This window comes from Emys orbicularis, chromosome 2, assembly GCF_028017835.1.
Source record: "Emys orbicularis isolate rEmyOrb1 chromosome 2, rEmyOrb1.hap1, whole genome shotgun sequence".
Classification (NCBI taxonomy): domain Eukaryota; kingdom Metazoa; phylum Chordata; order Testudines; family Emydidae; genus Emys; species Emys orbicularis.
The window spans coordinates 101,013,842-101,085,930 of record NC_088684.1 but is presented as its reverse complement, the minus strand read 5'-3'; the positions used below and the strand labels follow the sequence as shown (position 1 = coordinate 101,085,930).

The 72,089-nt window shown below is 43.6% G+C and overlaps 1 protein-coding gene and 1 pseudogene across 2 annotated transcripts; one reads left to right on the top strand and one right to left on the bottom strand.

Moving 5' to 3' along the window:
- The first annotated feature begins 15,821 nt into the window (after positions 1–15,821).
- Positions 15,822–19,177, top strand: LOC135873687 (uncharacterized; annotated as a pseudogene).
- An 11,851-nt stretch (positions 19,178–31,028) lies between these two features.
- Positions 31,029–54,189, bottom strand: CNDP2 (carnosine dipeptidase 2). Of its 2 annotated transcripts, XM_065398682.1 has the most exons (12): positions 54,178–54,189; positions 49,630–49,719; positions 48,253–48,396; positions 45,756–45,918; positions 41,724–41,812; positions 38,559–38,759; positions 37,438–37,522; positions 36,432–36,592; positions 33,469–33,633; positions 32,343–32,484; positions 31,692–31,839; positions 31,029–31,098 (listed from the first exon to the last, which is right to left on the bottom strand). In XM_065398682.1, the coding sequence occupies exons 2-12, from the start codon at positions 49,687–49,689 to the stop codon at positions 31,029–31,031; spliced, it is 1,428 nt and encodes a 475-aa protein (XP_065254754.1). In that variant the 5' UTR covers positions 49,690–49,719; positions 54,178–54,189. The 2 variants fall into 2 exon arrangements, with proteins under 2 accessions (XP_065254754.1, XP_065254755.1); XM_065398683.1 differs by lacking the exons at positions 49,630–49,719; positions 54,178–54,189 and having other exon boundaries at positions 45,756–45,812; positions 48,361–48,385.
- Positions 54,190–72,089: the final 17,900 nt, after the last annotated feature.

Sequence of the window (72,089 nt, the reverse complement as noted above, 5' to 3'; positions counted from 1 at the left end):
TCAGGTTTATGATTTTGTGGTTATTATTTCATTTATTGGCCATCATAAACATTACAAACGTTGTCTGAAGGCCTGGTTAAATGCACGGTGTCAAGTATCAGGGGGTAGCCGTGTTAGTCTGTATCTACAAAAACAACAAGGAGTCTGGTGGCACCTTCAGATGCATCTGAAGAAGTGAGGTTTTTACCCACGAAAGCTTATGCCCAAATAAATCTGTTAGTCTTTAAGGTGCCACCAGACTCCTTGTTGTTTTGGTTAAATGCAAGCAGCTTTATCTCCTTAAATAAAAGTCTTTCTGTTGGTAGCTTATTAACTAATGGAAGGGTTGGCTTATGAGGAAAGACTAAAGAACTCAATATGAATAGTTTGGTTAAATGCTGACAATGTTCAGGAGAACAGCTGAGTGTTTAAACACTCAGGAGGGAGAAGAATTATTTACAGGAGTGGAATTAGTAATAAAGGGATAAGATAAAGAAAAGGAAGTTGTCTTAATATCGTTGTCTGTTTTGAATTTGAGCTTTTCCGGGCAGGGATTGTCTCCAATTATGTGTTTGTACAGTGCCTAGTACATTAGGGCCTTGAACTCAGTTGAGGTCACTAGGTGCTAATGTAATAAAAAGACACAAAGAGGAAAAAAAAAAAACTTACTATAGTGAGACTATAGAGGATATTGGGGGAAGCTACGTTTCTTGAGCCAATTAATATTTGACTGAGTAAAAGACTGGAAAATACTGGAGCAATCCCTCACTGGCAAGGAAACAGTCTAGATAATGGAATAAAGATTTTCATCTCTACCTATCATTTTGTGATTAGTTACCCTCCACCTCATAACAGCCACTTGTCAATACCTTGCACTATATTTCAGCTGAGAGGGCAATGTTTTTACACAGTATTTATACAGCCACAAGTGATCCCAAGTTACCAGCCATGCTTGTCTTCATTGCACTAAATCTAAATGCCACCTTTAGAAAAAAGTAGTTTAAAAAATTCTCTCTCAGAGCTGCAAATGCTGACTGGAAGGCCCCTTCCCCAAATTCCCAATACTCCCCTCACTTCCTAGGGGCACAGCCCCATTCCCTTGCTGAGAGAGTTGCAGCAGCTGACGGGATCCTTATTGCGCTACATTCCAGAGAGAACTTCTCATCCAGCCCCCTTTGGAGTTCCCTCAGAACTAGCCCCATTACCTGTGCTGGATTCTAGGAACAAGTTTTTGTTCAGTGACCTAACATTATTATGCTGCAAAAACTTGACAGACAATACAATTATATCTACACAGGTAAGGAGAAGCCCTTTGAGGTCCTGAGTTGGCAGGTGTTATACAAGTGCTGATTAATATTAGTGTATCATTATTGGGCAAAGGCCAAATCAGAAAAGGCTTGGTCACATTGTCAAAAGAAAGTCACTCAGAATGATACATGGAGCTTGGCAGCTATAGATTATCTTCAATGGGAACTGGGGGCGCTCAGCACCTTTTAGGATCAGGCCCACAAACACCTACAAGGCTCCACATCAGCTGTCACAAGGAGTACACCCTTATTACCACACCTCTGCTTCCTACCTCGTGGCTTACCTTGCAAGTCCTCCATACACAGAACTCTCCCTGAAGCCAATAGGACTTCCACGCACAGAGCTTAAATGATCAGGCCCCAGAGAACAGAAAAGACTTATTTTTCTAATGCCCTTCTCCTCTGGGCTCTGCTGTGTCCCGAGATAGAAAAACAAAAGAAGGGCATCCTAACAGCAAGCTTGGAAATTCATAGTTTTTAAATTCAAAAAGTATTTTCAGATATTAGTCTCATGTAAGTGACGATGAAAAGTTGTTCTAATCTTGAGACCCTTCAGACTGCTTTGCCGAGCAGAGCAAAGCAACATCAGTGTTAGACTCAGGGTGATTAATGCTGTACGTGCAATTGAGATGAACACTCATACAGCAGCAAGTGAATGGCTACGATCTGGGATTATGTTTATTAGAGCCGTATGCTACAGGTATCAGTTTAAAAGCTTATGCAGCACTCCCCCACTGTCTGGGAGAGTACAGATAGAGGCAGTGGAAGTGTGTTTATTTCCCCCCCTTTTCCACCTTAAGACACATGTTTAATTGGCTGAGAAGTTGATACAACTTGTCGCTGCCCTGCCCCTGACTGCTGCATAATGCCCTCTCTCTGCTGGAAACCTCCATTTCGAGAGGAGGTTCCAATAGCAGCCACCCCTGGGGAAAGGTCTGGAAGCACATCTCCATTGGAGCTGTGCTGTTATGGATTGAAGGGGAGGCAGGCAGTCAAAGCCAGGAGAGAGGCTATTCTTAGTAAATACATACAGTTATTGCTTCTACAACTTGAAAACAGACAGAGCTCACACCTCAGACCACTCCTGCATCTTGCCAGAAGCCTGAGCAGGCTCAGACTTAGGGCTTTGTCTATATGAACACTTAGCTTGCAGCAGGCTAAGGTGTAAATCTACCTCCCGCTAGCTTGCCGTGCAGTAGCTCTCCATGTGGACCCTGCTGCTGTACACTAGAAGTTCCCTAGTGCACTTTGATCTGCCCTCCTTTGAAACCGGAGTAGATTAAAGTACATTAGGAACTTTTAGTACATGGCAGCAGGGTCAAACACGGACAGTTAGTGCATGGCAGACAAGTGTGAGATGGATTTACACTCCAGCCTGCCACAAACTGAGTGTTCATATAGACAAGCCCTAAGCGGAGCACCTTCATAATTAATGAAAGTGTTGTCCAGTCTCTAACAAAACTGACCGTTGACAGCACATGAAACATGATACTGCCACACCAAAAGCAAAGAGGCAAACATTTAGATTTGGGTGCCTAAAGTTTAATCTATATTTAGACACCTAAAAAAGTGCCAGTATTTAGGCTCAGATCCTGCTGCTACTGAAGTGAATGGCAAAAAGTCCCATTGACTTCAATGGTTCTGGACCAGGTCCTTAAATACGGATTTAAGAGCCTAACTTTAGGCACAAAAGTTTTACATTTCAGCCAGACTGTTCAGGAGAATCCTGGGAGGTGAGCAAAAGTTCCTATCCTTTTACTTACTGTATTTCAAAAGGGATTAGGTTTCAGGGTGTTATGGATTCAAGACCATTCTGAGGAGAAAGTATTCCAAGGGAAACCCCAAGATCACCTAAAAGGAGTTTACTGGTCTAATCCTAATTTTTATTAGATATCCATCTCACTGTGCCATCATATAAATAGCAACTTCTAGCAAGAAAAGCCCATCATTAGAGAAGTAGAGATGGTGGGTTAGGGCTAAAGCGCTGTGGCAGGGGTGTTTTTTGAGAAGCCGACATGATGACTAGAACACCATGTTTGGCTCTAACCAGTAGCATTGGGTCCCAATCCAGCAAATTACCTAAGAACACACTTAAATTAAGTACTGAGTAGTTTTATTGAAGTTAATAGAACTGCTCATGTGCTTAAAAAGTTAAGGACTGCTTTGCTGTACCCAGGCTTTGGTCTCTTTCTTCCAAGAGCAACAAATGCACTCCAGATTTTAGAAATGATGAGAAACAGAACAAAAAATTATATATCAACGTATGTACATGTGTGTGTTTTTATTAGAGAAGAGAAGACAGGAGACATGCAGAAAAGAGATAAGGAAAACCACAGCTACTCCCATTGGCAAAACAAATAAGGAATAAGAGGGATTTATGATGTGCATACCTTTTTAGTGGTAAAAACTGGAACAGTTACATCTTGGTTAACTAAGTCATGCCTATTTATATAAAAGGTAAATTCAACCAAAACACGGCTCCAGGAGACAGACCATAGTTGCTAATGTGGTAAAAGTCATTTCGCGATTATTATTATTATTTTTTTTAAATATCCCCAATTAAGGGAAATGGAGAGGGTACGAGAATTACTTTCACATGCCCCCTTTAATAGAGCTGTGCATGGAATGCTATTTAATATTGTGGCTAAACACAACCCCTTCAGTTATGCCATCCAGGGTTTTTTAACTTTCACAACATGGACCTGACTGCAGAGCCAGGCTGCCTGCTTCAGATTTCATTTTGCATTTATTTGCATGCCCACATCTTGTTGGATTTTTGGGGTTTTTTTGTTTTGGTTCTCTCACATTTGAAAATGGACATTCAAATTTTGCAGTTGGAGTTCTTTATCTAAATCCAAGGCACACAGTTAATTAAAAGGACTTACCATGATGTAGTATCGAAGCTAAAAGATTTAGCAATTCTTTCCCACTTCTTCTCTTCCTACATGGAAAGCCACACCTGGTTAGTCTTTTTCTTTGTTATCCCTTTTTATATAAAATATATATATATATATATGTTTTGCTCATCAGTGTTAACATTTATCATACCACAGGTTAATATCCAAGGTTACAGAAAAGGACTTAGAACATGTCAACAAAAGCTTATGTGCACAAGAAAGATTAGATAGATAACATAACTGAACTGAGAAACCATCTCTCTCTCTAGGCCAGGGGGGGCCAACCTGAGCGTGAGAAGGAGCCAGAATTTACCAATGTACATTGCCAAAGAGCCACAGAAATACGTCAGCAGCCCCGCATCCAATCCCCAGCCCCCATTGCCTCCTGCCTGCCAGCAGCCCTCAACAATCAGCGCCTACTCCCCCCGCCCACTGCAATCAGCTGTTTCACATGTGCAGGAGGCTATGGGGGGGGAGGCTATGAGGGGGAAGAGCGAGGGCATGGCAGGCTCAGGCCAAGGGGCAGGGGCCTTGGGGGAAGGGGTGGAGTGGAGGCAGGGTTTGGGGCAGAGCAGGGGGTTGAGCAGTGAGCACCCCCCAGCACATAGATAGTTAGCATCTATAGCTCCAGCCCCAGAATCTGTGCCTAGCTAAGAAGTTGCATATTAACCTTTGAAGAGCTGCATGCGGCTCCGGAGCCACAGGTTGGCCACCCCTGGTCTAGGCTATGTATGTTGGTTCTACAAGGCTAACTGGCAGGGCCGGCTCTGGCTTTTTTGCCTCCCGGCGGGGAGCACAGCAGGGGAGGGCGCCGAGCCAGGCCGCGGCCCCGCTCTCCCCGGCCGGCCAGAGCGCCGGGGGGAGGGCGGAGAGCCCGTCCGGGGCCCCGCTCTCCCCGACCGGCCGGAGCGCCGGGAGGAGGGCGGAGAGCCCGGCCGGGGCCCCGCTCTCCCCGACCGGCCGGAGCGCCGGGAGGAGGGCGGAGAGCCCGGCCGGGGCCCCGCTCTCCCCGACCGGCCGGAGCGCCGGGAGGAGGGCGGAGAACCCAGCCGGGGCCAGGGCCGGCTCTTGGCACCAGCAAAACAAGCTGGAGCTTGGGGCGGCACATTTTTAGGGGCGGCATGGCCGGCGCCAGAATGCCGCCCCTAAAAATGTGCCCCAGCTGCCCTAGCTCACCTCCGCTGCTGCCGCTCGCACGCCACGGCGCGCGAAACAGCTGATTCGCGCGCCGCTGCTTGCCCTCCCTCCCAGGCCAGTGATTTATTGGCGTCAGTATTCAAAGTAAAAATAAGAGACCCTGGCTGGGCGGAGATGCCAGCTGGTACCAGATCAGGGGACCCGCCCAGCTGCATCTGTTTCCCGTCTCACAGGGCATATCCAAATCCCACCTCGAGCCCCTGTGCCGCATCCTTCCCCAGCCCAGGGGCACAGAAGGGTGCAGGGGTGTCACCATACAGGCCCCACCCTAAAACTTCTTGCTCTTGCTCAGTTTGTTGTGGCACCAGGTGTTGTGCTTCCGCAGGAGCCTCCAGTACTGGGGTGTCTCAGGGTCCAGCTTCTCCAGTTTCTTGGGGGGGCTGAGGTGCATCTGGAAAAGCCAGTCGGGAGACTCAGAGCCGTCCTTTGGAGCCACCTCCAGGCCCTGTCTGTGGAAGTTCACTCCCATGGTGTGCGTGGTGAGCAGCATGGGTTCCTTGCACACCACCTTTCATCTCCTCCTTACTGAACCCTTTCCCTTTGGCCTTCTCCACTGCTTTCTTGGCATAGCCATTAGCCAGCATCCTGCAGAAGGTGGAGGGGGCGGCACCCAGGCAGCGCCCATCCCCAAGAGCCCATACAAGTGCCTGGACAGCCATGGGCTCCCGCTCGCAGCTGCACACGTGGGGCTCCGCTGTAGCCTCCTTCTCCCAGTCACTGTTAATGAGCATAAAGAGAACCTATACAGCCTATAGAATTTAGGGTCCCTTATGTTTCTAGGGGACACAGACCAATAAGATAAAAGAGGGTTGACACTTTCATGTACAAGCACAGAATGTAGGTATAGACAGAATCACATTATAAAAAAGGGTGCCCAGAGCGGGAAAATTGAGCTTCCTATGGGAAACCTCCAGCGGGGACCATCCCCATATTGATGATCAATCCATGAGAGAGCCATCAGACTCTAACACCATCTAGGAGGATGTGAGTATGTCTGACATCATAACTGGTGCATGGATCTATTTAGGAATTGTATATGCTGTGACATTCATAACTCTGTTGGCAGCTTTAATAAAACAGCTAAAAGATCTTGTGATTGTCTGTGTTACTTGCCTATAGTTTCATGTGTTCCTATGAACTCTAGATCGAGAAGAAACAGATAACTGTTGAACTTGAGATTGTACTCATCAGAGCCGAACCCACTGTAGTATAATCAACATTAAATAAAACAACAGGCAACAAATGAACCTTTTAAAAAATATTAAACATTCATAAATGCGTGAAAAAAATTGAGAGACTGATCGTCTCGGCTTGTTTGTGCATCATCATCCACCAACATACCTCTATCTGACCTGGAATATTACTCTACAACTGTGACTGCTCACTAAAAGGCTTCTCTTAAATAAGAAAGGCTTGTAGTTTTGCCAGATTTCATAACAATTTTGAGATGTGGAATAACTTGGTAAAATTTAGAATGAGGATATGTTTGTCTGTCATCACACCGGAGACATGTTCTTTTGCAGAAATGAGTAGAATTAAAATTTTGCTTCAGATTCTTGTCCAAGGAATGTGTAATTGGGATTTACTGACTTGCTTCTCACAAGGCAAAACACTTTCTGAATACAGTTACCACACAGATAGAAACCACAATACCCTTTACTTTTGATTTAATTCCAAATTGGCAGAAAGACCCCAGGTTTGTAAATGTCCCTACGCTATCCCAACTCTATAAATTCAGTCATGGTACTGGACCAAAAATAAAATATAATTTATCCTTTTGCTAGCAAGGGATTACATTTGATCTTCAAAAACACCACATCAGATATGATTAAATAGCAATCTATTAATCCCAGTCCACCTTAGAATTTTTAAACCTGGAAAAAAGACTTGACCATCCAATATCCCTTAATAAATGCACCTTCACTTATGTGAATTGATTTTGATCATTCAGTTGAAATAAATTCAGGTACAAATATCTGAATGTGATATATATGTATATCCCTATTTAAACAAACATGTGGATTAATTTGACCATGCAATGCTCCAAATATTCACAGCTTTAGTTATTGATATGACTAAGTATTCAAATAAATGCAGGCGCTTAAAGTATTATGAATGAGGAAGGAAGGACTTGTGATGAAGAAACTGGACTGGAACTTAGCAGCTGACCTGTTTACTTATATTTTTTGGTGTGTGTGTTTGATCTTGAGAAATTTTACTGTATTATGACTGTCTGAGTTACAGCATATACAAGCCTACTGAAGTCAATTATATACTTGTGATTATATAAATCAGGGAAATATTTGATCCATTGTATGTGACTGAGATATTAACTCTCAAATTTTACATTAAGTACACAATCTTAACGAGCTCATAATCCCTGTTACATAACATTTATTACACCCGTAGGAGTTTCACTGTCTAAGGCTCCATCTTCTGTGTGGTCTATTTGTACAGTGGCAAGAGAACAAATAAACTACTGATAAGAGCTCAGGTTAGATTTTTATTTCCTTAGTGTTGAATCATATATAGTTAATTCCTTAGGAATTTCCAAGCCATTTTCTAAATTCAGCTATTAATGCTGAACTCTAGAAATTGACCAAGAATTTATCTCCCTCAATAAATAAAAATAGAATAACCAACACCCTAAGATCCATTGATTTTCCATTTCCCAATCCTAAAAAAAGTCATTGTTTTTTGGAGATGTTGAAGTTTTCACAGGTACGGGGCAAAATCCTGGCTCTATTGAAGTCAATGAGAGTTCACAGATGATTCTAATGGGACCAGGATTTCAATTACAAAGTAGATTACCAACTTCACCCTCCCCTTCTCTTCCTTTAAAACTCCCTCAAAAGAACATGACTTGGCAACTCTTTATATCTTTGGCCCATAAGCTCATTTCTGTTCAATAAAGTTATCAGCCTCTGCAACCTCACCGTTCTTCACAGTAATAAAACCAAGTGATGTTTTGTTATTCTACATCACTTAACATAGACGGACCCCAAAGGTCCTCTAAAATTCACATTGAAAATCTTCAAGAAGAATAAAGGAAAAAGAAGCCTTTCTAGTCACCTTACCATTTTCTCCTGTTTGCAACATGAATCTAGAAATAGCTCTTTGTTCCATCCAGAGTTCACTTGCTGACGCTGGTCTCCAAGTGCTTTGAATCATTCAAAGGAGGAAAAAATCAAATGATTAGGAGATTCATAGATGTTAGGGCCAGAAAAAACCATTGTGATACTCTAGTCTGACCTCCTACATACCAGTCCATAGGTCTTCCCTGAGTTAATTCATGCTTCAAGTCCAGTAGCTGTGGCTGAATTAGAACATATCCTTTAGAAAGACATCCAATCTGGATTTGAAGATTTCCAGTGATAGAGAACCAACCCAAGCCTTGGTAAGTTGCTCCAATGGTTAATTACCCTCATTGTTCAAAATTTGTGCCTTATCTCTAGTCTGAATTTGTCTAGCTTCAACTTCCAGCTTAATAAAGGGTGGAATGGCGGTGTGGGAATGGGACAGATAAGGCGTAAATTAGCTGACTGACAGGCTAGAGAGAAGGGTAAAAAAATTCCTATTCTAAGTATCTGTAAAAAGAAGCAGCAACATATAATATGTGCTGTGAGAGAAATGGCAATTTCCTGCAATATCTTTGGGAGATTTTACTGCATTAAGTTTACATATTATTACAGGACAAGGACGGTGTGTAACTCCATGAGGGTGGGTTCCCTCCAGGAACTAAGAACAACAGTGGGGAGTGGGGTGATTAGGCACATTCACTCAGGTTGTAACAGTTTCAGAGAGGTACCACCACATGAAAAGGCTTGTATATACTCGTTCAAACTGGGATTCTCCAGACACCAAACACCCAAAGGAAGGATTTTTGGATAATTAGCCTGACTCAGAGCCATCTTTCTGATCCAGCAAACGGGGGCAGGGGAGTCCCACAGACAGCTCAGGAAAGGCTGGAAAGACTGACACCTGCCCAAGCCTGAGGTTAGAGTTGGGGTGACTGCCAGTAAGCTTACTAGCATGCCTATCACATCATTTATTGTTTTTAATATGCTTTCTATGGAATGCTCTCCCCTTAACAATAAGCATGCTTGCTTCAAAAGAGCTGTGTGGTAATTGTAACTGTGGACAACAACAGCTATTCACAGCCTCTGAAGAGAAAGCAAAAGCTCAGATGCTGGCCTGTTTATGTAGTCTGGCTTGCTGAGAACACCATAGTGTAGTCAGGGACCTGTGCAGTCTGGAAATACCCCAGGGTCAGGAAGGAGAGACATATGGAGGTCTCTGCCCAGAAGAGGGGACAGTCAAGCCCCCAGAAGCTTAGAATGGGCTCCCTTGCTGGCTAGCAGAGGGTATCAAGGTACAGTTGCCCTAAACTGTGACATGTGCCTTACCAGAACTTTATTAATTTCCTCTAACAAACCTCACCTTCACTCCATCACTCATGCTGGCCATTACCCCAGATACCAACGAGTGCATGAAGAGCTATTTCTTCTGGTTTCACCTTGATGGTTCCAGTTTCCCAGCACAGTCTGCCTTACTCTCTAAAAACAGAATACTGCTATTTAGCACTGAGCAATGCCCACGGGTAGCTGGGGACACTGGATGCTATTCTTTGCATTGAAGCAAAAGAGCTTGAACTTTAACAAGAATTTTATTTTAACCATTTAATAACTGACATCAGTCAGAGCCTGATCTGACTCCTGCACTTCAGATCCCTGCCTTCCAAAATTGAGAACGATCTCTGGTTTCTACATCCACAACCTGACACAAAGACAGATGGAGAGGGTACACAATTTGCCTAAACTCAGTGAGGGTGAGCCAGTATCTAAACCAGGCCTAAAACTCTGGCTTTTCTATAACTCAGGTCTGCTCAACTCACTAGACTATGTTTTTCCATTGCAAGCTGCAATCTGGGTCACAGCAGCCCCACTAACTTTACTATGTAAAAAAGCCCAGTTTTTAAAGCTTGCCCTTGATGGTTATCCATCTGATTACAGATCCCTTCTCTTTCTTTTTTAATGTTTTGGGCTGTATTTTCAGAATGCTGCTTCTACTTCCTTAAATAATTTTGCTTTGTTTGTGGAAGGGATTCTGTGCATAAAACTTTCCCCTTATTAATCCAATTACTAGAAGGAGCTAGAGGAGCAGATGTATTACTGAGCCTCTCGTCTCCCTCTAATGAAGTCAGAGAGGCTGAACCTGTTTTACATTTGGAATGGATAATACTAATCAACTGTTACTGAGTACAGCTTCAGGGTGACCGTGTCCCACTAAATCTATGTCATATTTGTGCATAGAAAGAGGTGGAATGATAGCCTGTGTTAGAAAGGTAGAATATATTTTCAATATTAATGCTTTATGTTAATGACTTTACTGCTCACCTTCCCATTTAGGGATGAGCGTTCAGAGACCATTAAACACAGCACATTCTAAAGGACCTGGGGGTTACCACTTCCCATGATTCCAGTCAAGGAAATTATTGGCCTGAGTTATGGGGTCTTTTTTTTTTTTAAATAGCCAATTCCCTTCCACCCTTTCCCCCAGACTGCAGTTGAAGAAACACTTCTGTCTTTGTGTAGTGCTTATTCAACACCCTTTTCTGAAGAAGTTACCAGTAACTTCAGTGGGAATTTTACTTGAGTAAGGGCTTCAGGGTTGGTCTCTTAGTATATTAAAAACACCACTCTGTATGTGGTTAAAACTTCCAAAACCAGATTCAAGTCTTAGCAAGAGTTCATTGCGCCAGAATTTCCATTCAATGCTTTTTCATGACAGTTCAAAGTGTCAGTAGATTGAATTATAATTGCTTCAATAGGCAGTCAGCCCCCAGATTCTAGTTACATATATAGATTTGTATCTTTTCCCATATATCCCTATATCTGAAACATACTCTTGGAGCTGGTTTGCCATCCCTCCAAAACAAAAGAAATGAAGCAATTCAAGGTCTGTTTGACTTATCCCTAAATAAGGAAGTCCTATTGCCTGACCACTGACCATGTGAGGTGAAGTGTGTTATTATGAAAGGAGGAGATGTGCCAGCCTTAAAAACTGATATTAAGCAGCGAAGGAAAGAATTTGTTAAAGGACTTTTCTCTCCACTGATTTAAGGTTTTTAATTTCAAATAGTTAATGGTGTCTTAACATGAATGGTACTATACCTGGCTGCACAAAAGCCAAGTCTGATGTGTGACGATCCGTAATAGGACATTTCTGAAACTTATAGATTTCAAAGCTTCATAGAACTATGCACAGTGTTTTTTCTTCTTCTTCCATACTCTGAAGAGGGACATGTCTTTTTACACATTTTTTGTTTGTTTGTTTGTTTGTTTGTTTTTAAGCAAAGAGGCATGCAGGCTGGAGTCTTTACAATAGTCTCTTCCTGCCTAGGACTTGCCTCTTCTGGTATCTAAGAGACTTAATAGAAATATGGTCCTTAGGCAAAATACACCTGGAACCTTTTATGAAAGAAAGAATTTAACTGCAATTTTGAACTGTCTGCCATTTCTGCTGATGAAAAAATAGGTGCCAATGGATCTGCAGAGCCAACTGCCAGCCGGCCTACTGTTGCTATCCACACAAATACCCAAGAGGAGAAGGAAAGGGATAGACAAGGAACTTGATGACCAATAAAAGATAAAGCTAATCTAGTTAGACCTGTTGTCTTCTTAGTTGTTATACTGACGGTTTACCAATCTTTAAAATTAGCTATTGTAAGGGTGGCGGTTTGGATAACAAAAAGGTTAAAATGAATTAAATTTAAGAAAGTATTACCTACCAAGCAAGAGGGGAAAAAAGTCACAAAAAGTGTTTAGAATGAACTGAGTCTATACATGAAACATACCGATTATAAACATAATATATAAACATACCTATATATTATGACTTACATCTGAAGAAGTGAGGTTCTTACCCACGAAAGCTTATGCTCCCAATACTTCTGTTAGTCTTAAAGGTGCCACAGGACCCTCTGTTGCTTTTTACAGATTCAGACTAACACGGCTACCCCTCTGATACTTGATACCTATTATAAAGTTAAAGCATGTCTGACCATCCCAGCAAATCCTCTACTAGTTCCTCTAAGGGAACATGCACAAGAATACATCTTTTATGAGAGGAGGAGGATCATGACCATGAATATGAGGGAGCCTAGGGATATGCCAAAAGTTTTGCAGATCTGGATAATTATAGGGAAAAGAGACGTTAAAAGCCTAATAGTCACAAGAAACAGAAGTAATTTTCCAATTTCCTGCTTTTGATATTTCACTCAAGTTGCTATTAAACATTTCTGTAAGATAGTTGTACTAGATGTTGGATGGGCAGGGCCACCCAAAGTGGGGGGGGGGGGCGCATGTGGGACAATTTGCCCCAGGCCCCGCAGGGGCCCCCATGAGAATATAGTATTCTATAGCATTGCAACTTTTTTTTATGGAAGGGGCCCCAAAATTGCTTTGCTCTGGGCAGCATTTGATTGAAGTTCAGAAATGGATACTCCAGTGGGCCATAGTTCTTCTGTCAGGCTTCAGAACAAAGTCACCATGGGAAGAAGCAATTCCATTTCATAACGCCCTCCACTTTTTTTGGCTTGCCTCTTCAACTGAATTTATGTTAGATCAACTAGAATTAGCTTCCTTGTATAGGAAAAAGTACTCAAGGTTTGCTTGGGTTTGAGCACTTAGGTATCAAGCTTTAGAAATTTTGTATTATAATGTAGAAACATTAAGAGAACAGCACTGTCCAAAACATCTTTGCTAAAGTACCACACAAACATTGCTTATACATCCTCTGCCCTTATTAATCCTGCTCCTTCTAATTCACTAGAAATCAAGGAATGGTGGATAGCCATTGCTAAATACAACTGTTCTTCCAAAGGGAGCACCAGTTTGGGAGAGAGGCCAACCCTTCTCTTCACGCAACCACACACTTTTAATTCTCCTCATTTTAAGCGCTAGAAGTTGTAAAGTTTCAGAGTAGCAGCTATGTTAGTCTGTATCCGCAAAAAGAACAGGAGTACTTGTGGCACCTTAGAGATTAACAAATTTATTTGAGCATAAGCTTTCATGGGCTATAGCCCACTTTAAAGTATAAACACTATATTTTAAGCACTTGACCCAAAACACTAAAGTTTGTTTCTATCAACAATTCACTAGCCATTGGTTTAGTCATACAGTAGCTGTTGCATTGATGGCATGGTTTTTCACTTATGGGCAAGAGATCAACACAACAACAGGTTTCCATGATTCAGATGTGATACCTATAGGACAGCCATATTCCCCAAAGGAGAGGACAGTACAGTAATGATGAAAAAGGAAGCTGTTCTAATACATGTGTTCTCATTTTTCAGTTTTGAGGGCAGACATTTAAGAGGTCCATGCTGCTGTCTGATTGAGATGAACATAAGCCTGCTTAGACAGAATGAGGACACTGTGTACCAATATATCAGCATCCGTTGGTCCATTTCATTGGCATGCATTTTAATTAGTCTGCAAGAAGTCTCAAAACCTCTAGGGATATGCAAAATTAATACCTAAATGAATATTTGAAACTACTAGAAAACATACATTAGTGTTCAGAGTTTGTCATAAGCCAACATGATGTAGAATGGTATAATCAAGTTAGCAAGGGATAGTAATCAAAATTATCACTACTAAGCTCTCCTATATGGCCTAAGCAGATTCTACTAAGAGTGATTTAAAACCTCTGCATAATTGTATTAATGATCAGGAAGATGATTTATTCAGGTTAAAGAGTGACTCAATGCAAAAGCATATTTAGCACATTTTAATTTAATGTGTTCAGCTGACAGGGAAAAAAATAAGTTTTTTTCTTTTAAAGCTAATATTTGGCTTGAACAAGTGAGCAAACAAACTAATGTTCTAGATCAGTGGTTCCCAAACTGGGGTTCGTGAAATGTTACAGGGGGTTCTCAGGAAAAAAATTCCCTAATGGTCCCTAGGGACCCCGGGCAGCACAGGGCCAGCAGCATGGAGCCCCTGGACTTCCAAGAGCTAAGCAGATGAAAGCAAGCATATCTATCAAACTTCAAGACTCCTTATAAGAAATAGAAAGGGAGGTGGATATTTTTTGCTGTTTTTAAAATTAAATAGGTAGCTAGTCTTGTTTTTAAAATTTTTATGAAGAACAAGTTTAAGCTTTGTTGTAATGTGAGTTTGCCTGGACTGCTCAAGACCTGAATGCTTGTGTAGGAGGAACTCTTTGAGTTGGCTTCTTAAATACCTTCATGCTCTTTCACATCTGATACTCCTTGATGAAACATAGGAGCCTTGTCTTATAACAGGCTTAATCAAAGTGATACAAGCTACGAAAGTGAGATCTTGGAAGAGTGTTGCCATTTTCATAATGTAATAAAAATATTGTAATGATAAATAATAATTAATAAGTGTGTAATAAGCAAGTAATAAAAACAAATTTTATATTTCCAAGATGACTGCTTTTATAATTTATACTCAGGTAAAGGAGAAAATCCCTGGAAATATTCATTTTTAGGAGGGGGTTCGCGAGACTTGACATTTTAATGAAAGGGGTTCACAGGTTGTTAAAGTTTGGGAACCACTGTTCTAGATAAACAAATGTTTCCCTTTGCCACAAAGAGATCACAAAGCTGACATTAAGTTAGGATGATATAGCGGGAGTTCTTTAGGAAAAGCTACAACTAACTAGATATACCATTATCAAATTCATTATGCTAAAGCAAAGACTTCTAAAGAGGGCAGATCTATATTTTTACAAATTAAATACATCTGCAGTTTAAAAAGCGACACAGTTTAAAGAGAGTTAATTTTTGCCTAACAAGCTTGACTGACTTTGGCAGTGGTGCTATCTAGAAGGCTATACTGAACCTTTAGGAGAAGTTCATCATTGTATTTCCTGCCCTCAAAGCCAATGTTTCTTGTTATTGTACAAATGGAAATGGATGACTGACATTCTGAAAAGCTGCATAGTGTTGACTAATTAGTCAAGACACCACAGTCAGGTAGGAAAGAGTCATGCATTATGATCCCTCCCCTCTTTTTTAACTTGGACACAGAAGTTGACTTGCCCAAGTCTACACAACAAGCAGATGACATTCGGGGTTTCCTGGTGGTCAGTCAGTATTCAGCCCACTACTCCGCATTTCTGGGGTGTATGGGGTGGCCAGGGAGGGGTAGTACCTCTGATGGGGGGACTTGTCGTACCCTTTGGGGGTAGTCCGTCCACTTTGGTCCCCACCTGTCACTCAGCTCTCACCTGTGGCTCCAAGTAGCTGCAGCATGCGCAGCGGCCATACCCCGGGCAACGGCTTCGACAGGCCGGCTAAACCAGGTGGGTGTAACTGATGGGACTCAAACCCTCAGTGAATTTGGGATATGCCTACCCTGCATGCGACGTCAGCTCCGGCGGATTGGGCGAAAGAGATCACTAAGATCCAATGGCCAAGAAGGCGGGTCTGCAACGCTTTGTGGAAAGCGAAGGACTTGACGAGGCACGAAAGACGTCAAGGCTATCCACTGCAACCAAAGAAGTTACCAGTCATGACGATTTTTCGTACCATTGGTGTCTGGCTTCTAAGGTCGAGAGAGTGGGATTGCTCCCGTGCAACGGCTCTACCACTTAAAAAGCTTTCACGCACAGGTCCTGTGCAAATCACCAAACATCATCATCATACTACCCAAGTCCTGCGGCGATGGGGGAGGGGCAAAGCGACAGGTCAAGGTTACCACTGGGAGTTGTAGTCCCAATCCTGCACGCAGGCGGCCTGTGGATAGGTGGTCGTCCAACTCTGTACTTGGGGCAGCAGAGTTGCCCGGCAGCATCCCAGGCGTCTGAGCAGCCCTCTTCAGGACAGCACTGCTCACCCTAGTAAGGGAGGGGCCTAGAAAAGGTGGCCTAAAAATTGCCTGCCCTACAACAACTGGCCAGCAAGCCATGGCTGGCAGTTTAACCCAATCTGCGGCTGAAACCAAAAGAAAAATTTGAGAAAACTTACCATTGGTGTATGGAATGTTCATACCCTCATGGATCGAGAAGCTGTTGCAAGACCTGAGAGAAGGACAGCCCTCATTGCTCGAGAACTAGTCCACTACAACATCGATATAGTGGCATTAAGTGAAACAAGATTGCCTGGGGAAGGTTTCTTGAGTGAACCAGGAGGTGGTTACACCTTCTTCTGGAAGGGTAAGACTGAGACAGAGGACAGAATACACGGAGTTGGTCTGGCAATAAAAACCTTATTGATGCATCAACTCCCAGACCTTCCAGTGGGTATCAATGAAAGATTGCTGAAGCTACGCTTCCCACTAAATGCCAAAAGTCATGTCACCATCATCAGTGCATATGCACCCACTTTAACATGCTCTGACAACTCAAAGGAACAATTCTATGAAGATCTCGACAGACTGATCAAGGCCACACCTGTAACAGATAAACTACTCCTACTTGGAGATTTCAATGCCCGAGTCGGGGCTGACAGCAAGAACTGGAAAGGAGTAATCGGGCCACATGGTGTGGGCAAAATGAACAATAATGGATTACTTCTTTTGAGTCTTTGTTCTGAAAATGACCTGACCATTACCAACACTCTGTTCCGACAAGCGGACAAATACAAAACGACGTGGATGCACCCTAGGTCCAAACAGTGGCATCTGATAGATTATGCCATTGTTAGAAGGCGAGACATCCGAGACGTATTGATTACCAGAGTAATGTGAGGCGCAGAGTGCTGGACAGATCACAGATTAGTCAGGACATCTCTTCAACTCTACATCGTTCCTTCTCGGCACAGACGCCCTAAGCATGTGCGACCTGCTTTCAATATAGCCAAACTGAAGGATGCTCAATGTTTCAACAAATTCCAGAAGAGTCTTGATGACAAATTGACATCCCACAGACAACTGATCGGTACTGTAACCGAAAAGTGGGACCAGTTCAAGCAGATAGTGACTGACACAGCAATAACATCTCTTGGACCAAAGAAAAGAACACATCAGGATTGGTTTGATGAGAACCAAGAAGAAATATGCTCAGCACTGGAAGAAAAGTGCTTTATCGAATGGCAGAATGACCCCTCCTCAGTCTCTAAACGGGACCATTTCAAGTACCTTCAGAGCAAAACACAGAAAGATACAAGACAACTGGTGGGAGAGCAAAGCCAAAGAAATTGAGCACTATGCTGAGACCCACAACTTAAAGATGTTCTTCAGTGCTATTAAGACTGTCTATGGACCCTTTAAACCAAGGACCACCCCATTGCTCTCATTAGACAACACAACGCTGATTAAAGATAAAGAAGGCATCAACGAAAGCTGGCGAGAACACTTTAGCAACCTTCTCAATAGACCATCAACCGTGAATAATAATGTCCTTAATGAAATTCCACAACAACCTGCTCTGACAGATCTTGACTTTCCGCCCACTATAGATGAGATTAAGAAAGCTGTTAGCCAGATGAGTTCAGGGAAAGCTCCTGGAAAAGATGGGATACCAGCAGAGATATATAAAGCAGCAGGTCCAGCAGCACTAGCAGCATTCCACAGTGTGATCATCAACATCTGGGAGGATGAAAACATACCACAGGACCTTCGCGATGCTACTATTGTCTCTCTTTTCAAGAACAAAGGCAGCAAAGCAGAATGTGGAAACTATAGAGGCATATTCCTCCTCTCTGTTGGAGGGAAGATCATCGCCCACATCATCTTGAACCGCCTAATAGCCAGTATTTCCGAGGCAAATCTACCTGAAAGTCAATGTGGTTTTCGACCTGGCCGGAGCACAGTCGACATGGTGTTTGCTGTCAGACAAATACAAGAGAAGTGCATTGAACAGAACATGCACCTGTATGCTGTCTTCATAGATCTGACAAAGGCGTTTGATACCGTCAACGGGGAAGCCCTTTGGACCATTCTAACATGACTTGGCTGCCCAAGAAAATTTGTCCAGATTATATGCCTTTTTCATGACAGCATGACAGGCGAAGTATTGTCTGATGGAGCCACATCAGCCCCCTTTAACATCACCAACGCCGTGAAACAAGGATGTGTTCTCGCTCCTGTCCTATTTAACCTGTTCTTTGCATGTGTCCTTAACCATGCAGTGAAAGATCTGGACCGAGGTATATACTTGAAATACCGGGACAATGGTTCACTTTTTGACCTCCGTCGCCTGAATGCAAAGACTAAGACAGTGCAGAAACTCCTTCTTGAGGCACTCTTTGCTGACGATTGTGCCCTCATGGCTCACACTGAAAATGATCTTCAGCACATTGTCAACAAGTTTGCTGAGGCCTCGCAACTTTTCGGACTAACTATCAGCCTCGGAAAGACAGAAGTTCTCCATCAACCTGCACCTGGATCAAATGCTTCTGTCCCGAGTATCTCCATCGACGGCACTCAGCTGAAAGTAGTGGAGAACTTTAAATATCTGGGTAGTGTCATATCCAGTGATGGATCACTGGATAATGAGATCAATGCACGAATATCCAAAGCAAGCCAGGCACTTGGCTGTCTGGGTGTCAAAGTTTTAAATCACCATAACATCCGGATGTCAGCAAAACTGCTTGTGTACAGAGCTGTTGTTCTTTCATCTCTTTTGTACGGATGCGAAACATGGACACTATATAGGTGTCACATCAAGCAGTTCGAAGCATTTCACATGCGCTGCCTCCGTAACATCATGAAGATCCGCTGGCAAGACAAAGTGCCCAATCTCGAAGTCCTCGAGAGAGCCCAGATGACAAGCATCGAAATGATGATCATGAAGTCACAGCTACGTTGGACCGGTCATGTCAGCCGCTTGGATGCCAACAGAATCCCCCGCCAGCTTCTGTATGGTGAGCTCTCCCAGGGCATCCGGCATATAGGTCGTCCACGGAAACGTTACAAGGACACCATCAAAGCCAATCTGCAGTACAGCAGTATCAAACCTAGGGACCTTGAGGACGCCGCCAGCGATAGAACACAGTGGCATGCAACAGTCAGAAATACCTGCATCGCCTTTGAGGAAGACCGCTGCCGGCGTCTACAAGAGGCACGCGAACGACGTCACAGAGCATCAGCAGCGCACAATCCACTGATCGCGAACTTCCCATGCACCATCTGCAGCAAAATGTGCACCTCTAGAATTGGCTTGTATAGACATCAGAGGGCACACCATGAGACCAACAACTGATGATCTGCACAGATTTGTCATCATCGGATCGATGGACTACCAAGAGACTCCACATTTCAACTCAGAGTAAAACCGGAGATCTGAACGAAGGTCTATATTACAAGCGATAAGCAGCGCAACTGCACCAATGCAGCTGCGATGCTGTAGCACATCCGATAAAGATGCTCTATGCTGACAGGCGAGCGCTCTCCTGTCCGCATAAGTTACTTCACCTCAGAGGCGGAAGTTATGTCGGTGGGAGACAGCGCTTAGGTCGCTAGTGTTGCTCAAGGGAGAGGGGGTGTCTTTCACACCCCTGCGTGACATAAGTTAGGTTGATTTAAGAGATAGTGTAGACCTGCCCGGTGTAATACTAGGGTGACATATGGATACCCCATTTGGAATGGTCATGCTCAGTTTGTGTATTTATCCAGTACTGCCACCCTTCCTCCTCAAGCAGACTCATCATGTTAACATTGTGATTGCCACTGACTTGCTAGAGACATGAAACAGGGAGTGGATACAGAAGCTGCCATTCAGCTGCAGTAAGAAGCATAAAGGTTTGCATAGCAGCTTTAATAAGAATTAAGAAGACCGTGAGATTGGATATATTGTTTCATGTGCTACAGGAAGCTTCAGATATTTTTACAGATGTGAATTGAGCCTCCAAACAGAGCAGAAGCTGAAAACAACTGTATGATCCATGTACATGGAAGAGAATCTGCACAGACTAAACCAACCAGAACTAACTGTTAGGTAAAGGGAGAAAAGTGAACTGATCAATAACTATTTTCTCTAGTATTTACAACGAATCACCTTGTAGGTAGAGGGTTAACACTAGAGTGGAGTCAATTAGCACAAGAGAGGCCTTAATCTGAGGCATCTCGGTCAAAAATTTAAACAAAATCATCTTCCCAAGACAGCAGTTGACTGTAAGTGTAATTTTCTATTCTGGTTGTGTGATTTGATTGCAAAAACCTGAATTGTTATCCTGACCAATTTTCTAGTTTGTTAGTATAGGATATAAGACACAAATAGTATTGTACTATTAGTTGCTGTTAAGGTAAGTTAATAAAACTAAATTCAACTCTCAAGTCATTTTGTTTAGTTAAGCACTCAGATCAACAGAGCCCGAAGATGGAATGCGTATTTAGTTGAGTTGCTCAGCAAAGGTTTGTTCTATACTCTTTCACACTGGCAAGCAGCAAAAATAGATTATTGAGTGCGGTGTATGATGTGTATGGATGATTACTTGCCATCTGTTCACCCAGCAGATGGTGCTAGGACATTCTACATTTCACTAATGCACTTCTGGTTTCTGCCATTAAAATAATTCTCATTTCAAGTATACAAGCCACTAAATATTCCAGAGCATTGCTACAATTCAGACAAAAGAAAGATGTTTGTATCCACAACAAGCAATGAGTGCAAGATTATGCCAAGTGAGAAGCAAGTAAATCCAGTTTACTCTTGGCTACACTGCATGGGCTTCAATGTCCAAAAAAAACTTTATTCAAAGCATGGCTGTTTGTTTGGATAACAAATGCGATCAGTCAGCAATCAAAAACCATCCTATGAAAGGAATGTTTTTGGTGGGGGAGAATTAGGTTAATTTAGGTCAATCGTCTTGTCTAGTGTTCCTTGTAGGCAAGCCAAAGCCTGCTGCTTCTTCCTCCTCCCTCAACATTTCAGAGCAGACCTCTTTCATTTTCTTTAAAGAGCAAAAACCTCAGTTTTGTATGTTCATCTGACACCCACTCATGTACAGGATCACATATTGCCAGGCCATCCAGCCAGATGAGCCTCCTCTCCAAGTCCTTGCACTAGCCCTTACCTCTTTTTTTTTTTTAAATAAAAAGAACTCAACCCACCACCAAATATAAAATTCTAGCCCTAATCCTTTGTCCTCACCCCAGCAAGGCCAGCACTGACCCATCATTTCTCTGTTTCTCCTGCTGTGGTCTCATGCCTGGGGGTAGTGTAGAAGACTGTGCAAGACACCCTTCCTGAGCAAGGACATGTACACAACTGTACACATCCCAACCCTCTCCTCTCAACATCCCTCATTGAGAGGTACATATATTTAGCTGAATAGGACATTTAACCCCCCCACCCACCCCAAATTCACCTTCTTTAGCAGGTCATGCACTAGTCCTTACCATGTAGTCATGGATGTCTACATGCCTTACATCATGGCTGACATTTTCTCCCTGTCCAGAGGGGTTTAGTCATATTGATTGTATTACATAGGTAGTTAATCTTCTGGAGAAATGTCAAAGCGGGGCGGGGTGTGTGTGTGTGTGTTATGAGAGGTGAGACTGCATTTTATCTGGAACGTTTTTGCACAGTTCAGGAATAAGCACACATAGAAATTGAACCATTGCATGCAAAGAAGGAATTCTAAGGGCAAGTCAGTATTTAAAAAAAAAACACAACAAAACTAAACACTCAAAAAACAAACAAAACAAAAAAACCCACACCACACACACTAAGAAGCAAGAACTCCAGAACTAGAGGCAAGCTATAAAGGAAAGCCTTCCACCTATTAATGAATTCTATTGTGACAGATTTTCGTTACCAGTCTGCCTGGGGCTACAGTTGATCAGGAGATGATGAGTCACACCAAGTGTCTAAATGTTAAAGCTTTATTGATAAAATAATAAAACAACAGCAGAGAGTGCTGGGATGCTTCCATGTCACTCAGGGGAAGAAAGAAAGCGTTAATGGCCCAGGTCTGGGTGAAGGGGCGGGGGGGGGGGCAGGGGAGGTGGACAGGAGTGCTGTCCTGGCCCCAGGACGTCCAGGTCTGCTATTGCTCTCCGAGTTGCTTCAGTTCTCAGGAGGGTTTTAAGTCCTGTGCTCCTGCGGGGGGACGGGGGGACAGAGGGGGGGTTCGTTCAGAGAGCTCTGCTCCTGGTGCTCTTTGTGCCAGTCCAAACCAGCTTTCTGTGGTTTCTTTAACTTTCCCCAAAACACACCAGTTTCAGGGCCATGAGACAGTTCTGTTTGTTCTTGGCTGGCCTTCGCCGTTTCGCTCCTTTTCCCGGCCCCTGCATTTTGTTCAACAACTTTCCTTTCTCACGGCTGGGCGGGGGGGGGGGGGGGGGGGGGGGTTGGACTCCCCCCCCCCCCCCCTTCTGTCTTGGCAGGTAGCAGCTGGCCTTGGGCTGGAGTCAGCTTCTTATCTTTGGACTGAGCTTGCTAGCTGCAGTGTTGAGTTAACCTGTTCTCTGCTTTCTTCTTTCTTTCCCTCCCCCCCCCCCAGCCTCTCGTACTCCTGCAACAGAATCTTCCACTCTCCACTCACACATCTTTAACCCTCCCCAAAATGCTTTGCGATGCTTGCAACAGCATTAGCAATATACAGTGCTGCTCTACCTACCCAGGGGACTCCCTAAGGGAGGGGGCCTTGGGGTGTGACAGTCCCATCCCTCCCTTGGCCCCCAAATCAACAATTTGTTGGAGGGGTCATCACTTAGGTTTCCATCCTCCCCCTAGTATGGTGGCAAGGGTTACGGTTGGCCTTCTACATAAACAACGATATAGCATACATAAAAGTATTAGGGCAGCAACACTTGCATACACTAGTGACTTCTGGCTTCATTAGTTACATAGCATAACACATCCCCCTGTTGGCATAGATGCCCCACGCGAACGGCAGTGGCAAAGGCAGCTTTCTCCAGGTTAAATGTGTGTTTTAACACCATGGAGGAGGAGGCGGCGGCATCTGTCTGGAATATGGAAAGTTGCTCTCAGGTGTGTGCCAATGGGAGAAACACATTGGGTGTTATCCATGAAAAATTAATGTTTCTAACTATGTTGTGTTTAACAGTCTTTGCATAACAATGGGCCAATGCACTGAAAAATTTTGTGTTCGTGATCTTAACCGCAAGTAGAGAGGCACCCTGGGGTAGGTGGTCTTCCAAACACATGCAGAGGTATTGGTAAACACATGGGCCTTAGGGGGGGCATATCCCGATGCCTCCCCTTCCCAGAAGATGTGTTGACCTACCTCATAAAAGCAGCCTGGCACTGCCTTTTCTTTACACATCATTTGAGGGGGCTCTACAGGCCACAGCTGCCAAGTGTTGCCTTCTGCAATCCATATGTGTGGATAGAAGATGTAGTCAGCACATACTGCTTAGCCATGTCATTGGAGGGAGCCACCTCCCACACATCGCGATGGACCACCCAATCCCAGATAATACATGATGCCTAACGTAGGATTCTAAGCCACAATTGCATATATGATCTTGCCCTGACAAATTTTGCAGGCTTGAAGCAGCAAGAGCGGTCCCACCACTCCTGTTTGGGGTGTCCCTGGGCTCTCACTATTACTGCTTTGTCCTGTTAACTAAGCAAGAGGGAAAGAAAAAGAAAAAGAACAACACAAATGTGCCTATTGGGGAAACTGAGGCACAGATGAAAACTCCCTAAATTATTAGTTGTCCTGCTACCGCCCTCCCTGGCTTTCATCATGGATGTTATTTGCCTGGTCTAGGAGGTTACAACAACAACATTATGCCCCGAAATCAGTAATTGCTATTGCTTGCCAAAGGGCTTCCCATTCCACTTCCATTGGGACAACCCTGTTCCTCCTGTGGTGGCCTGGAGTAGGATTCAGGGGAGGCTCGGGGCCACCCACCAGGTATTTTGCTGTGGCCCTGGTGTGTCTATCCAGACTATGCACTGTCTCCATGGCCCCTCCACTCCAGCCACACGATGGCTTGGGCTCCCATCAGTAGCTAGAGCCAGGGAGAGCCTTTGGAGGTATCTTCCCTCCTCATAATCATGGCATTATCTGAATAATGATAGATAGCTAGAACCCTGGATGGTCCAGGCAGGTGGCTGGTCCACAACTGAGGCCCACGATGCCATGACCAGAAACCTATGTTTTGAATTGATTGGCATGTGCTCATTTTAATTTACCGGGTAGCTGAAGCTGGTACACTACTAGGGAGAGGCGACTCTCACTGGGGTACAGACCCACCCACTTGATGTCCAGAGTATATCATTTTCAAAGATTACCCCACATCATTGGATAACCGAAAAGGATGTGGAAGGAGAATTATTCTTGGCCAGGGGAAAGATGGCAGTGGGCTTCCCCCAGCTATCCTTATACTGAGGTTTTATGGGTTTGGAGGTAGTAGTGGTTGAGCAGTGTTTTATGTTCTGAATTCCAGGAGTCCTTTCCTGTCAAAAACTCAAGACATTATTAATCATGCAAAAGGTTTAATTTGTGAAACATGTACCTATTTCAATTTTTCATTGTTTTTACTATGGTATACCAGTAGGTTGAGATGGTTTATTATGGCAGAGGGTCCAGTCCATTTTGATTTCAGGGAATGGCCCCCTTTTTCTCTTCCAATTTGTTTCTGTATTGGGCTTCGTGTAGCTGGGACACAGAGCTTAATTTATTCTTAATTACCTCCAGGTCTACAGTATGTATAATTCCTGCTCCAAAACCAATTTCTCCCAATATACGGTCTGCTGCCTAAGAATGTTTCCTGGCAGCATTTACTATACAACAGTGCTCGCGATAAAATAAACGACAGGACACAATATAGGACACAACATTTCTATTGTGACAGTAGACTCATGGTATTTTGGGTTGCTTTGCAGCTAGTATAACAGGAGTACTTGTGGCACCTTAGAGACTAACAAATTTATTAGAGCATAAGCTTTCGTGGGCTACAACCCACTTCTTCGGATGCATATAGAGTGAACCATATATTGAGGAGATATATATATACACACACACATACAGAGAGCATGAACAGGTGGGAGTTGTCTTACCAACTCTGAGAGGCCAATTAAGTAAGAGGAAAAAAACCTTTGAAGTGATAATCAAGATGGCTCAGTACAGACAGTTTGATAAGAAGCAAGTGTGAAAATACTTACAAGGGGAGATAGATTCAATGTTTGTAATGGCTCAGCCATTCCCAATCCCTATTTAGCCCTGAGTTGATTGTGTCTAGTTTGCATATCAATTCCAGCTCAGCAGTCTCTCATTGGAGTCTGTTTTTGAAGTTTTTCTGTTTTAAGATAGGTTTCAGAGTAGCAGCCGTGTTAGTCTGTATCCGCTTACAGACAACCCCCCAACCTAAAGCAAATACTCACCAGCAACCACACATCACTGAACAAAAACACTGACCCAGGAACCTATCCTTGTAACAAAGCCCGATGCCAACTCTGTCCACATATCTATTCAAGTGACACCATCATAGGGCCTAATCACATCAGCCATACCATCTGTGGCTCGTTCACCTGCACATCTACCAATGTGATATATGCCATCATGTGCCAGCAATGCCCCTCTGCCATGTACATTGGCCAAACCGGACAGTCTCTACGCAAAAGAATTAATGGACACAAATCTGACATCAGGAATCATAATACTCAAAAACTAGTGGGAGAACACTTTAACCTGTCTGGCCATTCTTTGACAGACCTGCGGGTGGCTATCTTAAAACAGAAAAACTTCAAAAACAGACTCCAACGAGAGACTGCTGAGCTGGAATTGATATGCAAACTAGACACAATCAACTCAGGGCTAAATAGGGATTGGGAATGGCTGAGCCATTACAAACATTGAATCTATCTCCCCTTGTAAGTATTTTCACACTTGCTTCTTATCAAACTGTCTGTACTGAGCCATCTTGATTATCACTTCAAAAGTTTTTTTCCTCTTACTTAATTGGCCTCTCAGAGTTGGTAAGACAACTCCCACCTGTTCATGCTCTCTGTATGTGTGTGTATATATATATCTCCTCAATATATGGTTCACTCTATATGCATCCGAAGAAGTGGGTTGTAGCCCACGAAAGCTTATGCTCTAATAAATTTGTTAGTCTCTAAGGTGCCACAAGTACTCCTGTTATTTTTGCGGATACAGACTAACACGGCTGCTACTCTGAAACTTTGCAGCTAGTATCAGCTTTTCCTGTTTTTCTGAAAGAAAAAAAAAAAAAGAATGTGTAGAAGGGAGGGGGGGGGCAGATTCTTGCTTAAAATATTCCTCTCTTTACAAAAACCTTTGCCTGCAATCAGCAAGACAGAGGAATTACCCCCATATTTTCCTTTGTTCGTTCTATAGGCAGGCCAGATTTCAATGGCTTTTACCTTTATCAGTTAATGCAAATTACCTAACACAGATAGCTTTAAATCCAAATGCAAGCTAGAAAGTATCAGCAGCTCAGAGACTCTGTCTTAAAAGGGACACAATCAACATTCACCCAAGTTATTACTTTTAACTCCTGCTTCCAAAACAGTGATTTGGAAAAGAAAAAACACAACCTATTGTGGCTCCCTTTAGCAAAGTGACAGTTTGATTACACAGAGCCACCTTAAGGCTCAGTGTGGGGCAGTCTCTCTTTTACTACAGCTCTTATCTGCTATTTTGTTACAAAAAAACAGATTTAATTCCCCCCCCCCCCCCCCATTCTCCTGGCTTTGACTGCCCTGCTGCAGCCATGACTTTGGTCTTTATTTAAAAGAGTTTAAATTTTGTAAAGCATTGAGTTACCTTAAGGGTTAAATGCTGCTAAAATACCAAAAAGTTAAACCACACTAGTTACCTGTGTCTGGCAAAAGTGTTTCTTGGTTTTGCACATTTGAATGGAAGATTCAAATGAATTTTAGTGGTATTATTTAAAACGACACCAATTCATCTTAAACCTACAACACACCAGGAGTGTTCTTTTGACTATGAATAAGTTAGTCAAATTTGCTAAATGATTTCACTTCGATAACCTCTCTGCCTGGATTATTTACAGACATTCCTTTGGAAAAGGGCCCGTTTTTCTTTCAGAAAGGCTGCAAAGAAACCAAGATTTTTCTTTTTCCTTGAACACTTTCCCTTTTTAACACCATTACGTTTAACTGCTTAATTCCCTCCAGACTCTGCAGAGGGAACTTCTCACTCTCTTTTTTCCAATTTCCAAACTGTTGCCTGCCTGCTTGTCTGGACCTGATTCTGTTTTTTTCACTGAATTGCCCTTTTCCATGGGTACAGGCTTTGTTTCATTACCAATTTAGCAAGGAGGGTGGGCTCCTTAGCTAGCCCCCATCCCTCCTGGTCCCTTTCCTCTTCATAATTACCCCACGGGGTGCTCTCCTCGTAGTTGGGGGTGCCATACATACGACCTTCTCCCCCTTCACCAGCTGGACCTCTCCTCAGTCTTAATGAGGGCCACTATAGGGGTGCAAAGGTTCCGCCCAAAATTGAGGAGCCTCACAAAGGGTGAGATCAAAGCCAGCCCTCACAAGGGTCACCTGATTCATCCCCCTGTGAAGCTCACCACCTGGACAGAATGCACGGCCAATTGACGTTTTAACGGTTCTGTTTTCTTTTCATGGCAAGCACAATGCTGGTGCAGCGTATGCTGGGCATGAATGGTCAAGTCTTTGATGAGTCCCTGAAGGACCAGTACTTGCTTAGCCAGTGCTTCCAGGCGGGTGAGTTCTGCCTTTTCCGCCTGGAAGTCCTGTCTCAAGGCTTGCAACTTGTCCTGGGCATAGGTCTGGGTTGGCACCTGGTTAGTGATCTGCGCTTTCAGTTGCTCAATTTCCACCAGCTGTCGGGTACACACCTCTTCCCTTCTCCTCAACTCCTCTTTCGGTCCCGACAGCATCTGATACCACATGGCAGCTGCAGTCCAAATTAATCCCACATCTGCCCCTAGGTTTTCACCCTTCTGCTTTTCATACTCAGTATACAGATTCAACAAATCCTGCCAAGAATGCAGGCTTTTCTAAAGCTCCGTCACGGAATCCCAGGGATTGTATCCCACCTTGGCGAGAGCCCTCTCCAGCTGGGAGAGGTCCTCACCCTCCCTTTGAAAGAGGTAGCAGGGTCCTGTCCCTCTTGGCTGCCTCTCCTGTGGCTTGGGCATAGGTTCACCTGCCTCCCATGACACCAGCTGACCAGGCAGCCGGACTACCATGTCCGCGCTCCCATGCCTGTACATCCAGGCTTGAACCCACCACTGATGCCATTGCCCATGACTGCGGGACTCCCGAGTCCGCCGCAGCACCCTTTTGTTTCCTGAACATGTCGTTGTTACAATTGGTTAGTACAACTCTTAAGATCTTTCACTCACTGGAGATTTCACATTGCTCAGACCAGCACCGGGGCTAACAATGCTCACCCTTCCTGGGCCGGAGGGAGAGACACTAAGTCTCCCTCTGTATTACTTGGTCCTTTCTCACCAAGGGTCCATACATCAAGTGCCCCTCTTGGGCTGAGCAAGAAACCCTAGGCTTTCCTCTTATACTCAGGCATACTACAACTGAGTGTGTATGAACTGAGGATTGTTAGCTTGGCGTGAGAATCTTTAAGTCCTCCTCCTATTGCCTGGTACTGCTACGACCGGGGGTAAACCCACCTGCGCCTGCCAACTGGGGTGGAGAGAGGAACGCTAAGCCTCTCTCCATTTCTCAGTCATACTATGACTGAGGGTGGGGCTCACCTTTAATGATAAGATCTTCAATATGAAATACCAACAGTGCCGGGCAGAGCAAACATGAAATACCAAGGGCAGAACAGTTGGTGCACTCTGCAGGGCTCCCCTTCTCCACAATTCTCTACCAAAACGGAGAGATTTTTGTTACCAGTCTGCCTGGGGCCATAGTTGATCAGGCTCGGGCCACAGGATCTTTTTGGGGAGGAGAGGAGGCACAGCAAGTATCTAAATTGTAAAGCTTTTATTATTTTATCAATAAACAGCGGAGAGTGCTGGGAATGCTCCCACATCACTCAGGGGAAGAAAGAAAGCGTTAATGCCCCAAGCTCTAACCCACTTCCATACTCACACACGCACGACCCAGAGTGTCCAAGTCTGGGTGTCACATCAGAAGAAGGGATGGGAAGTGCTGTCCTGGCCCAGGCTGTCTGCTGTTGCTCTCAGAGTTGCTTCAGCTCTCAGGAGTCTGTGTGTCTGTGTGTCTGTGTGTCTGTGTGTCTGTGTGTCTGTGTGTCTGTGTGTCTGTGTGTCTGTGTGTCTGTGTGTCTGTGTGTCTGTGTCCAGAACTGCATTAGGAGTATGTCCACAGCAAGCAGATAAGATTTAATGCTTCATTTCACTCTTGGATGGTTTAGAACACTGGTTCCCAGCCTTGTTCTGCTGCTTGTGCAGGGAAAGCCCCTGGCAGGCCGGGCCACTTTGTTTATCTGCCGCGTCCGCGAGTTCAGCCGATCGCGGCTCCCAGTGGCCGCGGCACACTGCTCCAGGCCAATGGGAGCTGCTGGAAGCAGCGCGGGCCGAGGGACGTGCTGGCAGCTGCTTCCAGCAGCTCCCATTGGCCTGGAGCAGTGTGCCGCGGCCACTGGGGAGCCGCGATCGGCCGAACCTGCGGACGCGGCAGATAAACAAACTGGCCCGGCCCGCCAGGGGCTTTCACTGCACAAGCAGCAGAACAAGTTTGGAAGCCACTGGTTTAGAATCATGCTCACATCCACAGGAGCTTCCCCAGGTCTTCCAAGGCGTTGTGCAACAGATACAGTCGCCCACTCAGTGCTGCACTCCACTCCCTCCTCCTTGTTTCTCTTCTAGCCATGATATTCTTGCACCAAAAAGCCACTTAGTTCTTTTATGGCCCTTATGATGGTGAGCTGGTGTCCATGAGCCAGAATTGACCTTTACAGTCTCAGATAAGGTATTTGAAAGAAACCCCAATAGCCAAGTGATAGAGCCATCTTTTTTTTTTTTTTTTAATTTAGCAGAATTTACATAAGTACAAAGCCAGCTTTAGAAAAATGCAAGTTTCATTGCATGCTTTATAACCAAATTTGTCTGCAGACCTTGATACAACAAGCATGAACAGCAAGAGCTATAGACAACAAGTTAACAATTCCACCCCTAGCCTCATCAGCGACGCAGCAGAGATGGCCCCATTACAGCCTGCAGGAATTCCGGTATACCCTTTGTAGTCTGTCACTTTGAGTGCTTCCAGGACTTAACATGGAGTCTAGACTAATCTTCTTCAGCTACTGCAGATGGTCAAGATGCAGAGTTCTTTAGCTGATTAGCTAGTTTAATGAAGTTGGAAGAGAGTTGTTTGTTCTCACTTTGGTCTTAAACAAGCCAGGGGAAGAGTGCCTATGGCAAGCTATAGGCTGGATTCAAAGCAGCAGAAAGGGCAGGTGTGAAGGGATTCAGAACCCCTGGTCAGATTTTGGAGAGTCCTTAGAAAGGGTCTCTTCTCTCCTTCTGTAGCTGGAGAGATGGAATGGAGTGTGCACTGGAAGCAGTATTTTGGTACTGGGTGTTCCAGGATTTCTAGAGTGGGGGGCCTGATGCTTTTCCTCTGCAGGAGTTTGAGTGTTGGTGGGTGAAAAATGGGAGGGGTGAGTCACTGGGGGAGGGGAGGGGAGGGAGGAAGGAAGGAGAAGTAAAGCTGTAGGTATTTGGTAGTCTGAGCTTGCTTGTCAGCAGGATTTCCAGAACTCTGAACCACAAAATGGTTTCATGTTTGGGATTTTCACCTCCTTAGTTCAGTCCCTTAGTTGAGATACCTCATATAGGTATGCGCCAAGCAGCTTCACTCCCTGGATGTAGTTATACCTGGGGAGAAGAGTTTTGTGCATTAGTCTGATCTGGTCTCGGTTCTTGTGAGCACCCACTGACATCAGTATCTGCAACACAAGTGCATTCTGCCTGCATCAAGAGCTGCCAGACCAACAGTATGAGAGAAGTTAAGCGAAGAGGAAGCTAGCAAGACTGTAGAATTGCAAGCGACTGTATGCAGTGAGCATTTAGTACACAGAGGTACATAACCAGTCATAGCTCCTCTACAGAAGGAGCAAGATAAATCCTTTCAGAGAGAAAGGAGAGAGAGCAACCAGCACCACAGGTGGGTACTGGTGCATTTCAAGGCTTGTACTATGGCCCGCAGCTGGTACAGTAACAAGTAGAGCTGTGCAAATAGCTGCTTTTTTTGGTATGGTTGCAATTCCAAAACTACCCTTGATCAAACCAATGAAATGTTTTGTTCAACCTGAAACATTTTGATTTGGGGGCATTTAATGTTTGTATTCTAATAAAATTGAAGGAAAACGCAAAGTGAAAAATTGAAATGCTTTGGCTGTTGCTAAATCTACATTTTTTTTAATCCAAAAATTTCACCCAGTTCATCAAGACACCACGGTGTCTCTTACCTGTTCAGTTTCTCATTTTGAGAATGGGCACCATCATCTGCAGCTCCAACAGGAAGCAGCATTACATTTTTCCCTGTTGCCTCTTGGAAGGTCAGAGTGACAGGAATGCTTCCCCCCTCTCTTGTCAAGTCTGGCTCAACTCCAAAGACTAAAAAACAAATAGTTTGTGTCAGTTTTCCTGAGTTATTGCATCTTCCCCAGCAGATTTCCTTACTAGATCACCTGCCATCTTTGGGGATCCCAAAGAACTCTGAAGGGCAGATTTGACCCACTGGTGGCCAATGTTTGCTGCTACGAGGAGGGTGCAACCAAAAAGTAGAACTGGCTTCCTGATCCCCACTTCTAGAGTTTAATGCACAAAAACAAAGCCAGAGTCAATGGACTGGTTCTAGTATGATGCTAAGGGAAAACACTTCCTATTGAACCACTACTTGCTGCAGCACCTTGGGTTTTCATCCTAGTATTGACCCAGTAGGACTGTGTACATCTTGGTATTACACCTGCATAGCTCCTTGCTTACCAACCATACTGTACAATCCTGACATCTTGCTGCTACATTGATATTACCATTTAATGCTGGCACTAGTGAGATCAACATTTGATGTGTCAGAACAGGCTAGACTTAAATTCCCAAATTTTAAGTCCACTGACCTGTCCTCATTGCTCTTCTGCCAGCCATGTAGTGGGGATGATTGAAGTCTGACACCCAAGGTTTTCCACCATGGCCCATGTATACTCTGAACTTATTGGGACTTTGCAGCTCAGCAAACTTCTTGGTGAGGTAATCCTGAACCTTTTGTACCAAAGGATTGAACAATTAGAAGTCTAGGATTAACACATTCAGAAGTGTTATACAAGTTCCTGTTGGGTCGTCTTACTAGATAGACAGATTGTAAGTGAAGCTAATGTAGCAGGAAATGTCTGCCTGAAGGCGGTTATTGTAACACAAACTCAGAGCAGGGACAGTGTCTTCCTGTATACTGAAAGCACCTTGTGGGCAGTGTTAGAAATATAAAAAGTCAGTTAACATGTCACAAATCTAGATTAGCAAGAGGCCAACTGCCAAACTAGCTAAGACTTTTTCGGTTCTAAGAGTTGGTTAGATTGCGTGTTAGAATTCTAGTAACAGCAAAAGCCCCATCAGCTTGGAACCCTAGTCTGTGCTAGGTACTGCACAGAGAACCCCTGCCTCAAGTAGCTACTCATACAATGGCCAGATTGTTTGTTTGTTTTCTAACAAACAAACAAACAAACAAACAAACAAACAAACAAACAAACAAACAAACAAAACCACAGCCACCTGCTTGGTGGTTCTCAGTGGGTGTTTCTGGGTGCTGAGCATTTGAAAGTCACCACACCCTGTAAGATCCAGCCTATCAGCCTTAAGGTGAAAGCTCACTAAGCCAGAAGTTATTCACCTTCAGTGGATGTCGACCCACTAGGTATCAGATTTATGCAAGTGAGGCTTTCAAGTGTGTTATTGGAGCAGTCTATAATGCACCCTGGAGTTAAGTATTTATTGTTAGTTATAAACTATTTATCACAGCTGGACTAAGACACCAACACCATATCAAAAACTTCAGTTTATGGTCATGTCAGAACTAAGATGCAGCCTACATCTGCTGGATCCAAATAAAGGTCTTAAAGGTAAAGGACAGCAGAGAAGATAAAACCCTGAAACCACAGCAGTTCTAACACTGTTCAGGCTTGTACAAGGGTGGAAGTGGGAATTTTTTTTTAAAAAGCAAAGATTCAGCCATTCCCAACTTATACCTACCTGTTTGGCGACATCTTCTGGAGTCATGTCTGGCACTAGCCGGATTGAGAATTTGCCAGTTACTTTCCGTGGAATCACAGTCTTGGCTCCTGAGGCAGAGAAGGCTCCTTCAATTCCGTGGAGAGATAAAGATGGGTATCGCCACCTGTGCATTAGGATCTCTTTCTGCAGAAAGATGGAAAAATTATTAAGAGTTAAGATTACAGGTTCAAGCATAGATAGCAACTGAAGCAGCAATTTGAACAAGGTGTTCAGATACAGTATCTGAATTAGTCCTCTCCGAAAGAGAGGGTCAGTTAATTCCTACCCTGAAAATTCAGTTTAGGCCTGATAAAAGCAGTCTTGAAAAGAAACTTTTGCCCAGTGGTGGGGTAACAGCTCTTCTCAATATGTTCCATCTGATGCGCAATATTGGGACTGCCACTTAATCAAGAATTCATCTTGAAATCTCGTTTCCCTAGGATTTCTGACTGGCTAAGGTGCTCAGATAGTAGGAAAAGCTTTGCCAACCGATTTGATTCTTCCTTCATATCTAATCTGGAAGCAGTTGGTAGAGTAATATTTATATGGTGTTCCATTTTATTTCTGGCAGCCAAAGTTACAAGACAACTGGTTCTATCTGTGCATACCATTTACCCTTTGTTATAGCCAGTAAGGGCTGTCATTTGAGATAGTCTCTGGATGTGTAGAACTGCCAGTGAAGCATAGGGTCAGCTTGGGAAGTCATAAGAACATAAGTGATCTCTCTCCTGCCATCCATCTCCATCCTCTGACGAACAGAGGCTAGGGACACCATTCTTACCCATCCTGGCTAATAGCCATTTATGGACTTAGCCACCATGAATTTATCCAGTCCCCTTTTAAACATTGTTATAGTCCTAGCCTTCACAACCTCCTCAGGTAAGGAGTTCCACAAGTTGACTGTGCGCTGCGTGAAGAAGAACTTCCTTTTATTTGTTTTAAACCTGCTGCCTATTAATTTCTTTTGGTGACCCCTAGTTCTTGTATTATGGGAATAAGTAAATAACTTTTCCTTATCCACTTTCTCAATATCACTCATGATTTTATATACCTCTATCATGTCCCCCCTTAGTCTTCTCTTTTCCAAACTGAAGAGTCCTAGCCTCTTTAATCTTTCCTCATATGGGACCCTCTCTAAACCCTTAATCATTTTAGTTGCTCTTTTCTGAACCTTTTCTAGTGCTAGAATATCTTTTTTGAGGTGAGGAGACCACATCTGTACACAGTATTCGAGATGTGGGCGAACCATGGATTTGTATAAGGGCAATAATATATTCTCAGTCTTATTCTCTATCCCCTTTTTAATGATTCCTAACATCCTGTTTGCTTTTTTGACCGCCTCTGCACACTGCGTGGACATCTTTAGAGAACTATCCACGATGACGCCAAGATCTTTTTCCTGACTCGTTGTAGCTAAATTAGCCCCCATCATGTTGTATGTATAGTTGGGGTTATTTTTTCCAATGTGCATTACTTTACATTTATCCACATGAAATTTCATTTGCCATTTTGTTGCCCAATCACTTAGTTTTGTGAGATCTTTTTGAAGTTCTTCACAATCTGCTTTGGTCTTAACTATCTTGAGTAGTTTAGTATCATCTGCAAACTTTGCCACCTCACTGTTTACCCCTTTCTCCAGATCATTTATGAATAAATTGAATAGGATAGGTCCTAGGACTGACCCTTGGGGAACACCACTAGTTACCCCTCAAGTAAACAAGTCAGTTTTGTTGTCCGTATTTGACGGACCAGCATTTTTTTTTGGGGGGGGGGGGGGGGGGAGAAGAGAGAAGAGAAGGGGAGAGTGCAGAGTGCAAAATTTGTGGGAAAGAATTATACAAGGCTGAGAAAGCAATGTTCTGCCTTTTAGGATCAGAGATAAAGAAGCATAGGAAAAACTTTGTGTATGTTAAACTTGAAGACCTGTAATACGCTTGCACCTTACTACACATGAACAGCATGTACAAAAATTCCATGTTGTTTTGGAATGGTCCCACGATTCCTGTTAAGATCGTATGTATGAGAAGTTCAGACTTAGCAATCTTGTGTCAAAAGTTTAAGAGTCTGGTGACCTGTTAATAACTAGTTAAGGGACTTTACTGTTAGCACGGCTGCATAATCTGACCATCACCATTAGAAGAGCACCAACATTTGTCAGTTGCATCTGAGATACTAGTGTTTCTTCTACATTTAATATGTAGACAAATGTGATAGCTATTGGCCTTTTAAGAGTAATTATTGCATAATACCCTTCCATCTCTATCCAGGCTCAATGGGAGTAAGGATGCAGATTGCCTTCTCATTGGATCTCTCATACAGGACATTGGGGGAAGTGAAACTGCTTCTATGAGAAGCTAGATCTCAGAATGTGTAAAGGAAAGACACTTGAGTCTAGGCTAACCAAGTTAGCCAAGATCAGTTCTCTTCCTAGAGACTTTGAATATTACCTTAACATAAGGTACATCGAGATTGAGGTGTATCATGTCATCTTTAAAACTAGTGTAAGCCACACACTAAAAAAAAAAAGTCTGATAATATGTGTTTGTACTATGGTGACAGTGTCTGTTACTGTGGGGAACAATCCTGCAGTGGGATGAGCTATTTTAAACAAGAAGAGACTTTTGTGGGAAGATATAAAACCTATCCCAAAGGGTAGGTAGCATGTAGAAAAACCAGAAGCCAGTTTTTTCCAGTTCACTACAAATGCAGTGCACACGAGCATATAGCAGCAGGAGCTTTTTTGTGCAGAAGTCAAGATATTCTGCCTATGGGGGGGGGGGGGAAAAAAAAAAAAACGAATTACAGCTGCCTCAATAGATGAATTTGGCACTGAAGTGTCCCTCACAGATGCAGTGAAGGCTTCAGCCTATAATACCTTGAATTTGTACAGCAGAAAGAAGAATTTTTGAGGTGGGGACAGAAAAGGAAAGAAAGCACTGCACCTTTGTGTCATGCAGTAGTTTTGTTGCTCCCACATCTTTTGCATATTCCTTCAGGTCAAAGTCAATCTTCTCATACAACTCCAGCTCCTCATCAGTAAGTGGCGCCACTGCTTCATTAATGCCAGGAATGAGGATTTTCCCTCTCTTATCCAGAAGGGAGCCTACAAAATAAAAGCCTGCAAGATCAGTGTCTGAGACCAGACTTAAAGTACCACTCTTCAGAGTGTTGCTTCCCTGTTACTGTTAAAAATAAAAACCCATGTCATCTGAAACCTTGGTTTCTTTAAACACTTCCTTTGTCAGGAGACAGAAAGGAAGAAGAAATGCAGTTCTAGAGACACAGATTAGAGGCTACTCTTGAAGACTAGTTAACCCACTGAAAGCCTTCTCTATATACCATAAATAGGGTGGCTACAACTGTGTACAACCCAATTAAGAGACACTTGGCAATTCTTCAGGTCAACTCTAGTTGTGAAGTGACTCATGCAATGGGTATATTCAAGACCTGCATTTCCTTGAACTCTAAGCCAGAGGTCTAATTATAAACCTTTCTTTGTCAGACTAGGTTTGAAATCAGGTTCTTCTATGAAGAGTTCTGCATTATGTTTTATAAGATGGCTGGCAGGGAAGCAGCCATTTACTGACAAGTCTGAGCTCCAGGACCATAAGTCAAGGTCTTCCTCAGTTTTCCCTAAAACCTTGATGAAAAACCATCAAAACTCCTCCTCCTTCCTCAGGTGGGTATTTCAGTGTCTAGGGCATTTTTCCTGCAGTTTCTCCTGCCTGTCTCTCCTGGAACGTCACCATTTCAGTGCGGTTGGCTAATTTTAAAGTCAGTCAAATAGTGCCCAGTAAATTTGACATTGGAGCCCTTTACAGCGTAAATTAACAGTTTTAACTTGAACTGAAGAGCTTCGTTACTATGCATTATATATAGGACAGTTAGTCAAGCATGGACTGGGCAACGTTGATGCTGTAGTATAAAAGGCAAATATGTTTCTCTTACCCATCAGAGCAATGAGATCTGTCATGGCCTCATGTACTGAGCCACCATAAACTCCAGAGTGAAGGTCTTTGTCACTGCATTCCACCTGGTTTGAAGCAAACAAGCTTGTAATCAGACAGACATTAGTTTCGTCAGTGTTTTTAATAACCCTTCAGTGGCCTATACCCCTAGTAAAGATCAGCAAACACACTGAGGTAGCAGAGTGCTATACTGCAAGCATCTGGAGCAGACAGTTGATTATTTGAGTGCGATAGCAGCAAGAGGCCTCCACCAGGATTGGGGTCCTGTTGTGCTAGAAATTGTACACGTGTAGCATGAGACATTTCCTACTCCAAAGGCCTTACAAGCTGATTCAATGCCATAAATCGACAGTACTTACAAAAAACATCTGCCATGTTGTTCAACCTATGGGTTTCTTACCTCACTTAGGGTACGTCTTCACTACCCGCCATATCGGCGGGTAGCAATCGATTTATCCGGGATCGATATATCACGTCTCGTTAAGACGCGATATATCGATCCCCGAACGCGCTCACCGTCAACTCCAGAACTCCACTAGAACGAGCGGCGGTAGCGCAGTCGACGGAGCCGCGGCCGTCGATCCCACGCAGTGTGGACCCCAGGTAATTCGATCCAAGATACACAACTTCAGCTACGCGAATAGCATAGCTGAAGTAGAAGTATCTTGGATCGATCCCCCCCTCCCCCCAGTGTAGACCAGCCCTTACAGGACATCAGTTGCCTGGATTAAAAGATCTGTGCTACAACTTGGCACCAGGGATGTTTGAATCATTGCTAATCAGCAAAATATCCTGTACAACAGTTTTAGAGGTACACCCTCCTCCCAAAGCATGATAGCATTGCTCATGGGGTGTTGAGGGGAGGGGTGAAGGGTGCTATGCACGGGGCATACAGGAATAGAGCTAGTTATATCAGACTGAAAGATATAATTGCTCATCTTTAAAAAAAGAAAAGCCACCACATGTAGATCAGCAATGGATGTACCAGGCTATTAATACCAAGAATTCAAACGATAGTTCTTTAAATAAAGAAGAGATTCAGTTTGTGAGCAACAGGACTTTAAAATACAGTAATGAATGGTTTACTCTTCAGGACTTTACCTCTATGAAAAAGTAGCAGATTCCCCTGAGGCCATATGTAATACACGGCTTCTTCTTGCCTAGCCAGTAGTTGTCAGAGATGCAAACATAGTCCACATCTTTGAAGAAAGTGTCTTTTTGAGCAAAAATCAGTTCATCTAGGCCTTCAGAACCAGACTCCTCCATGCCTTCTAGACAGAACTTGATGTTCACTGGGATTTCCTTTGGAGTGAAACAAGCATGGAAACATTCAACATTGCTCAGATACTAGTTCATGCAGATTTGTTGTGTGTTCTTGCAATTAAAGTAAGTGTAGAATACAGGCATTCTAGTTCCAGGACAGAAACACTAGTTTAACTTTATGAAGTGGGGGATGGATAGCTCATTGGTTTGAGCATTGGCCTGCTAAACCCAGGGTTGTGAGTTCAGTCCTTGAGGGGGCCATTTAGGGATGGGGGGGGAAGCTGTCAAGGACAGTACTTGGTCCTGCTAGTGAAGGCAGGGGACTGGACTCGACTCAGTGACCTTTCAAGGTCCCTTCCAGTTCCATAAGGAATATCTCCATATATTAAGTGCTTGCAGTTCTACTGATGCAAAGTCCTTATTATCATCAGCAAAAGCTCAGAGCACACAGTTCCCAAGACAACAGGCCAGACTTGCTATGTTCTATTTGAAGAATAACTTCACTGGGAGGGTGAGATTCACAAGAGGAATCTAAGCATTGCAGCACTTAACTTTTAGGCACCCTCCTGCTTAGTGGAATTCACAAACCTGAAATAGAAACCCAGGCTGCCCATACAATGCATAGGGAGAGTTGTGCGCCAAAGGGGATTCATGAATGCTGCGCAGAGAGCCAACTGAGCTAGCCAGTAGGAACTGCTGAGGAGAGAGGTGTGGCCTAATCTCTGCTCCTCAAAGGGAGTTAGGCCCATGGCACTAGGTCAGAGGGAATGTGCTTCCCTCCACTCAGGATTCACTCCTGGAGGGAGATACCTAAACCAGGTCAGTCCTTTTTCAACGGGATAGTGGTGGGGATGTCAGCAGCCCCTATCAGAACCTTTAGCCCAGTGGTTGAGTACTCATCCAGGATGTGGGAGACCTGGGTTTAAAGCCTCACTTTGCTGGATGTGGAGCAGGGATTTGAACTCAGGTCTCCCACCTCCCAGGTGAGTGTCCTGACCATTACGGAGTCACTTACTCTCTGGCCCAATTCGTGTTTATTTTACATGAAGTGGAACAAACTCCAACAAGAGAGAATGAGATGCCTGCCCCACAATTCCCCCGTAGTGAATAGCACATCTTCTGGGATGTGGGGGATTCAACTCCCTGCTCTACCTCAGGCAGAATCTCAGCCCTGGGTCTCACACAGCCCAGAGGAATGCTCTGAACACTGGGCTGAGGGGTATAAGGGCACCCCCTGCTCCTTTTGTCTGGGTGGTGTGCTCAGAGAGCACCCATTGGAAAAAGTCCAAAAGGCAAGGTAGACCGCCTAATCTGTGAATCCTTTCAGAGCTTGGGTATCAGATAGATGAGCTGCTGGGCAGTGTCAGGTCTTGGGCAGCACTGGGCCAGCCCAGCTGCTGAAATGTAGGTGCCTTCAGGAATTTGTTGGTGGAAACTTATGTGCCTTGGGACTTTAGCTGCTGCTTGACTCTGTAGGTAACTAAGCAGGGGGTTGGGAATGCCAGTGGTGCCTAACTGTTGCATGCAGGCACCTCAGTCCCCCTTGTGAATTCTGTGGGCCCTTTAGTGCTTGTTCTAAGAGCTAGTTGCTTTTTCAGCAGTTAGGCTCACCATTCTTTTCCACAGAAACAAATCTCATCTTGGCAGTACTTGGAGAGATCTTCCCCATCCATGATCTTAGTTACATTTTGTATAACTCGTTGTGTTAGAACTATTAAGAGGATTTCAGCATTAAATTACCTTTCAACAAGAGTAGTTGTACATACACCTCTAATTGTATGTACCCTTAAGACATTTAAAAAAAAAAAAATATTTAGCCCGAGACAGTCATCCATATTGCTACAGGTGGAGAAATGGAGGCAGAAGGATATAGTCTGCCAGAGACAATAGAACCCAGATATCCCAGACAGATGCTATTATCATAAGAGAAGCCCATAGAGAATGCTTACTACAAAGAGGAAGACAGTTCCATCTATTCATATTCCTTTGGAATCATAGGCAGCTGGTACCAATTTTTTTTATTATTATTAATTATTATTATTAAGGAACATGCAGTGAACTTTACTAAAAAGAAAAAACAGACATGCTACTTCTCAGAGTGTCAGCTTTACTGTTCTACTATAAGGGTACGTCTACACTTACCGGAGGGTCCGGCGGCAGGCAATCGATGTTCTGGGATCGATTTATCGCGTCTGGTTTAGACGCGATAAATCGATCCCGGAAGTGCTTGCCGTCGACGCCGGTACTCCAGCTCGGCGAGAGGAGTACGCGGCATCGACGGGGGAGCCTCCCTGCCGCGTCTGGACCCGCGGTAAGTTCGGACTAAGGTACTTCGAATTCAGCTACGTTATTAACGTAGCTGAATTTGCGTACCTTAGTCCGAAGTGGGGGGTTAGTGGGGACCAGGCCTTTTATAGGGGTTGTTGAGGCATAGTAGTGATTTTCCAACAGGCAAGTTGAACTGCATTTCGGAACATATTCCTATGTCAAGTTAGATTATCTTCCTAAACTTGGCAGAGTTGCAAATTCAGTGGCAGTCTCAACTTATCTGCCTCTCCCAGCCTCAAACTGCACGTCAGTTTTACTCCTCAGAGTCAAACTGTTAAAAATCAGAGCAGAGCAGAGCGGCTTTTGACAAAAAGCCTTTAGTGGACCTGGCTAGGCTTGACTGATTCTCCTGCAAGAGGAATCAGCATTTTTTACAGTGGTCTCATTCCATGTTTGGCTAATAAGAAACACTGAGGGAGTAAGGACACTTGTTACAGTCTAATTGCTGCTCAGAAAGACACAAAGCTGACCAGTCAAACTAGTTATGCTATAACCAAATTGAGCAATTAGAATATAGTGTCTAACTGCACAAAGTGACAGTACTGATTTTATCTCAGACTGATACCGCACCATTACTGTATCCTTCACTAGAAGTTTGACTAACCTGTGGCTAGGACAACCTTTGTACTGCCTTAAATAAGCTGAGTTTAGCAAAATATACTCTAGGTACAATACCTGTTTAGTTTGTTGATAAGCTTCTAGGGCATTCAGCCAGGCAAGCACTGGACCTTTGTCATCTGTTGACCCTCGCCCGTACAGTTTTCCTACAGCAGCCAGATACAGGGAGAAGAATTAGATACGGCGGAGGAGAAAGTCTATATGAAATCTTGTGCATACAGCTTGTCCCACCACTACCTCGATATAACGCAACCCGACATATATCCAAATTCGGATAGAACGCGGTAAAGCAGTGCTCTGGGTGGGCGGGGCTGCGCACTCTGGTGGATCAAAGCAAGTTCAATATAATGTGGTTTCACCTATAACACGGTAAGATTTTTTGGCTCCCGAAGACAGCGTTATATCGAGGTAGAGGTGTACTTTAACCCACACAGGCAAGCCTTAATATGCTAGCAATATGCTGCTCACATCAGATATTCTTAGCACTAGTGTGTCTTTAGCTTTGCCTCAGATTCTTCCACGCTGGCATTGTCAGCGTCACTTGACACTTTAGGCTCAGAGTTGTGGCCTAGCATCAGGTTTGACAGAAACTGAAGTTTTCACTTGAAAAAAAAATCTTTACAAGATTGAAAACTCATTTTCATAAAGATTCAGCAGAAAAAAAAAGACACGGTTGGAGAACATGTAAGTGATCAAGTCACAAGAGTTCTAAATTGACTTTAGGCACTGATGAGCTACTAAAATCTTAACAACCGGTTCCCTATAAAAAGTTCTGATTTAAGGGGATGCCACAGTATGTATTTTTTGTACCAATAGGGTTACCATACGTCCTGGATGGTGATTTAAGAACCAAAAAGCCTGACATCTCCAGGAAAATATGGATGTATGTTAACCTAAAGTTCTTTTTTAAAAAGATGGGCCTGAACTAGAAATGAGCTCCGTTTCACATGTGTGGGTCCCCGCCACTCCCTGGGAGTGTGCTAGGGTGACCAGATGTCCCGATTTTATAGGGACAGTCTTGATTTTTGGGTCTTTTTCTTATATAGGCTCCTATTACCCCCCCACCCCGTCCCGATTTTTCACACTTGCTGTCTGGTCACCCTAGGGTGTGCACATGTGTGGGTCCCAGCTGCTCCCTGCCCCCCTCATTGAAGCAGGTGTGCAGGGTTACTGCCCTGGGAACTGCAGGGCACCAGTGGACGTGGGGCTGGCTGCAGACAGGGCGTGGGGCAGGGCTAGCTGGAGGCAGGGGGTGTGACATGGACTGGCTGTGGGCAGGGTGGTGGGTACTCACACGGGGACAGCAGCTTGGAGCAGCAGGATGCAGGCCAAGCCCAGCAGAGCAGCCAGGGACACATCAGGCAGCAGCAAGAGCCCCAGGGCCAGAGGTCCCAGGAGCAGCATGGCCAGGAGGCAGCCCACATGGCTCCCTCAGCACAGCGCCCCCCGGCGGCCGGGAGGAGGAATTACATGCTTCCCCACCAGAGCCCATCAAAGCTTCCCTTGCAGGGGAAGCCAGTTAACAAGCGGTTCTAAAACAGCTTCAAAATTTAACAACCGGTTCATGCGAACTGGTGTGAACCGGCTCCAGCTCACCACTGACTTTAGGGCCAAGTCCCTGCTATTTCCTCCACAGCCAAGTACAGACTGTCAGACAGTGAAACTAGTACTATCAGGAAAGTATTCTAAATCCTAGGTACTAAAGGACTCTGATCTAGTAGAGAAAGATAAGAACTGGTGGCTGGAAGCTGTTGCCAGACAAATTCAAATGAGAATTAAGGCATGTTTTTAACAAGTGAGGGTAATTAACACCTGGAACAAGCTACCAAGAGAAGGGGTGGATTCTCTGTCCCTTGAAGTCATTAAATCAAGGCTGGATGCCTTTCTGGAAGATATGCTTTAGTCTAACAAAAATAACTGGAGTACTTGTGGCACCTTAGAGACTAACAAATTTAGTCTAACAAGTTATTGAGTTCAACACAGGGCCCAGTAACTGGGAAAGAAATCCTATGGCCTGTGATATACAGGAGGTCAAAATAGATAATCTAATGATCCCTTCTGGCCTTAAAATCTGTAAATTGGCATAGAATTCCTTTCCCTTCCCCCCCCAAACAGTCAAAATATGGTATTCTGCAGGGTACTGCTTTTTAAAGTCATTTAGTGTTTGAAGAGGTATTTTGTAGATCAGGTTCACCTTCATACCAAGAAATAAAAATATACTAGGTGTATACATTTATTTTGCTAGCAAAAGTTTAGTGGTATAGTCCAGAAATATATTTCCTTTTTATAATTAGCGCTTTCCCACATAGTTCAACTTCCAATCTCTGATATGACTGTATAAATTGCTATCAGTCTCAGTGTTTGAGAGCAACTACAGCTAGACTGATGATTTTCATGCGACATCTCAGCCCTGTGCATTTAGAAGTCTAATCATCAAGCATTTGGTGCTATTTTATTAAAGTGATCCTTTAGCCCAACACACATACTTTCTCTCACTAAACATAGGGAATAGTAGAAAGGACAAGGTTTTACACGGTTTTTGCTACATTGAAATATTTAGAGGACTTGAAGGTTGTTTATACAGTTCATGCAAGCCAAGAAGTGTTAATGAATAGGCACCTCTTTAAGTACTATGTGCTCAGTCCTGGGGTCTAACCAAGTTGTGCTCAGCAGGAGACCCAAGAAAAAGAGTAAAGGTGTCTATATGCATCTTCCATCCCTACAAACCTAAGGCCAGCCTGGGCTGGTTTAGGAACCAGAACAGAGCAGTCTCAGGAGTCCTAGACATGTTACATAGCGATCCCTAAGGGAACACTTACACCGTGGGAGTATTGCCCGATTGCAGCAGAGCTCTGGCTATGCCCCCTATGTACCAGCACTAGCAAGGCAGGGCAGAACCAGTTTCATCAAGCCTCATGTTTCATTACACTAGAGGAACCATCAGCCCTTATTATGCAGCTTTATTACCCCTTTGTGCTGCTCCAGTGGCAAAGTGGGGCCAAAGCCAAGGACACGGTGCAGCCCTTTGCTCTAACTACCAGCAATGATCAAGTCCAAGTTAGCCAGCTTCATGTGTTGGAGTAACACCAAGTGATTATCAAAAAGTGATAAGGCTTAATTAGCCTGTATGTGAGGCACTGATAGATGCATATGCATCAAAGCTAACAAGATCAATTTAAGCTAGCGTGGCCTATCTTGCCAATAGATTTTTAGTCATACAACCTTTGAATCTCAAGACCATAAAAATAACTTGTGATCTGCTGAAACATGGAGAGAGACCATCATAGCAGGGCAGGCGTTAAAGGATCGGGGGAGAGGAAGAAAGTATTTTCAGCACAATTTACTATTGGTGGCTGTGTGTGAGCAGGAACAGTTGTTACATCTCACCAAAAGAGGTGTGGCCCCCACCCCATAGCCCTTTGATGCCAATCTGTCCAGGGGGGAAAATTCCCCCAGGCACAAGTTTTGTACAAGGCAGCTTGCACTGTTCTGTGATGCCCCCTAGTGCAGACTTGGCCAACCCCCACCTAGCTAAGCCAAAGCAGACACCATAATGGCCATTTTGGCTTGCGCTGCAAGGCAAGGCACGGCACAGGCAGCCCAGGGAAGGTGCTGTAACCTTGGCCCAGGGGACTGTTTAAGTTATGCCAGGAGTAGTTTTGGTGCCTGCTGCAGCCAAGAATCCCAGGGTCAAATGTGATGCAGAGCTACTTCCCTTGCTCTGGCCTGCTAGTTTTGACAGCACAAGAATTCAGCCCTAGTGAACAACTGCTTATGACCAGTGAGTTACCATGGAAACCAATGGCAAATTCAACACTGCCATTTCACTGTGGGTATGAGGGAAAATGTGCAAGCACTGCTTAGACTTTCTGAGCGGGAAGGAAACACCTCTAACTTGAAGTAAGGGGAAAATGTGAACACTCAAACCTCCTTGTTTACCATTTTGTTCTTAACACACTTAGAGGAAGGTTTGAAAGTTAGTGCTGCAAGCTCTTCCATTCTCCACCCTCCCCACAGGAGAGATTGTCCCAGTTAGGAGTTTAAGAGAACACTTGCTCGGATTCTTCCCAGAAAGTCTATAGCCCTTACCATCTCTTTCTACCAAGGTGAAGGGTTCACTGTCCCAGCCATCGTCCAGGGCTGCAGGTTGGACATCCAGATGCCCATAAACACACACTGTTTTCTTTTGTGGATCTGAGCCAAGTTTGCCAAGAATAATTGGAGGTAGTGGAATCTCTGACCCATCAGGGAGCTGGAAATAAGAGGAATTTTAGCATAGGATGCATTTTAATATAGGAGAGAGTAAAGTACTTAGAAGCACAGTTTTTAGATCCATAATTTGGCTTTGTAGAGTAATTAAATATCAAAGCATGCACACTTGGTTTTGTTAAAAAACATGTATGTTTTGATTCTCTCTCTCCCTGCAAGTTTTTGACAAACTAAGCACTGCAGCACTGTGCAGGTGAGAGAATCAGTGATTTTACAAGCCATGTGCAAGTAGCAACACACTGAGGTGTTCTAAGCTACTTTGGACGGTGAAGTTAATACTTTATATTAACTATTTTGCTTATGATTTTAAGAGGAAAGCCTTAGCCACACACAAGGCAAGTTGTTTAAACAAGATGTGCAGAGTTTGACATTTAACATTTAACTCAGCATATGAAGAGCTGAGCTCAAGTTTAATACTAGATTCTAAAAACTCTTAAGTTGTACTATGGCCCTCTCCACGAGAGCTTTTTACACCAAGTTTATTACCAGTTAGTGGCATGCTTGGCTCTAAATCTGGAGTGTATCCATACATGCGGTTTACACTTATAAAGTATGTTTACTAGCCATGTTTCTCCCATGACAAAGGCCCGGGCAGAGTAATCTTGTCTAGTGGGCAAGAGAACCATAAAGATTAGAAGAACCTCTCCACCTCCCCCCCAAAAAAGCCACCCCCTCCCCACATGCAGAATGAATTTTGTTATGTGCACCAAAACTATCATGTGGCTACAACTCAAAATAGGACCGGTTTAGCTAAGTAAACTGCATCACAAACCAGTTACAAAACCATGGCTGTACACATAGCAGAGGCTGAGCTAAAACACTAAGTTATTTGTTGAAGAGTTAGGCAACATGCCATGTTTACTGTACCACACCAAATAAGGAGGAGATTTAATATTTATATGAAACCAACACTTTTGAGGCGGTCTTAAAATACAGGTATGTGTTTAAGTGCACTTCAGTAGAGAACTGAATACAGCAGCCTGAAGTTTTAAATTCACTGGATGAAATTACAACAGTCAATTTAACACTCAGTAAACTCCTCAGGTGAGCAGGTTTTTGGGGAGCAAGAAGTTTAAAATAATTGCTTTACATCATATCAAGAAATTCATGACAGATGCTTCACTTTCAGTACACAGTCACCATGTCCTTCATTTGGCTGGAATTAGCCAACAGTAGACCTCTGAAGCCAAATCCTATTCCTTCAATTGTTTTTGGTACTGCTTATGTGTAATAAGCATAATGAGGCTAGGGCTGGTGCTATTTAGAGAAACAAATTTATAGCATCGTGTTCTTTCAGGGATCTTTACGTTTGGAAAGCCTCTGTTAACAAGTATTTAACTTTTGATTAGTCACCTCACTACCCGGAACAAGCTTTAAATTCCCTTCAAGATTAAAGAACTAGATTTTAGTCTAGACAAAAAAAAAAAAAAAAAATAGGGCAAGGATCATTCTTTACACTATGTAGGAGGAAGAGAAATTTATAAGGGACTATGTATGACCAAAGCAGCCACTCTTCTGTTGGAATGGTCTGTGCAGTTCCAAAAACCTAGACATAATTTAGTTACAGGACAAAGTACTTTTAACTTTTACCAAGGAAGTCACATGCATTGTAAGTATAAGGGAAAATATGCACACACTCGGCTGTGCTGTTTTCCTGGTAACTGCAGTTTACCAGTTTAATATGAGAAATATGGTCAGTGTTGCTTTAGCAACATTCAGCCCTGCCTGGAATAGGTGTGGCATATTATAAATTACAGGTTCTGAGGGAAGAGGAACAAGATTTTAAACCCCAAAGATCCAGTGAGTGAGAGAACCTGTCAGAATAGCATCTTCTAGTCACCTATGGGAGCAGCAGTGTGTGTAACAGCCCACATTTACGATCTGCTGGCCTGACTGAAGTTGTGTGGTCACACATGTTGTAACATACTGCTTGTACTGTGACTCTTCACATTCAGTTGTTTCTTCAGTACATCCCAGACTTGTTACTACAATGCTTCAGAGAAAATCCCAGCTCCCGGAACATTTAAAGTTGTAGCACAGATTCCCACCATACCTAATTCAGGGATCAGGTCTGGAATCTGAAGTGGACTAGTTCTCAGCAGCTGAGCAAGTTAGTGTCAACAAGAGGCTTCAGACTGGGGAGTAGGAGAAATAGGAGCCTGCTCCCATTTGGGCAACTGCTGGTCACCCACATATAGGTTGCGGCCTATAGCTAGTTGCTTTGTCAGGGATCTAACTGGCATGCAGGATGTAAGTATTCTGCTTGAGGATTATTTTCTAGTAATGTGGTAGCAACTAGGTGAGCATCTCTTCATACCTTTTGGGTGCCAATATTCATAAGTTGAGTTGTGCCACCCAGCCGCTCAATGTCCTTGGCAGCAACTTCCATCATTCGTTTGATTTCATCCCTCTTCTCCGGCCATGCCGACACACTCTGGATTTCCACCCATTGGGCCAGCCGCTATTTATGGGGGGGGGGGGGAAAGAGGAGGGAGGGTTTGAGTGGTTTACAGCATTCGTGTGCAATCCAGATTGTTCTGAGTAGCTGATGAAAGACTTTAGAAATACATTAATGTGCAAAACTGCCCCCCCCCGATATTAACCCTTTGTTGTACAATTTCATGTTTTACAAGGCTTGAAGTGATTGACTCTGGCCTTCTCTGTTTTAAGAGAGGGTCAATAATATACTACGGCTGCTACAATTGGAAAAGCTTCCCGTAGAGCTGGCTTTTCAAGGACACCCCCCTTCCCCTCCCCAATCACATACAATAGCAAGAGGAGGAAAATGTTCACTCTTTCCTGACTTAGTACTAGGGTGTAAATGCACTACAGCAAGAACATGCTGTACCTCAAGTCTATACAAGGTCTTTCTACCAGTGGTGCTTTGTTTCACCATCTAATGCCAGCTATAGTTTTCTGAAAGATATTAGTCCTTCGCCTTACCACCAGAGGGCTCAGGAATACAATCTTGGGCACCTGTGCGGATTACTCCTACATGCTTATGGACACAAGAGCTATACAAAGTTTAAGCTCTAGATTGCAGTTAAGTCCCTCCAGAGTTTTTGATAAGAGAATTGCAATACGATCCTCATTTAGTAATGTGTGAAGATCTAGCATACAGCAGCCTATTTTCTACTGTCCAGATATTCCCAGAGTGATCAGACACATGTTGAAGGCATTAGCCAATGGAACGTTTGGTAATGCAGCGATATTTCCATTTTCTCCACATTTACTGAAGTAAGAGAAAGGTGTCATCAGCACAGGACTGGAATCTAGGACCTCCCAAATCCTAATCCTGGCTCTGACACCAACTCCCTCTAGGTCTTGTTCACGGTGAGTTGTCCATTTTCCCCACTGTAAGAGCATTTACCTTGTAGGTCTGTTGTGAAATTCAGTCGCAAATTATTTTTTTTTGTATAAAATTCTCCTACTTGTTCACCAGAAGTTTAGACATTTTACTATAATACGGTGGTATCCAATTATATTTAACATTATGCTGTTTACAGTCTCTCCAACCACAAGTTACATGCCACTTAAAATCACTCGGAAACCCGTAGAACCAAAGGATACGGGTCACAAAGCTGACCTTTGAAAAGCATGTCAACAGATGAGATGGATTAATTTCATACAAATCTATTTGTCCTGTATTACAGTAGAACTAAGTCATTTAATAGCTGTGTGCAAGAATTCTTACCTGAACATAGAGATCCTGGTGTTCATCAATGTACTGAAAAAGCCTTTTAAGGACAGACATTTTCTGATCAGAATGAAGTCGTTGAAAACTCTAAGAGGAAAAAGAAGTAGTTCAGTGTCTAGAGCCTTAAGTGTGATACAGCCAAGCTGGCAAAGCAGTTCAGAGAAACCTACTTCCTCTTTAAAGTTTAACACTAGAGCTCCACCCTCCTTTGAAATTGCAACACTGCAAATCTAGTCAAGTCATGGGAGTCTGAGAATGTATGAGGCAACTTGCTGTGTCAGTCCAGAGATCACATGACAGGAGAGTGCAGCTGAATGGAAGCAGCGTTAACTCAATTCTTAACATACAATAAAGCAGTGACAAAGTTGGAGACCAATACTATGAACATGTAATTTCAATTGCGTAAATTCATTCTGTCAAAATAATTTAATTTGAGCAGTTATCAATTTAAAGCCAACTTATTCTACCAAGATCATGCATCTTGGCTGTTTTTTAAAAAAACTTTATATACCTTTTGGTAAAGAGACACAGCAATTCTATTACAATATGTAAATATACTGTACTTTAAGTATAGTTTGAGTTGTAATTTTATTCTGTATTGGGTACTCTTGCCAAAGTTGTATTTTAGAGAATTAGGCAAGCTATGAAATGGAATGAATTTAACATATTGCAAGTTTAAATGCAAAACAGCACCTAGATAGCAAGTGCTAGTATTTCTAAATACTGTGTTACCATTTACACTACACCAACTCTTGCCCTTTCTTGTACTCCTGCAAACTACTAGGACACCTGTATGTAGGAGCTGATAATTCTCTTACAAGCAGTGGAAAGGCTAAGAGACAAGAAACTTTCAGGGACAGTTAGTTTTATTATGTTTTGAAATTCTAGAGTGCCACTCAGCCTTCCAGAGTAGGCCAAGAATGTCTAAGAAATAGTTATTTGCTACATTTTATGGAGTCACTCAAAAGCAGTCTGCAAACTGATTGATCTCATCATGCTACTTAGCAAGAAATCAGTGCATAGCCAGATGATGCCATGTGACACAAGTCTTGAGTTTTATGCTTGACCAAGTTTTGTGGTGTTGGGAGGGGGTGGGGGTGGAAAATGAATCTTTAGTCTTCTAAAGGAATTTTATTCACCTCTGCCCTACCATGGCAATAATCAGCACTTTCTCTGTAGTTAGATTTCAAAACATTATATTCAAAATGATCTCATTCAACCCACCCAATAAATACCTCTTCTGTACAATGAGTAAAGTCTAGTGCAATATTAAGAGGATCTGACCTAAAAATGAAAAGCATTTCAGATAAGAGACTTAGCCAGGGATTTCTAGCTTCCCCCCCCCCCCCCTGCAATAAAAATAAGTTTTACAGATACTTCATGGGGTTGCATTTATTTCCAAATATTTAGATGCCAAAGTGTGCCAGCATCGGATGCAGGCTCTAGGACAAAAAACTTTGAGTACACAGTGAGCGTCTACATGGTAGAAATTGGCATTTTCTGCTCGTGCAAAAAAAAAAAAAAAAAAAAAGTAACCAGCCTATTCAACAAGAAAAAAAATTGTACTGGAGTGTCACAGTCACTATGCTAGTTACCCCCACAAAAAACTCTATGACAGGCCCCCTTCAACAGAAGTTTTGTGGGGTCTCTTCAGCCTTCTCTCTCCACAGACAAAGCTGAACGTTTATGGAAATGCTGATAACATTTTGTTCAGCAATGAGAGAGGGTGACAGCACTACACTTTAGTAAAGAGGTGTATGCCAGTAAATCAGATAACTTCAGTTTAAGGGTGCCAGTGCTTTCACCTCAAGGAGGATAAGTCAGTTAAGTAGAGATCTGCAAGTCTGCAGATATCTGCTTTATATCCATGGACCACGTTTGTGGGTCAGATGTGGATACAAATTTCATAATCTGCACAGGGCTCTACAGTTAAGCCATTTAAGTTTGGGGGCGGGGGGGAAAATGCTTCCTAACTGCATATTGTGGAACATTCTTTCCCCACTAAAATGGGAACACACAGAGGCATGAACTGCAGAAAGATATTTACATATTCAAATCCTAATGCCTTTCATCTGAGCACTCATTAATATGGTTAAACAGTTAACACTTAGGCCAGGTCTACACCCAGCCGCTAGTTCGGCGGATGGGAATCGAAGTTCTGGGTTCGATTTATCGCGACTGCGGTACTCTAGCTCGGCGAGAGGAGTACCGCGGAGTCAACGGGGAGCCTGCCTGCCGTGTGTGGACCGCGTCTGAACCGCGGTAAGTTCGAACTAAGGTATGTCGACTTCAGCTACGTTATTCACGTAGCTGAAGTTGCGTACCTTAGTTCGAATTTGGGGGTTAGTGTAGACCAGGCCTTAGACACTGTGACAAGATGTGAAACTTACTAAGGTCACTGAGTATTGAGGGAAATCTAGGATTTTGAGTACCTATGATTGAATTTGGTCAGAGCCCCGACTCTTCCAAAAAAAATGCCACAAGTTCTCTAGTGACCACATATTTTCCATCTCATTCAGCAATCTAGCCCAAATAGCCAGTGCTTCAGCCTGGACCCAGAGGAAGGACTGCCATCTACACATATATATCTCTTGTTCAAATCAGGATCAAGTCAACTTAGCCCATCAGATATCCCAGAGAAGCCAACAAGCCAAGGCTGTGATAGCAACAGCCATCATCTCCAGGTGTAGTCAGTGAGCCTACTATGTGTAATCCACTATTATAATCCAGGGAGGTTGTGGAATCTCCATCATTGGAGATTTTTTTTAAGATCAGGTTGGACAAACACCTGTCAGGAACAGTCTGGATAATACTTAATCCTACCATGAGTGCAGGGGACTGGACTGGACTAGATGACACCTCGAAGTCCTAGGATTATTCACTTGTGATTTTTCCCTTTTAAAAGGGAATTAAATACAGAAAGTAATGTTAGTGCTTCATGGTTGAACTTTAAAAATTCTAAAAGACCAAACAATAAAAAAATACTGAGCTGTGATTCCCATAGCAACACCAAGGGGTAAATGGTAATGTCTAGGATGTAAAGATACTAGGTGTTCAGTTAGGCAGAATTATGGTCTACATGGGAACCATGTTTGAGTCAGCTGGTAAAAATGTAGATCTCTACCCCCTACCTCAGAATTGGTTTTAAATCACACTTGTAATACTAGATCATGCTAGCCTTGTGGATCAGTACTGAAAGACCCAGGTCTATATTCTGGAAGGACCTTAAGATTCCTGCCCTCCAGACTTCCAAAGGTGATTGGCTAGGCATACCAAAGAAGACATGGCTAAAATATTAGACAGTTATTGATAAGTGTTACAAAGGAACCAGCTAAATACTATGAAGTACTGTCACTAGTTTCTCAGATTTCTTTTTGCATGACCACTGAGATTACACCATTGCATAAATTATGCTTTTCATAAGAGGAAGTGTGGCTTGACTGTAAAGTAGGAAAATGTGTTCTTCTCAGCCCACAGAATGGAGCCCCAGATGACAGCACTGTTTGTGGGGGTCTATTTAATAGCACCTGCTCTAGGCTAGCTGGAAGCATTAAACCTATTCACAGCCAAAGTCGTTAGATATTCTGCTATTTTATACCACCATCTCTTTCGGTTTCGATGGGGGAACTGCCCTTTGATCCACAAATAATGCATTGCAAAGATGACACCCATTGACCAGTTTCCTGAAATGAAAGGCAGGAAAGCCTGAGTTTCTCAAGCTACAGACCCAGACATGGTGCATCACATGGTTACCAGTTTCCACGGTCAGTCAGTACCAGCCACAGGCTAGAGAACTAGGCATGAGGGCCAAGGCTAGATAGTAGGTCAGGACATTGAGTTCCCCAGATTTCTTTCACCAGACCGTTTAACCATTGGCAGGTCTGGGTATTTAAGACGCAGAGGTCGGAGGAGACAGTACACCCCCTAGTGCGAAGTGGCAGGCACGTCATGTGCCAGTGTGGCCAGCAATATCCCCACCCACATCGAGAGTCCCCGGCCGCGGAGAGGGCGGGTTAAGCGGTCCGGGTCCTGCTCTCAGAACAAGGGACGCTGAATTGGGGGGGGGGGGGGGTGAAGGGCAAGGCACCTGCTTGCGGCCCATGCATCTCAGAGAGGGATGCTGCCACAGAGTCATGCGCAGCCTGGCAGGGGGAATCCCCACCAAACACACACATCCTCACCCTACTCACCACCAAGCGTAGCGGGGCAGGCCTCCATCTGCGAGGCCGCAGGCCGCCACGCAGCAGCGACCTGCAGCCGCGGGACAGAATCAGCGCCGCGGCCATGAGTGACACCGCTTCCCTGTCAGCTGCTGCAGCTTACTCCCAGCAGCACCAGGGGGGATTTGAATGCCCCCTCCCCGCCATCTGGCCGCCCGGAGAATCATGGGGAGACGGGGGGGGGGGAAGAAACAGACAGAGCCTGAGCAAACTTTGCCAGACCGGGTGCAAAGTGACCACCAAAGCCCCGAGCTAGGGCGGCCCCCGTAGCTAACAGGCAGAGATGGGGAGCCCCACTCCGCCCCAGCGGGGGGCTGCCACTTACCCGGAGCGGCCTCACCACGTGGCACCGGGCTATGTCAGCAGAATAGGAGCCTTTCAGAACCTTATGGCCAGCTGGAGTTTAAATCCCCCGTGAGCCCGCCCCCTTGGAACGCCGCGAGCCCCAATCAGCGTCTCGCTTTGCAGCGCAAGGCAGAAGCAAGAAGGACCAGGAACGCGTCAGAAAGGAAGGGGGCGTGGTTATCTCCGGGGTGGGGCGGGGCAACGGGATTCACAGGGAGCGCCAAGTTCAGGGGGAAAGGAAGGAGCTGGCCTGAGGCTGCGGCTCTCCGGTGACTCCTCTGGTGGAGTCGCGGTCCCTCATGCAGCGGAAGCCACAGCCAGGGACACGGGGATGGGAGCAGATACTGGGATCCTGGAGAACGGGAGGGAGGAGAATGTAAATTAATGAGGAAAGGATTCAGCTTGTCCCCTGCTGTGCACAATCTTCCATGGAGTCTTCCATTGCTTCTGGACAGGGCCCCAGAATTGTCAAACCCAAGTGTTCAAAAATCACAAATCAGTTAAAAACAAAACAACCAAACCCCATGAGATTAATGTAGAAATCATAGGGATTTTTTTAAATGGTACCTTTGGGCTCTTTTTATTTGCCTTTTGGTTGTTTTGTCTTTTGGATGCACTCAGTTCATGTTTTAAGCTTCTCTTCACAACCATGAGGGCAAGAAAATTAGGGTTTGTTTTTAATAAAGGTGAAATTCTTATGTAATTGCATTATTCCAGCAATTGGGTCTTTATGAAAAACATCAAATATTGTGAGATTTGCAATAAAGTTGTAATGTTGGTTACCCTGGATAGCTAAACAGTCTGTTCTAAAGATGGTGCCCATTACTGGGCAGTTCCATCAGCAACTACATTTTCTGCATTGAGTATGAACTAGCATGGGGTTCCAATCCATCATCTCCTTTATTAAGAAAAATAAATACTTTGCCTTTATATAGTGTTTCATCCACAGATCTCAGGGCACTATATAAAGATGATGAGGCATAATCATCCCTAATTTACAGATTGGTTAACTGACCTAGAAAGGGGTTAGGTGACTTGTTCAAGGTCACACAGCAAATCAGTGGCACAGACAGAGAACTCGAGTCTTCTGACTCTTAGCCCAGTGCCATATACATACTGTTGAGTGTGTGTAAGTGAGAAAGAAAGATATCACACTGAGGTTTGTGGATGTCGGTCTGAGAGAGGAAGTGAAAGATCCCATGACAGCCTGTGTGTTTGTGAAATAGGTCCTGGTGGAAAGTACTGGCTCAGCAGCCATGGAGTTCTCATTTTATCAGTAAATAGGTACAGCATGCGTGGCAGTGCTGAAAAATTCCCCAGGGTGCTTTTAACTATATCTCAACCTGACCTGGAGGGTCTGTTTCTAGGGGTCTTCATAACCATTCAATCTTTGGCCTCTGTTGAAATTATCAACAAATGCCTCAATCCTGCAAATTGTTCCATGCAGGTGGACCCTGTGTTCATGCAGAGATCCACTGAAGTCAGTAGGGCTCTGCACAGGCGCAGGACTCTGTGTGGAACCACTTGCAGGATTCAAGGGCAAACGCACATATTAGTGACAATAGTGGGAGTGATTTCTGTAGCTGAGAACACCTGCTCTCAGGGAAATGGACTTACTTCACTGATTAAGCCACCTAAAAGGCATCAGATCAGTATCGGGTTTACAACGGCACCAATGGGGCTGTGCCCACACTCAGAGGGGCTCCGGTGCCCAGACCATGCCCCCCCCCCGCTCTGCTCTGAGGCCCCACCCCCACTTGGCCTCTTCCCCCTGAGGCCCTGCTCACTGCTTGCTCCTCTCCTCCCCACACTGCTCGCTCCTCTCTGCCCCTCCCCACACCTGCTGCTCGCTCCTCTCTGCCCCCTCCCCCTCGCCCGCATGCAGGCCACTGGCTCCTGCGAGCGTTGGGCAGGGCCTCAGGGAAAGAGGCTGAGCGGGGCAGGGCCTCAGGGCAGAGCAGGGGGCGGAGTGGGGCCACGGTCCAGGTGCTGGGGCCCACAGGTTAATCCGGCCCTGCATCAGATGTTTGGTCACTACAGACAGGAGATGGATTTAAACTGGTGACCTCTGTTGAAAGGTGTAAAAGCTCACTCGAGATCTCTATGAATCCTCTGAGGCCTCCAGTCCCTCAAACTCAAAATCCAAGGTGAAAATTTGTACCACTTAGATTTTAAGTTCTTTGGGGCTGAGGTTAGCATTCCATTATCTGTGTGTAGAGTGCCTAACAAAATGGGGCCCAGATCCCTTACTGGGATATCTCGGCGCTGCCAGAGTACAATTAATAATGAAGTGATACCAAGTGAGCAAAACTAAAACGAATCAAGAACTAAGATCCTGCTTCATAGAGGGCTAGGTCAGTATAGCTACATCTCTCGGAGGTGTGGATTTTTCACAGCCCTGGAGAACGCAGAGATACTGATGTAAGGTCCTAACGCAGACCAGGCCTCAGGTTCATTCTGTTCTGGTGTTGGTGGCTCTTTGTATTTCAAGCCTATTGGTAGGCCTGGCCTGATATGAATAATTAAATACATGGGGTAAGGCCTTAATTTTTTGGAAGATAGGATTAGGGAGGTAAATTATAAAGCTGAAAACAGGATGTTTATGCTAAGTAAGATAAGTAAATAGGTCAATAGACTAAACAGACAGGCCTGGTCTACACTAAAAAATTAGGTTGGTTTAACTACAGCCATCAGGGGTGTTAAGTTCTCGTGTAGACTCATAGACTCATAGACTTTAAGGTCAGAAGGGACCAATATGGTCATCTAGTCTGACCTCCCGCATGATGCAGGCCACAAAAGCTGACTCACCCACAACAGAATCTTCCAGCCTGCGACCCCTGCCCTATGCTGCGGAGGAAGGCGAAAAACCTCCAGGGCCTCTGCCAATCTACCCTGGAGGAAAATTCCTTCCCGACCCCAAATATGGCGATCAGCAGAACCCCGAGCATACAGGCAAGATTCTACAGCCGGACCCTCATTTTACCCGCGATGGCCCGTTAATGCCTAATTGACTAAAATCACATTATCCCATCAAACCATTCCCTCCATAAACTTATCAAGCCTAATCTTGAAGCCAGAGAGGTCCTTCGCCCCCACCGTTTCCCTCGGAAGGCTGTTCCAAAATTTCACCCCTCTGACGGTTAGAAACCTTCGTCTAATTTCAAGCCTAAACTTCCCCACGGCCAGTTTATATCCATTCGTTCTCGTATCCACATTACTACTAAGCTGAAATAATTCCTCTCCCTCCTTGGTATTAATCCCTCTGATATATTTAAAGAGAGCAATCATATCCCCCCTCAGCCTTCTTTTGGTTAGGCTAAACAAACCGAGCTCCTCGAGTCTCCTTTCATAGGAAAGGTTTTCCATTCCTCGGATCATCCTAGTGGCCCTTCTCTGTACCCGTTCCAGTTTGAGTTCATCCTTTTTAAACATAGGAGACCAGAACTGCACACAGTACTCCAAATGAGGTCTCACCAGCGCCTTGTATAACGGAAGCAGCACCTCCCTGTCCCTACTAGAAATACCTCGCCTAACGCATCCCAAGATCGCATTAGCTTTTTTCACAGCCACGTCACATTGCCGACTCATAGTCATCCTGCGATCAACCAGGACTCCGAGGTCCTTCTCCTCCTCCGTCACTTCCAACCTATGCGTCCCTAACTTATAACTAAAATTCTTGTTAGTCATCCCTAAATGCATCACCTTACACTTCCCACTATTAAATCTCATCCTATTATTGTTACTCCAATTTACAAGGTCATCCAAGTCTCCCTGCAAAATATCCCGATCCTTCTCCGAATTGGCAATACCTCCCAACTTTGTGTCATCCGCAAACTTTATCAGCCCACTCCTACATTCGGTTCCGAGGTCAGTAACGAATAGATTAAATAAAATCGGACCCAAAACCGAACCTTGAGGAACCCCACTGGTGACCTCCCTCCAACCTGACAGTTCCCCTTTCAGTACTACCCGCTGCAGTCTCCCCTTTAACCAGTTCTTTATCCACCTCTGGATTTTCATATCGATCCCCATCTTTTCTAATTTAACCAGTAATTCCTCGTGCGGCACAGTATCAAACGCTTTACTAAAATCTAGGTAAATTAGATCCACCGCATTTCCTTTATCCAGAAGGTCTGTTACTTTCTCAAAAAAGGAGATCAAGTTGGTTTGGCACGATCTTCCTTTCGTAAACCCATGTTGTAATTTGTCCCAATTGCCATTCACCTCAAGGTCCTTAACTACTTTTTCCTTCAAAATTTTTTCCAAGACCTTGCATACTACAGAAGTTAAACTAACAGGCCTGTAGTTACCCGGGTCACTTTTTATCCCCTTCTTGAAAATAGGAACCACATTAGCTATTTTCCAGTCCATCGGTACCTCCCCCGAGTTTACAGATTTATTAAAAATTATTGCCAAGGGGCTTGCAATTTCTCGTGCCAGCTCCTTCAATATTCTAGGATGAAGATCATCCGGTCCACCCGATTTAGTCCCATTTAGCTGGTCAAGTTTGGCTTCCACCTCTGATACTTTAATGTCAATTGCCCCTCCTTTATTCCCCTCTGTCCCGCTCCCTCTATTCCTAAGCCCTTCATTAGCCTTATTAAACACTGATGCAAAATATTCATTTAGATATTGTGCCATGCTTAGATTGTCCTTAATCTCCACTCCATCTGCAAGCTTCAGTGGCCCCACTTCCTCTTTCTTTGTTTTCTTCCTATTTATATGGCTATAAAACCTCTTACTATTGGATTTAATTCCCCTCGCGAGGTCCAACTCTACACGGCTTTTGGCCTTTCTCACCGCATCCCTACATGCTCTGACCTCAATAAGGTAGGTTTCTTTGCCGATCTCTCCTCTCTTCCATTCTTTGTACGCTTTCTGTTTTTTCTTAATCGCCCCTTTGAGACGCCCGCTCATCCAGCTGGGTCTAATTCCCCTGCCTACTGACCGTTTCCCCTTTCTCGGGATACAGGCCTCGGACAGCTCGTGCAACTTCAGCTTGAAATAATCCCAGGCCTCATCTGCCTTTAGCTCTCTAAGTATGTTAGCCCAATCCACTTCCCTAAGTAGTTGCCTTAATTTATTAAAGTTGGCCTTTTTGAAATCGTAAACCTTAGTCACAGTCATAGTTTTATTTCTGTTAACCCTTCCATTTAGTTTAAACCAAATTAGCTCATGGTCACTCGAGCCAAGGTTGTCCCCTACAACCATTTCCTCAACGAGGTCCTCACTACTCACCAGCACCAAATCTAAAATGGCATCCCCCCTCGTCGGTTCAGCTACTACTTGATGAAGGAATTCATCTGCTAGCACGTCTAGAAACATCTGAGCCCTATTATTGTTACTAGCATTTGTTCCCCAATCTATGTCTGGGAAGTTAAAGTCCCCCATGATCACACAGCTCTTATTAGTTTTTACTTCCTTAAAAACATTAAATAGTTCTCTGTCCGCATCCAGGCTAGATCCCGGCGGTCTATAGCACACCCCAAGCAGTATCTCAGGGGAGGCTCTAGTAGTTCTTTTACCCAGTGTAATTGTTGCCCAGACAGACTCCGTCTTATCCATTCCATCACTTATTATTTCTTTACATTTTAGCTCATTATTGACATACAATGCCACACCCCCACCTTTACCTTTTTTCCGGTCATTCCTAAACAGCACATACCCTTCCATACCTGTACTCCAGTCATGACTACCATTCCACCACGTTTCGGTTATTCCTACGATATCAGGTTTCATTTCTTGGACCAGGAGCTCCAATTCCTCCATTTTGTTACCTAGGCTTCTCGCATTGGTGTATAAACATCTTACCGTATGCTGTCTATCCTTTCTCCCATTAGTTATGCACTTTGGTACGGACCCTGTAGTGTCCATCTGCCCCCTCCTTCTTATGTCCAATTCCCTACCCCTACCTATATCTGTGCTTTTCTCCTCGCCCTCTTTTTCAGTGTTGGAATCTGGCGTAGAGATCAACTGGACATCTCCCAACCGTCTCCCCCAAGTTCCTAGTTTAAAGCCCTTCTGATGAGATGAGCCAGCCTCCCTCCCAGAAGTCTATTTCCTTCCCTACTCAGGTGAAGTCCATCCCGCGAGAACAGCTGTCTGTCCCCGAAAGCCTCCCAGTGGCCATACATCCCAAAGCCCTCCTTATAGCACCACTCCCTTAGCCAGCTATTTATCCTCACAATCCTGTCCGCCCTTTGCTGTCCTTCTCTAGGAACAGGCAGAATCCCACTGAAGATAATCTGAGCCTCGACTTCCTTCTGCCAACCTAGCTACTGCCTGTTAGGGTGGTGGATTACCTACAAGGGTGGGAGAACCCCTCCTGTCGGCATAGGTAGTGTCTACAACACACTGAAGAGCTACAGCGGCACAGCTGCAGCAGTGTAGGTGTGTCCCTGTAGCCTTTTAAGCGTAGACAAGCCCTAAGATAAGAGGGAGGACACTGAGGGAACCATTTACTAGGAACAAGATAAGAATGGACAAGATACGTCAGGAATGTAGAAATAAGTTAAAGAGTAAGTGGAGCATCGACAGCGCATGCTGCACAGTGATTGATTCCTGTAAAGTAATCAAGCCAATTTACAATTGTATAATGCAATGCATAGGTGCCGATTCGGTGGGAGCACCCACAGAAAAAAAAATGGTGGGTACTCAGCACGCTCAGGCAGCCCCCGTATCAGCGCCTCCCCCCTGCCGCAATCAGCTGTTCCACGGCTTGCAGGAGGCACTGGAGGGGTAGGGGGAAGGAGCGAGGGGAGGGGGCAGAACAGGGTGGGAAGAGGCGGGGCAGAATGGGGGCAGGAAGAGGCAGGGAGGGGGCAGGGCCTTGGGGGTAAGGGTGGAGTGTGGGTGGGGCCTGGGGCGGAGCCGGGAAGCACCCCCGGAACATTAAAAACTTGGAGCATATGATGCAATGTATAGCAAATGCAATAAGATGTGTAAACGTAATAAAGAAAGAGAGTTTTTGTGTAATTCTGGTGCTGTCGTGTACACAGCATTTACTGCCCGCCTCCCCGGGCATTGCTGGCTGTATGCCAGATAAAGATAACAAAGAGTAACAAAGTTTGAAGTCAAACTGAGTTTTTGGGAAGCCGAGTGGAAAGAGGTCTTGGAGGGAATCCCAACAAAGCCCAGTTCTCTGATTAATGAGCCCTGTCTCCCATTGAATGCGATTGATTGTTAGAGTGAAAGGAATATTTTTGTCATATATAAACTGATAGAAAATTGATTTTTGTGTTGGGTTTATTTAGTTTTCTGCATACAATGGAGTAAGTGAACTGGTGACATTTAGTTTAAAAGACTATCATGTTTAGGGTGAAATCCTCATCCAAGGAATGCTATCTTTAACCCTTTACATATTTCATGCCAAGTCTGCCTATCAAAGAGATTCTTGTGTACCTACATACATAGTATACCTGCTGATAGTTTGATTACAACGACATTGCTTACCTTAAATATATTAATCCCAGGGTAATGACTTGGAAGGTTTAAGGTACTGGTTTCAGCAGGGTCCTCTCTCCTTTCATATCTTCCGGTGACTAGGAAGGCTGCTGAAGTTTAAAGTCTGGAGGTTGTACTTGGATCAATGAATGTACCGGTATGTTACTCAAGCCAGCACATCCAGGTGACACAGTATGTGCTTCTGCCTCTCTGTCCTCACAGCTCTGTCTCTCTCAGCCACTTCCCAAGATAGCAGGAAGTGCTCTCAAGATGTCTGCTTCACACATACATGCAACTGCATCACACGTTTCCTGAAAGCAATTTAAGGGCACAGTGCACATTTACAGTTATATCTGACTATTGTAAGGCTAAGGGGCACTTTAATAGACTCATAGGCTTATTCCCCTCCAGTGGGTCTATTACCATTGGGAATACCACAGTACAAGCCTTGTTAAAATTCTGTGCCCCTCTTGTGACCTTCGGCAGCCTGAAATCTACTTAAAATGCTGGTGTGCTCTATTATTGAACACACATAACTGGTTTTATGGGCTTGTTAGCTATCTATCAGATTTATGCAGTTTCAGTCCATTCACTGACCTCTATGTCTATCCCTTTCTGCAAACAGGCATGTGGGTATGAGCAGAACCATGTGGATTCTGAGTTATGAACTCTCAAAACCTGTGAGACTTGCCAGCGTTTGTTCCAAACTCTGCACCCAGGCCAGTCTGGTAAATAGGCTCTTGGAATTTCAAACCTTTTGTGCAAACATGGACCATGCCAGATTATGACAACCCCTTCCTTCCCAAAGCTCTGAGGAGAGACTGCTGGGTGTATTTGACAGAATGCAAAATTTCCTTTTGTTTTCGGGTTTGGTTGAACTGAAACTCAAAGGGAAACGCGGCAGGGGTTGGGGACACCCACTTAAACTGAAACAACCAAACATGATTGTATCAATCTAATATAATTGAGGCACTTCCACTGCACCCATCCTTTTGGCATCAGTACACATTAGAAACGTAGGACCAGCGCCTCAGCTAGTATAGCTCCACTGAAGGCAAAGAATACTGTAATGTCCCAGGCATCTTTCAGGTAAATTATTCTAAAGAAAAATAGTGGCATTTTGAATATGGCCAACCCCATGTGTTTAAAAAGTATGAGTCAGGCCTCCCAAAATCATGAGACTGGCTTAAAATCCATCCTCAGCCCTCCTCACAAATGCTGCTCCTGTTCCCAGACACCCTGTCTCAGTAGCTGCTGGGCCAGGTTTTTCTGTAGCTACTGCTGCCCCTTACCTCAGTTTCCTCCCTCCCACCCCCCTGCAGGTGATTAGGTTACAGCTTCTACATTTAAAAATGCACTCAGTCAACCTGCTGCTCCCTCATGTCCTCCTGCTCTAGAGTCCAGGTGACCTTGCCTCCTCCAAGGCCAGGCTCCAATGATCAGTGGCCTCTAGGGGGCACCGCTCTAGGAGACAGTGGATTTAGAGGTTTCTCTTCTTAGCACCAAGAGCATGCAAGCATAAGACAGAACAGAAAGGCTCTACTATACACTGCTGGCTGGCTCTTCATCCTTTTCTTCTCTCCATTGGCAGATCTCCCTTTGTCCTCCCCTATAAACTCTGTTCCGCCTAGACTGCATGCTGTTACAATCCACACTTTCTGCATCCTGCTGACAGGATGCCGCAGCAACACAGTAAGGCTTCAGCTAACCTGTGGGAGCACAAAATAAACCTGGAGATCCGATGGTCTCTCTCGAGGGCTGTCTGAAGGCTAGAGACAAGGTGTCTGCTCTAGAATTAATGTGTGGGTTGCCAAAGTGTTAATGTCGTTTTGGCATGTTATTCCACATTGCAGTGCCCTAATGTGGCCCTGGCATGGTCTGTACAGGCAGCCTTTCTGGGATCTCAGGCTGTGAACTGCCTTCCCCCTTCTGATTTGACTGACACAAGTGGGTGGTCTGTCAGTAAGTTGTTTCTTCCCCAGGACTTGAGAGGACTGGTCCATGGGTTGCAGAGCCAGAATGTTTTGTAAAGTGTCCGACCTGAGGCCCAAAGTGGTTGCTTGCTGTACTCAAGCTTAAGGCCAGTCTCAGTAGTACTCTACAGTGGAGTGAAGATTTGCACCTGTGTCCATCTGTTCAGCAGTTGTCCCACTGCTCAACAGCCACAAGTGTAGTTCCTGCTTCTGTCTGCTCCTCTTGTTACTCTGGGTTCATAAATCCAGGAAACAGGTCCAGCACAGACAAAAATAGTGGAGTATTTGTAACATGACAGAATGCTGGATGAGAACTGCAGCGGGCAGGCAAGCCAAGAGTCAGTGGCCCAAGTAAACGGGATGTGGCTGCAAATTAGTCCCACAAATTTGGGACACAGCTGTAGCACAGATCTTCACTTTGGAATGACCATGTAGCTCACAGGCCAGAATGTTTACCCTCTTGCCCCTTGATCTGAACTATGCATCTTTTTTCACCAATTCAGACACTCTGCCCAGTCTATCCTCAAACAAAGTGCCTAGATGCTGCTTTGAGTCTCAGGAGATGTCATTTTCAATTTCTCACAGTGTATGTTTTAGAGTGTCGGGAGATTTGATTTCAGTCTTTTATAAAATGTTGATTTGCCAAAGTACTAGAGAAATACTAAAGAGCCTTGGACCACGCCATATGCTGTCAAAGTTTAAGTGCTTCCACAAATGAAATGTTCAACTTTCCTTCCATGTTCCAGCTCTGCAGTGGTGTTCTACTATGCCTGTTCCAGGCCCAGTGTGATTCCTTACTCCATCATTTTGTGAAGCTGCCCTATACCCAGTTTAGGGATCACATCCAGAATAAGCTAGGCTACAAACAAAACTCCCCTGTGATATTCACTTTCGGGTAGTGTCATCTTCCCATAGATAGCTTACCAAGCCTTTCTTCATGGCAAGGAAATACTGTCTGATTTTAAAATGGGCTGAGAGCAGAAGAGCAATGTATTTATATACAGAAACATAGGACTTGCCATATCAGACCAGATTAATGGTTCACTGAGTCATGGCTTTTGTGTCCGCTTCTGTTATTTACATTTATAAATGAAAAGTAACTTCACTGAAGTCAATGGAGTTATACCAAAAAAAGTAAGGTCAGAATCAGGCTTCCATCTCCAGAAGAGGCCTACACTTAATGATTCAAAGGAAAATCAAACTCTCCTACAATGCACATAGCCCGCTGGGGAGAGAGAATTGAGAAATACAATGGGAGCAGGAACAAGATAAATGAGACATCTGGACAACAGAGGGAAACAATGGAAGAAAAGGACAAAACAGAGAAATATAGAGAAAAGTGAAAAAGATGAAAATATAGAAATAGCGAGAAAATGGATTGAAACTGAAGAGGCAGAAAGCAGAGGAGAAGAAAGGAAGATAATAAAAATCCATCTCATCAGACAGTTTCTTGGGAGTCTCAGGCAGGGGGGGCTGTCTCCCAAGAAAAGCCAATTAAGTTCTCAGACATGCAGGAACAAGAGACCAGGGCTTCATCACACAAACAAAGGAAGATTTAAGGATTGTATGAAGTCCTGCTTGCGGGAAGAGGGACAAAATCTGGAGCATCTCACACAAACTGAGACAGATGACAACCAGCCCATTCCTGTAGGGCTGAATATCCTGAGCACATTTCTCATCATGTCACACACATCCTTCATAACAGGGATGCAATCAGAAAGCCAAAAAAAGCCCATTGAAATCAGCGGAACAACTTCCATTGACTTCAGTGGCCATTGGATCAGACCCACAGCAAGTGAAGCTTATGCATAATTCTCTTGTATAGTGTTTTTCAGCCAGGTCCCAAAAGGCAAAGGTGTCACCAGGCATTGAAAAATGTTGTTAGAGTTTAAAGCAAAGAAAATCTCACTCCCCCACTCCCTACACACATTTACCCTTCAAGGTCAAGTATTAGCTGTCATCCTCTTGAAACACACACAAACCAACTATATAGTCTTATCATTGTTATCACTTACACTTTTTTTTTACTCTTGCTTTTAACGTAAATGTAAGGAGGTCATGACAATTGAAATAAGGGGTTGCCAACCTGAAAAGACAGAGAAACACGGCTCCTGTAGAAATGTGAGGCACTCAATGCCAGCTCCCCATATCAGCATAGGAAAAGATGTGGAGATGTGTGAAATTGCCTGGAAAACACATCTGCAAAGTAAGCCTAACAAAGTGTTTTGTCTTTGTGACTGATGGTCAAAATCTCCCCTGTGCACATTATTCCTGCATAGGGGAGGGGAAATTCAATGAACAGCAGTTTGTGAAGTTTCTTTGCCATTATTTCTTGGGGATCAAAGTTTGCCCCCTGTGGAAGTGGCCAGGGGTTCTGCTTGAAACAAGGAGCATCTGTGTACTTGTCCTTCATCCATATGGCCCAGGAAGCAGGGGGTTCCCTCTCTCAACCCTGGGTGCTCCTGGTGCCTTTTTCAGGGCAGCCATAATGGCGTTTCCATAGGGCTGTCAATTAATGGCAGTTAACTCACGCGATTAACTCAAAAAAATTAATTGCGATTAAAAAAATTAATCACGATTAATCGCACTGTTAAACAATAGAATACCGTTTGAAATGTATTAGATATTTTCGGATGTTTTTCTACATTTTCAAATATATTGATTTCTTTTACAACACAGAATACAAAGTGTACAGTGCTCACTTTATATTATTATTTTTATTACAAATATTTGCACTGTAAAAATAATAAACAAAAGAAATAGTATTTTTCAATTCATCTCATACAAGTAGTGTAGTGCAAATCTCTTTATCATGAAAGTGCAACTTACAAATGTCGATATTTTTTGTTACATAACTGCTCTCAAAAACAAAACAATGTAAAACTTTAGAGCCTACAAGTCCACTCAGTCCTACTTCTTGTTCAGCCAATTGCTAATACAAACAAGTTTGTTTACATTTACAGGAGATGCTCCTGCCTGCTTCTTATTTACAATGTCACCTGACAGTGAGAACAGTCATTCACATGGCACTTTTGTAGCCGGCGTTGCAAGGTATTTATGTGCCAGATATGCTAAACATTCGTATGCCCCTTCATGCTTCAGCCACCATTCCAGAGGATATGCTTCTATGCTGATGATGCTCGATAAAAATAATGTGTTAATTAAATTTGTGGCTGAACTTCTTGGGGGAGAACTGTATGTCTTTGGCTCTGTTTTACCTGCATTCTGGCATATATTTCATGTTATAGCAGTCTCAAATGATGACCCAGCACATGTTCATTTTAAGAACACTTTCACTGTAGATTTGATGAAACACAAAGAAGATACCAGTGTGAGATTTCTAAAAATAGCTACAGCACTTGACCCAAGGTTTAAGAATCAGAAGTACCTTCCAAAATCTGAGAGGGACGAGGTGTGGAGGATGCTTTCAGATGTCTTAAAAGAACAACATTCAGATGCAGAAACTACAGAACCCGAACCACCAAAAAAGAAAATCAACCTTCTGCTGGTGGCATCTGACTTAGATGATGAAAATGAACATGCATTGGTCCACTCTGCTTTGGATCGTTATCAAGCAGAACCCATCATCAGCATGGACGCATGTCCTCTGGAATGGTGGTTGAAGATGAAGGGACATATGTATCTTTAGTGCATCTGGTACGTAAATATCTTGCAACGCCGGCTACAACAGTGCCATGCAAACGCCTGTTCTCACTTTCAGGAGACATTGTAAACAAGAAGCAGGCAGAATTGTATCCTGCAAATTGTAACCAAACTTGTTTTGTCTGAGCGATTGGCTGAAGTAGGACTGAGTGGACTCGTAGGCTCTAAATAAAACAATGCAGTTATTTTTTGTACATAATTCTACATTTGTAAGTTCAAATTTCATGATAAAGAGATTGCACTACAGTACTTGTATGAGGTGAATTGAAAAATACTATTTCTTTTGTTTTTTACAGTGCAAATATTTGTAATTAAAAATAAATATAAAGTGAGCACTGTACACTTTGTATTCTGTGTTGTAATTTAAATCAATATTTTTGAAAATGTAGAAAACATCCAAAATATTTAAATAAATGGTATTCCATTATTGTTTAACAACGCGATTAATCGTGATTAATTTTTTTAATCGCTTGACAGCCCTAGTTTCCATACACAAAGAGGAAAGCAGTATAAGTTTCTCCATGCTCTGTCTGCAGTGACTCAATGTTCTGCCCCACGATGCTACCACTTTATAATCTAGGGAGCCTGTACTACTTGAAGGATGCTTCTGTGCTACTTGATGCTTCTGTGGACTATGGGAAGAAGTGGAAGGAGCATCCTGTGGAGGTGGCACTACCTCCTCTCATGCAGCCCAAACAGTATTCGCATGTGCACGCTCTCCTCCACAGGAGCAACAAGTGGAGCACGTGGGGGCCATTAACACTAATGGATACTTAACATTATTACTAAAATGGTAAGAAATACAATTGCCGTGTTGGCCACCAATCCCCAAACAAATGTAATATGATATTGGATGTATGAAAAACTATAGTACATTATCCTAAATAAAACCAATTAATTGCAAAGCTTAATAGAATATTTAAAGTCAATAATGGAGCACTGTGCATTTTTCTCCATGTGCAGTCATTCATAATGCACAAGGAAACTGCTAGCACAGCTCCAAGGAAGTAACAAAGTAATTTAGTCATGAGGAACTAATATTGAAAGTAGGGCTGTCAATTAACTGATGCGATTAACACAAGAAAATTAATCGTGATTAATCACAGTTTTAATCGCACTGCTAAACAATAGAATACCAATTTAAATGTATTAAATATTTTTGGATGTTTGTCTGCATTTTCAAATATATTTATTTCAATTACAACACAGAATACAAAGTGTGCAATGCTTACTTTATATTATTATTTTTGATTCCAAATATTTGCACTGTAAAAGTGATAAACAAAAGAAATAGTATTTTTCACATCACCTCATACAATTATTGTAGTGTGATCTCTTTATTGTGAAAGTGCAACTTACAAACGTAGATTTTTTTTGTTACATAACTGCACTCAAAAACAAAACAATGTAAAACTTTAGAGCCTATAAGTCCACTCAGTCCCACTTCTTGTTCAGCCAATCGCTAAGACAAACCAGCTTGTTTACATTTACGGGAGATAATGCTGCCCCCTTATTTACAATGTCACCTGAAAGTGATAACAGGCATTCAGATGGCACTTTTGTAGCAGGCATTGCAAGGTATTTATGTGCCAGATATGCTAAACATTCGTATGCCCCTTCATGCTTCACCACCATTCCAGAGGACATGCTTCCATGCTGATGACCCTCATTAAAAAAATAATGAGTTAATGATATTTGTGACTGAACTCCTTGGGGGAGAATTGTATGTCTCCTGCTCTGTGTTACTCACATTCTGGCATATATTTCCTGTTATAGCAGTCTCAGAAGATGACCCAGCTCGAATGATGACCCAGCACATGTTCATTTTAAGAACACTTTCACTGTAGATTTGATGAAACACAAAGAAGATACCAGTGTGAGATTTCTAAAAATAGCTACAGCACTCAACCCAGGGTTTAAGAATCTGAAGTGCCTTCCAAACTCTGAGCTGGATGAAATATGGAGCATGCTTTCAGAAGTCTTAAAAGAGCAACACTCTGATGCGGAAAAGAACCCAAACCACCACCACCAAAACAAAATTGTCAACCTTCTGCTGGTGGCATCTGACTCATATGATGAAAATGAACATGTGTTGGTCCACACTGCTTTGGATTGTTGTCAAGCAAAACTTGTCATCAGCATGGACGCATGTCCTCTGGAATGGTGGTTGAAGCATGAAGGGACATATGAATCTTTAGCACATCTGGCATGTAAATATCTTGCGACACCAGCTACAACAATGCCATGTGAACGCCTGTTCTCACTTTCAGGTGACATTGTAAACAAGAAGTGGGCAGCATTATCTCCTGTAAATGTAAACAAATTTGTTTGTCTGAGCGATTGGCTGAACAAGAAGTAGGACTGAGTGGACTTGTAGGCTCTAAAGTTTTACATTGTTTTATTTTTGAGTGCAGTTATTTTTTGTACATAATTCTACATTTGTAAGTTCAACTTTCATGACAAAGAGATTGCACTACAGTACTTGTATAAGGTGAATTGAAAAATACTATTTCTTTTGTTTTTTACAGTGAAAATATTGGTAATCAAAAATAAATGTACAGTGAGTGTAGTCTGTGTTGTAATTTAAATCAATATATTTGAAAATGTAGAAAACATCCAAAATATTTAAATAAATTGTATTCTATTATTTTAATAGCATGATTAATCATGACTAATTTTTTTAATCGCTTGACAGTCCTAACTGAAAGTGGTTCATGAGCCTGCTCAACCCTAGTACCTTGATACCATGCCCCCTATGCATCTGAACTGGGTTTATAGGAGGTAGAATCAAGACCTGTTTGGGATGGGCATGTACATTTGTAGAGTTACTTAGCTGCACATTATATACTTTTAAAGTATACAATACCAGCCTACGTAACACGTGAGCCAAATAAAAGCTTCATGATCTAAGTTCAGATTCATTCATATGAATGCAAAGGGGCAGAGCAGCTTGTTTCCAAAAGGTGTATTTCCAGTTTACAAAACCTCAAGCATGTAGTATCAAAAATATCCACATGGTGGTCTCATGTGCCTGCAATGAAGATGCCTTTTTCCATATGCAAAACTTAATATTTGTTTTTCTTTTCACTCCTAGTAACAGAAAACATTCAAAACTCTGAAAACACCTGGGCCAGATTCCTTAAATTTAAAACACAATAACATAACAAAATGCAAGCTTCAAAAGTTGCATTGGTGTCATGAAATGGATTTCAAATCAGTCTAGTTGCATAGGTGCAAACCTGTAATGTAAATGCAGTTAAACTGGCCAGCACTTATGTAAACTAGACTAGTTTAAAATTGAGTTCAACATTGCAACTTTTCTATAATAGTCCAAGCCTTTAGAATCTTCCCCTTATCTGGGGCACATATGTCATACACTGATATAGAAAAAGGGAAGATTACCTCTCCTTCCCTTTTGCTATACTATGTATCTAAATGCTTGATCCTGCCCTAAAATACCCACAGGACTATCGTGAAAACATGGAAGAATCTGTGTGTTTGAGGGACTTTGGATTCATGGCATCTGTAAATAAATACATAAGATGAAAGGCAGTGGAGAATCAGACCTGTATTTTTTTCTCTGTAATGATGTAGTATGAATGATGGTCTTTGTGTGTTAAATAACCCTAGCACAATTTTAAACAAGTTACTAATGCAGGTTAGGCAGTTAAAATGTTTATTCAATTGTTTCAGAAGCCCAAATGAGGGAGAACACAAAGGGCCAGGTTCAGCACCTAGTCTTATCTATAGTTATGGATGAGTCTGATGAAGTGGGCATTCACCCACGAAAGCTTACGCTCCAATACTTCTGTTAGTCTCAAAGGTGCCACAGGACCCTCTGTTGCTTTCTATAGTTATGGTTACTTTAACCGATCACCCACTCCAAAGTGAGGGTTTACACTTCCCTTAATCTGTGACAGTTCAGCCCCAAGACTGACTACAGCAGAGAGGTTAGGAATGGAAGGGGGACCCCATGGTGTACAACAGGGACAACACACTGCTCTTTTTATAATAGTTACTTTAGCTAGCCAATCACACAACAATACACACACTGTGATCTGGTAAAGGAGAGAGAGAGAGAGAGAGAGACACCAACACAGAACACAAAGTATTTGCATTATTCACACCATGCCTTGTGGAAAAACCCATAACATTACTCATCATCCTCACCAGTGTCATCATCCTGCATCACACAGGCCGGGATACACCTTTTATGATGTGTTACACTGATGCCCACTGGTGTTCATACATATTTATGAAGATTTTTACCCCTTTTCCTTATTTGAACTTCCACACCCCAGTACTTCTGGGGTGCCCTGTTTTCCATTGGCTAACTTGTTAGTTCCCCTTATGCTCATTAGCATTAACATCACCTTATCACCATAGTAAAAGGCAGTAGCCTTAAGGAAGTCTCTCACATTTCACCCTGGCTACCAACAGTCATCTTGTGGTGTCCACTGATCTTTCCTACACATTATTATCCAAACTCAGTAGTTCTTTTCAAACATCAGCATATTGCAAACATAGACAGAAGCTCGGCAGGTTTATTATTAACACTTATGCTTACTTATCTTTATACTATAGCTAATTTAGCGTAAATCCTAAAGCCTATTTTGGCAAAGCTAAATATTTTACAAGCCTGAGTCCTATAGGTCCTGTGTTACAGCATTAATTAATACTTATATTTCCCCACTATATCCTAAATACACCTGATATCTTGTGTCCTTGGCTACAAGCACTAGTGTAAAATGACTGTAACACCACAGCTGAATTTGACCCAAAGAACAGACTTTTTTTATACAAAATTTGGAAG

Excerpts from the sequence above, each read along its gene's own strand:
- CNDP2 (XM_065398682.1), bottom strand. The coding sequence starts at position 49,689 with ATGTCTGTCCTTAAAAGGCTTTTTCAGTACATTGATGAACACCAGGAT. Across the intron at positions 48,397-49,629 it reads ACCAGGATCTCTATGTTCAG|CGGCTGGCCCAATGGGTGGA; the intron begins GTAAGAATTCTT and ends CCCCATAAATAG. Across the intron at positions 32,485-33,468 it reads CAGAAGATGTCGCCAAACAG|GTTCAGGATTACCTCACCAA; the intron begins GTAGGTATAAGT and ends TTGGTACAAAAG.